General features: G+C 41.6%; 3 protein-coding genes across 17 annotated transcripts in view; 1 reads left to right on the top strand and 2 right to left on the bottom strand.

Moving 5' to 3' along the window:
- vav2 (vav 2 guanine nucleotide exchange factor) overlaps window positions 1–3087 on the bottom strand; it is a 544057-nt gene extending 540970 nt beyond the window's left edge. For 4 of the 11 annotated variants that reach the window (XM_034192803.1, XM_034192800.1, XM_034192805.1 and 1 more), the window contains exon 1: window positions 2305–3086. In XM_034192803.1, the coding sequence (XP_034048694.1) occupies window positions 2305–2508 (204 nt within the window). In that variant the 5' untranslated portion in view covers window positions 2509–3086. Of the gene's footprint in view, window positions 1–2304 lie in introns of all 11 variants that reach the window. The other 7 variants (XM_034192795.1, XM_034192799.1, XM_034192802.1 and 4 more) reach the window with 3 other exon arrangements.
- A 19939-nt stretch (window positions 3088–23026) lies between these two features.
- On the bottom strand, window positions 23027–49825 carry LOC117529526 (bromodomain-containing protein 3-like). Its single transcript, XM_034192330.1, has 11 exons — window positions 49579–49825; window positions 41202–41536; window positions 40882–41019; window positions 40682–40817; window positions 37049–37125; window positions 36619–36960; window positions 36418–36546; window positions 36120–36317; window positions 25786–25895; window positions 23416–23690; window positions 23027–23328 (listed from the first exon to the last, which is right to left on the bottom strand). The coding sequence occupies exons 2-11, from the start codon at window positions 41406–41408 to the stop codon at window positions 23231–23233; spliced, it is 1710 nt and encodes a 569-aa protein (XP_034048221.1). The 5' UTR covers window positions 41409–41536; window positions 49579–49825; the 3' UTR covers window positions 23027–23230.
- Window positions 49826–55728: 5903 nt separating this feature from the next.
- pigo (phosphatidylinositol glycan anchor biosynthesis, class O) lies at window positions 55729–69832 on the top strand. 5 transcript variants are annotated; one of them, XM_034192356.1, is made up of 11 exons: window positions 55729–55925; window positions 57095–57573; window positions 58896–59039; window positions 59816–59939; window positions 60446–60605; window positions 62866–63048; window positions 63317–64910; window positions 67265–67468; window positions 67633–67796; window positions 68902–68972; window positions 69120–69249. In XM_034192356.1, exons 2-11 carry the CDS (start codon window positions 57096–57098, stop codon window positions 69247–69249), a joined length of 3252 nt encoding a protein of 1083 aa, XP_034048247.1. In that variant the 5' UTR covers window positions 55729–55925; window position 57095. The 5 variants fall into 5 exon arrangements, with proteins under 5 accessions (XP_034048247.1, XP_034048249.1, XP_034048248.1 ...); XM_034192358.1 differs by having other exon boundaries at window positions 55729–55943; XM_034192357.1 differs by lacking the exon at window positions 55729–55925 and having other exon boundaries at window positions 57096–57573; window positions 69120–69832.
- The last annotated feature ends 2257 nt before the right edge of the window (window positions 69833–72089 follow it).

The raw sequence follows: 72089 nt of genomic DNA, 5'->3' as shown, positions 1-72089 counted from the left end.
CCTTAGCATACACTCCCAGTGAGATGATGGTGCTCACTATGAAGAAGCAAAATTTTGGGTCAGGCATCATTAAACATGTACAAGGAGATTGGTCCCGGTGGGAGTGGAGCATGTTGCCCTTGAGCCAATAGAATGCATGTACAACTTCAGGCCTGGAAATCTTTAGGAACTTCACAATTCGATTTGATTACGATTCAGAGGGCTGCGATTGAATCATAAGGAAATTCTCAATGCATCCTGATGGATTTTAATAACTTTTTGCCAAGAGGGTCAACAGACTATATCTGCAAAGTTTGGTGTTGAGCAGAGGGCCAGCCGAGGAGGAGTTTGAAAAAAAGCTAATTTTGCACATTTTGCAATTTTGTGTGAAAACTAACTAGATGTAAATGGGTGTGGCCTAAGTCACAAGATTCAGTTTAACCAACTGATCGTGTGGATGACATAAGTCATTTGAATGTGATATGCATGGTTTGGGAGTTAAACACAAATGAGCTGCTATAGGGGCCCCAGTTTTCATTTTTTGCACCAGAGTTAGATGCAGGCTTCTACCATCTCCACCGCAGTATTTCATTTATTGGGGAGATAAATAAAGAAATGAATAAATAAATAAACAGAATGAAAACAATACGTTTTCCAGGCCTGTGGAGCTTGGACCCATAATGAATCATGAACACATATGATCGACATTTTTCCTTCACTTTCGAACTCCCCCCGTGATTATATCCACTCTTCTGGTTTACAGGTCATCTTCTTCCTGAAGGAAAGAGATGCTCATAGATAAATTTTTGTTCATTTGATGGAGACTACTGCCTTTTGGAAAAAAAAAGTTTGTTCATTCCGCTTTTTATTTGTTTACATTTCCAGGTTATTTATACTGTACCACATACTGTACCACCACTTCCTGAAGGAAGAGGATTAAGTTCTGTTTATTTCCATTCATCCTGCTTCCATGCAGTTCTGACATTCCTTTCTGTTCTACTTCCACAAATCAGCATAACACAGGATGTGGAGTGGTATGTCACTAAGAATAAAACCCAAAGAATAAACAGGAATCCAAACCAGAGATTAATTCATCACCTCCAGGAACAAGTTGATGTTTTCACAAGCATCTGTTTGCTCCTTGGTTTGTAAGCAGAGTTAAAGAAAAACCAATTAGTCAATTGTAATGAAACTTGGTAGAAGAATGAGGCATGAGCCAAGGATCCAATCAAATTTTGGTGACAATGTAGCTACTGTAGGTCAAAGGCAAGATCCTTGCTTTAATCATTAATTGCCATCATTGAGCCCTTTTCAATTTGATCCTGATTACAGGAGCAAAGCAATCAGTCAAAAAGGTGTATGTTCAGGAATAGGATCAAAGGTCAGCAAAATAATGAAATACGAGTTGTAATTCAAGTTCAGATCATGGCTGAGTAAACGGATCAAGTTCAAAGGTGAGCATACACAATTAAAAGATCAGGATCAAAGACGGTGTCATGTACTGAGATTACCCCATACCAAATTTGTATATTTGTTATCTGCACATGCGTGAAAAATGGAGTTTCTTCTGTACTGAAGATACCCTTCTGTGTGCCGACCAAAATCAGGTTTGGGACCAAAATATGAGTGATCAGGAAGAATGTTTGGGATCAAAATATGAGTGATCAAGAATGTTTGGGATCAAAATATAAGCAATCGGGATCAAAACATGAGTGATTGGGAACAAAGATCAGGATCAAAATATGAGTGACAAGGTTACAAGGTTTGGGAACAAAACACGAGTGATCAGGAACAAAGCCTGGGATCAAAATATGAGTGAACAGTAACAAAGTTTGAGATCAAAATGTGCGTGATCAGGGACAATGTTCATAATCAATGATCAGATCATAAAAAAATGAAGAGAATCATCAATGAGTGATCAGGACCAAATACTAGTACCAAATGTGAGTCATGAAAATCAAATATCTGGATCATCAGACATCAGCAGCCAGAAACAAAAGTTGAGCATTTAGAATCAAGGTCATGATTAGGATCAAAATTAGCTCTTACAGATGTACTTTGATCCAGACCATGATTCTGATCTGGTTGACAAAAATGTATTTTCACATGAGAACATAACAGATCTGAATTTGGGTGGGGGCTTCTTTTGGGGTGTTGGCGGAGATATACACTCTCCTGAGTGCGCACTTAGGATTCGTTCAGGTATGAATGCATCAGTAGCATCAGACAGAAAAACAGACCTGCAGCAGGCTACTGCTGGTTCGAATCCCTGCATCCTCTGAAACAAAATCAAAGAAGAGGAAGCGTCTGCAGAGTCAGACTCACCTGTGACATCTGGGGCCTGAAGTTGATCTCCTTCAGGTCCACGGATCCGGGTGACAGATTGTGCAGCATCTGGCACAGGAGCACCCCGTCCCGTAGGGCCTGTGCCAGGTCGAAGACGACCGCCGAGGGCCAGACGACCCGGTGGTTCGGGGGTAGAACCTTACAGTCGATCAGCCACCGCCCGCATTGTCTCCACTCCTCCATGGTGTCGAACTGTATCAGGAGGCTGAAAAAGGTTCGGGTCAGTCACTGCACGTCGATTCAACAACTTTACTCGTCAGGGTCCGCGCACTAGATCCCCATTCCAAACCCGGTCCAGCTCCTTCAGCCAGCTTGGAAACGGATGGAGGTCCAGAACACAAAACGGTTTAAAAAAAAAAAAAAGCGTTCAGCAGAGCAGCTCCTGGAATTTTCTCCTCTTCATTCTCCAAAAGTTTTCCTCAGCAAATCCGACGCGAAGAGTAAAAACTTCCAGTAATTTCCAAAGCGAAAACTGGAACAAGGGGGAGGAGGGAATTAACACAGCCCAGGGGTTTCTACGGCGCCGAGGTCATCCTCTTGTAGAACCTAGTCGAAGCGAAACCGGGCCAGAAAAAATAAAAAAAACAGAACTCGTCCTAGCTGGATCCGGATAACGTTACTTTGATTTAGCCTCCGCGCGCCGCTTCGCCTTTTTTCGATCCTTCACCTTCTCTCCTCCACCGTCGGTCTCCTCGTTTCCCCGTTCGGACAGCGGAGCTCAGCGGTCCAAACTGCTGCTCCGCGTGTGAGAGGAGGAGAAGAAGGAAGGAGGAGCCCACGATTCACGCTCGCGCGCGCGTTTCCAACACCAAACTTGTCTCGTGCGTCCGCGGCGCGTGCGAGAAGCTTCAGAGTGAGTTTCATTGATTATCGTTCAATGTGGAGGTCGAGGTGCGCCCTCTGGCGGCCGACACGAGCACTGCTGCGGACAGATTAAAGGGACATTCCGGCAAAAATAATAATAAATAAATAAACCTAAGTTGGTTCCACTCCTCCAGCCAATGCAAAGGAGTCGGTATCAGGTTATTTGGTCACGTGACTTTTAGTCAGGATTCTGACATTTTGCTGATTGGCTGAGACACGCCACTCTCTGATTGGCTGCAGGCTTTGTTTACAACGTAACACTGGTACCACAGTCTCTGGAGGAGTGGAGCCAACTTACATTTTGGGCGGTTACGCCACAGCCAATCACAGAGCGTGGCGTGATAGCCAATAGCAGCCGACGTATCAGATGGACCAATCACAGCCATGTTTTCAAAAACACGTTACCAGTCTCTTTGTATAAGAGATTCCCGCCTCCTCCCTTGAGGTGTGATCAAATATGGGACTGATGCAATATCTGCAACTGTCCTCAGAAGATTTACAGTGTTGAAAATGAAAAATAAATAAATAAAATTGTGTATCAAAACAAAGACTAGATAGTCAGTCAGTATTTAACTTCCCAGACTGTCTTCAAATGCAGGAAAAAGGGTATATATTTGTAAAATTTTCTGGGAGGAGATGCCCTCAGAATCTGTGGGTAGGAGGCTGATAAATTCTCTCTCTCTCTCTCTCTCTCTCTCTCTCTCTCTCTCTCTCTCTCTCTCTCTCTCTCTCTCTCTCTCTCTCTCATATCACCATTTCTGTATTTTTTTTTTATTCATGAATAAATTCATGCACAATCCTTTCTTCTGAGTTGTACAGACTTGGCCGTAACTTCTGTAAAACAATCGAAAAGTACTGATTTCTGTTTCTCACTGACAACACCTGCTCCTAATTCATCATCATTTGTGCATTTATACCACATTCAAACCAAAGCTTGACACCTGGTTCACTCCTCACCACCCATTTTAAGAGCACAATTTTGAAGAAAAAAAAGAAATCTAGAAAATCACAAGAAAATTATCGAAATGTACAAGAAAGTTTGGAAAATCATGCTTATTTTTGTATAGGATTGATTTTCCCTGTCCCAGGAAAACATTTTAAGAATTACAAACTGAAAGATTAGAGGGTTTATGATTTGATTTGTGAAATAAGAGCATTTAGCTCAGACATGAAGTACCAATGAGCAAGGCAGATTGCCATTCTGGCATGAGACAGCTTTCAGGTGTGACTGTTGTTAAACGGGGGAAAGAAAAGCCAAAGTCTTATTATGAATTGTCAGTAAATCATGAGGCAGTGGAAGCATTTTCCTCTGTGCTGTGCAGACAATCTGGAAGGACAAAAAGAATCAGCTGCGACCAGAGAATCTTTGAGCAAAGCATGCACCTGCTAATTAACCCTGCAATGCAGCTAAATACTGAACTTATGAACCTGAGGCAAAAAAAAAACAAAAAAAAACAGGATTTAAATTCACAGAGAACAGCATTATACACTAATTGGAATGATTAATTATGTCATATTAACATTTAGCATTTGCTGAAATTCACTAAAAAAAAGAGGGTCAAAAAGAGTCATACTGCACAAAATAATTTTTATCTACTTTACATAGCTAAAATGTGGTTAAATATTCTCAAAGCTCCATCAATACATGTTTGTACATTAAACTCCTGTTGTAGAAGCAACATTTAAAGCCTGAAACAACCCGTTTTAACTTCTGTAACTTATGTCACAAAAAGCAGAAGCAGGGCTCATCAGACATGCACACAGAATCCTGAAATTTTTCAGGAGGATTAACAACATTATTTTGTTAATCCTACACATGTAGTAAAACATGTAGTTATGTTGTCAACATAAAAATAGAAAATAACCACCACCAAAACTTGATTTTTTTTTTTTTTTTTTTTTTTTTTTTTTTTTTTAATGGGATTCGATACAGTTTATAGGTGTTGGCTGTCTAACAGGTTTATAAAATTTGCTTTTGAAATTTTGTCAATCCCAATTTTTTTAACACTCAATATTTTAGACCAGGTTCAACTTTGCTGCAAAATTTCATCAAAATTGGTGCTTTTTTTTTTCTTTTTTTTTTTTAGTAATTCTGCTAACAAAGCAAAGTTTTACACTGGAGAGGCCCTCATTAAAATGCATATTTCAGCCAATGCTGAAAATGTGTCCGTGGTAATATAATAAATGCAAACAAGAGCAATCAGAGATTTCTGACATCTGCCAATCCGGATCTGGATCACCTCCAAAATTTAATGGAGTCTTCCATGCCCTAATGTCTATCTGTGGTGCAAATTTGGTGCGAATCTGTGAGGTAGTTTTGAAGAAATCCCTCAAAGCCTATATAAAGTGAAATCTTGATCCAGAATCTGGATCTGGATCCAGATCACCTCCAAAATTTAATGGAGTCTTTCACGGCGAAATATGTATCCGTGGTGAAATTGGTGAGAATCCGTGAAGTAGTTTTGACGTAATCCTTCGAAGACTGTATAAAGTGAAACTTGATCCAGAATCTGGATACAAATCACCTCCAAAATTTAATGGAGTCTTTCATGGCCTAATATGTATCTGTGGTGAAAACTTCATCAAAATCCATGAAGTAGTTTTGATGTAATTCTTCAAAACATATATAAAGAAAAATCTTGATCAAGAATCCAGAGTCAGATCCACATCACCTCCAAAATTTAATGGAGGATTCCATGGCCTAATATGTGTCCATGGTGAAAATGTGGTGAAAATCCATGAAGTAGTTTTGATGCAATCCGTCAAAGCCTATATAATGTGAATCTTAATCCAGAATCCAGATCTGGATCTGGATCCAGATCACCTCCAAAAATCAGTGAAATCTTCCATGCCCTAATATCTATCTGTGTTGAAATTTGGTGAGAATCCATGAAGTAGTTTTGACATAATGCTTTAAAGTGTATATAAAGTGAAATCTTGATCCAGAATCCGGATCCGGATCCACATTACCACCAAAATTTAATGGAGTCTTTCACGGCAAAATATATATTCGTGGTGAAATTGGTGAGAATCTGTGAAGTAGTTTTGACATAATCCTTCGAAGACTATAAAGTGAAACTTGATCCAGAATCCGGATCCGGATACAAATCACCTCCAAAATTTAATGGAGTCTTTCATGGCCTAATATGTATCTGTGGTGAAAACTTCATCAAAATCCATGAAGTAGTTTTGACGTAATTCTTCAAAACATATATAAAGTAAAATCTTGATCAAGAATCCAGAGTCGGATCTACATCACCTCCAAAATTTAATGGAGGCTTCCATGGTCTAATATGTGTCCATGGTGAAAATGTGGTGAAAATCCATGAAGTAGTTTTGATGCAATCCGTCAAAGCCTATATAATGTGAATCTTAATCCAGAATCCAGATCTGGATCTGGATCCAGATCACCTCCAAAAATCAGTGAAATCTTCCATGCCCTAATATCTATCTGTGTTGAAATTTGGTGAGAATCCATGAAGTAGTTTTGACATAATGCTTTAAAGTGTATATAAAGTGAAATCTTGATCCAGAATCCGGATCCGGATCCACATTACCACCAAAATTTAATGGAGTCTTTCACGGCAAAATATATATTCGTGGTGAAATTGGTGAGAATCTGTGAAGTAGTTTTGACATAATCCTTCGAAGACTATAAAGTGAAACTTGATCCAGAATCCGGATCCGGATACAAATCACCTCCAAAATTTAATGGAGTCTTTCATGGCCTAATATGTATCTGTGGTGAAAACTTCATCAAAATCCATGAAGTAGTTTTGACGTAATTCTTCAAAACATATATAAAGTAAAATCTTGATCAAGAATCCAGAGTCGGATCTACATCACCTCCAAAATTTAATGGAGGCTTCCATGGCCTAATATGTGTCCATGGTGAAAATGTAGTGAAAATCCATGAAGTAGTTTTGATGCAATCTGTCAAAGCCTATATAATGTGAATCTTAATCCAGAATCCAGATCTGGATCTGGATCTGGATCCAGATCACCTCCAAAAATCAGTGAAATCTTCCATGCCCTAATATCTATCTTTGTTGAAATTTGGTGGGAATCCATGAAGTAGTTTTGATGTAATCCTTTAAAGCATACATAAAAAGTGAAATCTTGATCCACAATCCGGATCACCTCCAAAATTTAATGGAGTCTTTCATGGTCTAATATGTATCTTTGTCAAAAATCAAAATGCATGAAGTAGTTTTGACGTAATCCTTCAAAGCGTATATAAAGGGAAATTTTGATCCAGAATATGGATTCGGATCCGGATCACCTCCAAAATTTAATGGAGTCTTCCATCGCCTAATGTGCGTCTGTATACAATGTGGTGAGAATCCATGAAGTAGTTTTGACCCAATCCTTCAAAGCCTATATAATGTGAAATCTTGATCCAGAATCCAGATCCGGATCCACATTACCTCCAAAATTTAATGGAGTCTTTCATGGCGAAATATGTATCCATGGTGAAATTGGTGAAAATCTGTGAAGTAGTTTTGACGTAATCCTTCAAAGACCATATAAAGTGAAACTTGATCCAGAGCCAGATCGCCTCCAAAATTTAATGGAGTCTTCCATGGCCAAATATCTATCTGTGGTGAAAATTTGGTGAGAACCCGTGAAGTAGTTTTGACGTAATCCTTCAAAGACTTTGTAGAGTCAAACTTGATCCAGAATCTGGATCCGGATTCAGATCACCTCCCAAACTGAATGGAGTCTTCTATGGCTGAATATGTATATGTGTTAAAAATTTCATCAAAATCTGTGCAGTAGTTTTGACGTAACCCTGCTAACAGTAATCCTGAAAAGCGTATATAAAGTGAAACTTGATCCAGAATCCGGATCTGGATCAACTCCAAAATTTAATGAGTTTTTCCTTGGCTTATTATCTATCTGTGGTGAAAATTTCATCAAAATCCGTGCAGTCGTTGTGACGTAATCCTGCTAACAGACAGACATACAGACAGGCAGACAAATAAACGCAGGTGATTTCATTAAATCCTTTGCGGACGTAATTACTGACCAATACAGATCTTCCAAACATCTGGCTTCTCCAACATGTTGTGCACCACCTGGGTTCTCCTCTGTCAAAATCTCCTCAGTTTGATCCGTTTCATCATCATTCAGAGAAATATCAGACAAAAGATTTACAAATCGCTGTTTGTGTCGGCCACCGTTGTGAACTCAAGCAATGGAGAATGGGCCGTCCTTGCTCTGATGTCACGCAGCAGAGCACCCTCTCACCGGCATGAGGTATTTCAGGAGCAAAGTGTGACCAAATCAGGAATGAAGAAAACACAGACCAGTTTGGGAATCTGGATTTATATAGAACAGTCTGCAAGGAAAATATGGATTCCCAGACCTCTGAATGTGTCCTTTAAGTCACACATAAGTGTAAATGCACGATGAAGACTAAAATAAAATCAGATGTTCTCCAGTTAAAATAAGTCCCATAACTTTATTTCTTCTCAGGAAAAACATCATTTAATTGTTTTGTCATTTTCATGTAAAATGAGGGCAGACAGATTATTGTGTCCTCTGTGGCCTGAGAGGCTCATCTGGAGGATCAGAGTGACTTCTGCGCTTTAGTTGCACATTTTGATGTTTGAACTGTCTGGTTCAGCTGCATTTGTGATGCATGATGGGAATTTATGAAGGTATTAGAATAGTTTTCTTCTTTTTGCATTGACCTTTAATCAGTGGATGTCTGACAAGTCTGTGACGTCTGAACTGTTGATGCTTTTCTAAAGGAGCTTCCAGTGTATGACCAGCAGGGGGCAATGCAGAGGTTTTTTTTTGTTGTTTTTTTGCTTCTTTTTTTTACTTTTTTTATTTATTTACACAAATATAAACAATACAGCTTAAACAGAACAATGGCTCGAAGTGTGCATACACAACAAAGACAGGCATTAAAATAAAGAGCTTACATAAAAGCGATTAATAAAAACAGATTAGAAGTTACATTCTCTTCATAATGTTTTGGTTTTTCAGCTTTTTTGTTTATTCAATGTTTAAGGTCTCCAAATAAGATTTAAAATAAGACAGAAAAACAACAAAACAGTTTTTTTTTATTCAACACTTTGATTAAAATAATAACAAGGTTCATCAGATTTTTTTAGCAGGGGTTTCATCATTAAAGTATCCAAATATCATGTGCGCCTTTTTTTAAGTGGTGGAAACGTAATCAATGGAAAAATGTTGGCCATCAAACACATCTTTATTGTCAATGACGAAAATTATTTTCCAATTGGATCTGATGTGTATGTTTCAGAGTAGTTGGTGATATAATGAACTCCCTTGGAAGTGGTGTCCGTGTTGGAAGCCAAATTTTTATTTATTTATTTAATGTTTATGAGTTCAATGGTACGAATATTTCATGAGTGCACGCACGTATTGTGTGTGTGTGTGTGTGTGTGCACACGCACGCGCATGTGAGTGCACGAGCACGTGTGGGCACATGTACGTGGGCGGGCACGATCACGTGTGCGTGTACATGTCCGTGCACGAGCACATGTGTGCACGTGCATGAGGATGTGCGCACGTGCGTGTGTGTGCGCGTGCAGAGTGCAATGGTACCAAATGTATGGAACCAACTTTGCACTCTAAATGGAACCAAGCCGCACTCTAAATGCAATGCAACACATATGGGATGAATTAATCCATATCATGTGACATACAAAGCACCAATCAAATGACAAGGATCCACTCAGCCGTTATATAAAATCTAATGAGTCAATCCCTATTTTGATATAGACTCCAGAACACTGTTTCGAAACACTCTGCAACACTGTATCGATTAGATTAGATTAGATTAGATTAGATTAGATAGAATTTTGTTGATTCTTTGTGAAGACTCCCTCAGTGGAATTGAGGTTCCAGCAGCATTGTACAGCAGCACACAGGGTAAGAAGCACACAGAGTATCAAGTGAAAGTAAAAAACAGTTTGCAAATATAAATATAAATACACAGTATAAATACCAGACATACTGTTCAATACTGGTTTACTGGCTACTACTGTTCCTCTCATTCCCAACCTCTGTCTTCCTGTTATTCACTGAATTCTGCTTAGCCACGCCACTTTAATCCCCTTATTTCACCTCTACGCATATGCTGCCAGAAAATAATGGCCCTGAAAAATAATCCAGCAAATACTCTGTGTCTTCACACCATGGTAGCAGAATGTAAACTTTAAATTCTATGTTGTATATTTTCTTAAAATTCAAGACAGTTAAAACAAATCAAGTGCTTCCCCAAGCACAAGTTCAGACAAAATGGCTTTGCAAAGAATTGTGGGTCAGTGTTGTCAAAGTAGGTAAAGCAATATGATGGCTGCCATTATTGTGGAATTACTTATTTCTGCTCCCTATGACCAGCTTTGCATCCTTTTGGGAAGTTTTCTTTGACTGTTACTGCAAATACCTGGTGGTTTCTCATTGGTCCGTCTGAGATTTACGAAGTGTTGGATGTCTTCCTGAATATTACAATGTTCCAGTGATTTTCTCACTTCATCATACATCTAGTCAAAACTTTATGGATATTCCAGATAGCTTTATCAAACAATGCTCATATTTTATGGTAGTTAACTGATAAAGCCGGACTGTACCTCGTCACTGGCCACACACTGCTGAGACATCTGGTTGAGATGAGTCTGGTTGAGTGTTACTCAGAAAGCCGATACGCTCCACTGCCTGTTTTTCAAATATCTGTATGGAAAATACATGATGATTGCTTATTTATCTGATATATGCATTATTTAAATTGTATGACTCTTGAGTCTTTGAGAGTTGTACTTTGCAGGCATTCATGTGTTCCTTCATCCATTCCTCTCTAACCTTTCCAGCATGGTCACATTCTGCAGATAGAGTCTGTCTGCCAATCAAATGCAAAATACAGCTTTTATCAGGGCCGGGAGTTATGTATATAAAATATCTGAGGCCATATCTTGATGATCCATAACACACAAGTACATTTGTGGTGTGTCCAAGTTCACTTAGCTTTTTTTCATGGGAGGTAATCTGAGTGCAAAGGAAGGTGCAAGGCACAAAGTAACAAGAGTAACAAAATACCACAAATTAAATCAGGAGCTGGAGATTTGCTGGAAACTGGCGTACTGCTATTTAAACCTGAATTAAAGTGACAGCTTTACTGATGACAATGGACCTGAGCACACTGCATGAAAGAGCAACCACCAAAGCTCTGTGAGGTGAAACACAAAGGTGAAGCTTTGAATTTTTTTCCATGACTAAAAGAAGACGTAGGTCCTACGTATATAGGCTGTGATGCCCATTGGTGCTCATGCTTTTCCCTGGATACCACAGTGTGAAGCAGATGGTAGTCTGACTCCCCCTGGATGGTATGGGAGCCTAGCCCATCGCAAGTTATTTCCCCAGCCAAAACTGGTACCTACATAACTGGTTGGACTGGGACAAAGCAAAAAAACGTGCCTTGTCTAACAACATAGGCAGTATTAAAAGTACTCAAACTCTTTATCTCAACCTTTCCATGTCTTTGCTGTTTTTTTCATTTAATTGATTTTAATTCTGTTTTTGTTGTGCATACAAGTAGAGTATTCGTAATACATAAATACTTAGATGAATTTGGTGCGTTCATCTCTAACTTGTCAACTAGTGTAGATAACATTCTGATCATTGGTGACTTTAACATTCATATAAATAAGCCTTCTGATCCCCTCTACAAATCATTTATGGAAATTGTGGATGCATTAGGATTTCGGCAATGCATTCGGGATTCAACGCACATTAGTGGAAATACCCTGGGTCTGGTTCTCGCACGTGGTATTGCTGTCACGAATATTGACATCATGCCTCTTACATCAGTGGTGTCTGATCACTCACTTATTAAGTTTACAGTTTCACTGCCGTGTTTAGTGGAACAACAACCTTATATATCACTATGGTGATGCATCAACTCCTCAACTAAGACTGAACTCGAAGGTAGACTGCCTGATGTCTTAGCTTCACATTTGGCAAATACCCAATCAGTATACAGTCTTGTGGATAGTTTAAACTCAGTGCTCAAAACTACACTCAACATGATTGCGCCACCTATGTTAAAACCACACTCCCCCAAATCACAGTCACCTTGGTTCAATGATTACCTGCGTGAGCTCAAGCATAAAGCAAGAGGTCTAGAATGGAAATGGCGTCATTCAAAATGAGAAGTATTCCACATTGGGTGGCATGATGCTATCTTAGAGTATAAGCATGCATTATTGGCTACAAAGAGGACCTATTACTCTGATTTGAGCAACAAAAACAAGCATAACTCAAAGTTCTTGTTTAACATGGTGGCAACACTTATTCATGGACAGCCACCTGTAGTTCGCTTTCCTTTTACAGCACAAGATTTCCTGGATTACTTTGAGAAGAAAATAGAAGACATGAGCTTAAACATATCCCAGCATGCCTTAACCCAGCCACTACACCATGCTATTGAGGTGAGCGGTATTACTGAGGTATTACCTAGATTTACAGAATCTGACAGTATCTCACTAGGCATGCTGACAAAACTCGTAATGTCAACAAAAAGCACAACCTGTTTATTTGATCCTATACCAACAAAACTGTTTAAGGACCTGTGGCCCACTCTTGCACCGACTGTGCTGGAAATTATTAATCTTTCTTTAACTTCTGGATCTATTCCTAAATGTTTAAAATCTGCAGTGATCAAACCATTACTTAAGAAACCTAATCTTGACCCTGGTGTATTGAAAAACTATCGGCCGTTATCAAATCTGTCATTTTGCTCTAAAATTCTGGAAAAAGTTGCATCATGGCAGCTCGTGGACTATCTTACTGAGAATAATCTCTTTGAGCCACTGCAGTCTGCTTTTAGAAAATATCATTCCACAGAGACGGCTCTCACTAAAGTGGTGAATGATCTTCTGCTTGCAATGGATTCGGACACCACTACGGTTCTGTTGCTGTTAGATCTCAGTGCTGCATTTGATACAGTGGATCATCATATTCTTCTTGATAGGCTGGAAAATCATTTTCGGATTACTAGGAGTGCCCTTGCATGGCTGACTTGAGCAGCTGTTCTCACTGTGTTTTGTACAGTAACACTACCTCTAACCTTAGTGACATGAAATTTGGGGTCCCACAAGGGTCCATCTTAGGCCCCCTGCTGTTCTCCCTTTATATAGCACCCCTTGGGCACATATTGCAGTGTTTTGGGATTACCTTTCACTGCTATGCTGATGATACTCAGTTATACTTGCTGATAACTGCTGGTAATCTCGTTCATATAAAATCCTTAGAAGATTGCCTTGCATCAGTGAGAAGTTGGATGTCTAGAAACTTCCTACTTTTAAACTCTGATAAGACTGAAATGATGGTTCTTGGTCCATTGAGACATTGGCATCAATTTGACCAGTTAATGCTTAGCCTAGGCTTGTGTGTCACACATCACACTGACAAAGTGAGGAACCTTGGGGTAATTTTTGATCCTACATTGTCCTTTGAACTCCACGTTAGAAATATTATGAGGACTGCTTTCTTCCACCTGTGAAATATAGCAACTGAAAAAATCCAGTGAAAATGGGAAGTTTGGCAAAAATTTTGAGTTTTTCTGAACGTTTGCGATGTAATGAAAATTGCCCAAAACATTTTTTGTTCCATTTGTTGTCAGAATGGTGTTCGTTTGGTCCAAGGGCATGAGCAATGTCCGATTTGACTGAAAAAATCCAGTTAAAACTGGAATTTGGGCAAAAATTACATGTTTTTCTGAACGTTTCGCATGTAAGCCCCGGACATGAAAATTGGCCAAAAAAGTTTTGTTCCATTTTTTTTATCAGAATGGTGTTCATTTGGTCCAAGGGCATGAGCAATGTCAGCTTTGACTGAAAAAATCCAGTGAAAACGGGAATTTGGGCAAAAACTGTGTGTTTTTCTGAACGATTCGGACGTAAACCCCGGACATAAAAATTGGCCAAAAAATTTTTTCTTCTATTTTTTGTCAGAATGGTGTTTGTTTGGTCGAAGCTTGGAGGTGGGGCTTGGAGGCGGGGCTTGGGGTGACCTTTGACCTTTAGGTCGTAAATCATGGGGCCCCAACCCTTTGATGTGACAACTTGTATCCTTCTTTTCTCTTTCACATATTGCGGTGTTTTGGGGCTACCTTTCATTGCTATCCTGATGAGACTGCTGGGAATCTCATCCACATAAAATCCTTCGAAGATTGCCTTGCAGTGAAAAGCTGCATGTGAAAAGCTGGATGTCTAGCACTTTCCTACTTTTAAACCCTGACAAGACTGAAATGATGGTTCTTGGTCCATTGAGACATCAGCATCAATTTGACCAGCTAATAGTTAGCCTAGGCTCAAGTGTCATACATCAAACTGACAAAGTGAGAAACCTTGGGGTAATTTTTGATCCTACGTTGTCCTTTGGACTCCACATTAGAGATATTACTGCTTTCTTCCACCTGCGAAATACTCATATAGCAAAAATTTATCCCATCCTGTCTATGGCTGATGCTGAGACCCTGATTCATGCATTTGTTTCTTCAAGATTGGACTACTGCAGTGTTCTATTTTATGGTTTACCGCAGTCCAGCATTCGGAGTCTCCAATTGGTTCAAAATGCTGCTGCCAGACTTTTGACAGGAAGCAGAAAGTTTGACCAAATTACACCAATTTTGGCATCTCTTCACTGGTTTCCTGTCCCTGTGAGGTAAGATTTTAAGGTTCTGTTACTAACCTATAAAATTATTCACGGACTAGCCCCTCCCTACTTAGCTGACCTACTTAAACCCTACGTACCGGCCCGGGCTCTGTGTTCTCAGGGTGCAGGACTACTTTGTGTCGCTGGAGTGAATAAAAAGTCTGTGGGTCACAGAGCTTTCTCTTATCGTGCCCCTGTTCTGTGGGATGATCTCCCTGCATCAATAAAACAGTCAGATTCTGTAGAGACTTTCAAGTCCAGACTTAAGAAAGCACTTATTTTCCCTTTCGTACAGCTAGCATACTGGCATAGCATGTTACTATGCTTTTACACTTTTAAATTAATTTTATTATTAAACAGAGCGGGCCATGACCTCAATCTAAAGTCTGGGTCTTTTAGTGAAGCATAGGGCTAGTGGCCAGCGATCACCTTATTATTTCTTCTGTTTTTCTTGTTGCTAAATGCTGATAAATTATGAGGTCTATTAGAAAAGTATCAGACCTTATTATTTTTTTAAAAAACTATATGGATTTGAATCATGTGTGATTACATCAGCCAAGCTTGAACCCTCGTGGGCATGCAAGAGTTTTTTCACGCCTGTCGGTGACGTCATTCGCCTGTGAGCACGCCTTGTGGGAGGAGTGGTCCAGCCCCCTCGTCGGAATTCCTTTGTCTGAGAAGTTGCTGAGAGACTGGCGCTGTGCTTCATCAAAATTTTTTCCAAAACTGTGAGGCACATCCGAGTGGACACCATTCGACAAATTAAGCTGGTTTTCGGTGAAAATTTTAACGGCTGATGAGAGATTTTGGATTGTTTCTATCACTGTAAGGACTTCCCACAGAGCGGGACGTCGCGCAGCGCTCCGAGGCGACGTCGTCATCCTGTTTCAAGCTGAAAATCTCCAAATTTAAGCCTCTGTTGACCCAGGACGTCGTGAGAGAACAAAGAACTTTCAGAAGAGGTCGGGATCAGCAGTTTATCCGGACATTCCACTGTTAAAGGAGATTTTTTTAATGAAAGACGTGCGGACAGATTGGCGCGTTGGCTCGCAGCCGGCGCAGCACGCCTGCCACAGGAAAAACACCTCCGTTGGAAGCCTTAAGGACAAGTTGGAACATGCCCTGCTGTTAAACAATTTCTCAGATACTCACTCAACTGAAAGCCACCAAAAGCTGCCTGGATTTTACAAATGGTTATCAACACGAAGGTATTTTTCCTGTGGCGGGCGCGCTGCGCCGGCTGCGAGCCAACACACCAATCCGTCCGCACGTCTTTCATTAAAAAAAAATCTCCTTTAACAGTGGAATGTCCGGATAAATTGCTGATCCCGACCTCTTCTGAAAGTTCTCTGTTCTCTCACGACGTCCTGGGTCAACAGGGGCTTAAATATGGAGGTTTTCAGCTTGAAACAGGATAACGACATCGCCTCGGAGCGCTGCGTGACGTCCCGCTCCATGGGAAGTCCTTACAGCGATAGAAACAATCCAAAATCTCTCATCAGCCGTTAAAATTTTCACCGAAAACCAGCTTAATTTGTCGAATGGTGTCCACTCGGATGTGCCTCACAGTTTTGGAAAAAATTTTGATGAAGCACAGCGCCAGTCTGTCAGCAACTTCTCAGACAATAAAAATCCGACGAGGGGGCTGGACCACTCCTCCCACAAGGTGTGCTCACAGGCGAATGACGTCACCGACAGGCGTGGAAAAACTCACATATGCGCACGAAGGTTCAAGCTTGGTTGACGTAAAAACATATGAATCAAATCCATATAGTTTTTAAAAAAAATAAAAAGGTAGGATACTTTGATAATAGACCTCGTATACTGTATTTGTTGTCTTTCTGCCGCCTGTTTCTGTTTTTTCTCTCTGTTTAAGGTGCGGCTCCATCCAGAGATGGGAGTGGATGTTTTTTTTCTGCAGGCCTCCTGTCTTGTGCACCAACATGGACTCCCAAAATCTCCAAAAATGTCTTGTATAATTTCCTGTATTGTCTATTGTGTCCATAGCATAGCCCAAGCAGAGGGTCACCCCTTTGAGTCTGGTCTGCTTGAGGTTTCTTCCTCAAATCATCAGAGGGAGTTTTTCCTTACCACTGTCGCCTGTGTGCTTCCTCTAGGGGTTGGTAAGATTAGACCTTCTGTGTGAAGCGCCTGATATTTGGTGCTATATAAACGAAAATAAATTGAAATTGAAAAATTAAAACACAGATTCCACATTACATTGAAGATGAATCTCCAAATTCTTGTTTGAAAACAGAGAAATATTGTTGAAAAAAGTATAAGAAAAAGTACAATCAAGAAAAGGTCGAGGGCAAATATTGGTCACTTTGGGCGACCTTGCATGGACATCGGGCCTCTGAAAACGCATACCACCCTTCAAAAGCATGTTATTGTATTAGTAGTTGAATTAACAGGGTAACAGCTATGCAAAATTTTTTCAGACCAGTGTCTGAAATGGCTCTGCACTGCCAACCAGGTCGAAGCGGGCATGGAGAGAGTCATCATCGATCAACGTAAGAACACATGAATTTTACTGACCTGATAGTTCAGTATTTCAGCAGATATTAAGTGTGTGTTCTCTATAAGCCTTCTGGAGTGCTGAAGAGAGCACGAGAAAACTTTGAGGTATGTTTCCCCAAAAAGCTTTATTCCACTTATAACAAGCAGCCAAAAATGTACAGATCTTCAGTAAAAATCACTTCTGTTTTCATTCTTTTGTCAAATGATGGCATGCAAATCAGTGCACCCTCATTGGCCTGAAAGGCTCGCCTGGAGGACCAGAAGAAGGTTAGTGCGGTTTAGGTTCAGGCCTCAACAGAGACCCGGTGCATGAATCATCTATCGGTTTGTTGCATGATGCAAAATCCAAAATGCAGAAACAGTTGAACCGTTCTGGTTGAGCTGCATTTGTGATGCATGATGGGACTTTTTGAACATGCCACATGCATTTGTGAACAGTATTAATACTTTTTAATCGACCTTTAATTGTCCTGCATATCTGAGACTTCTGAAATCTTGGTGCATTTTTTTTTCCTGCAGGAGGTTCCAGTGAATGGCCAGTAGGGGGCGGTGGAGACCTTCAGGCAGATTCTCCAGTTTGTAGACACACTGATGCTTCAGATGAGAACGTGCGGATGAAGATCGACCCAGGCAATGACTTTCACCTGCAGCTGCTGGTGCAAAACCCTTCCCTGCTTTATTTTTTTTTTATGTAGCAAATTAATGCAGCTGTTGTTCCTTCTGGAAAAATGAGACCTTACTGTTCAGACCTTAAAAAAAAAAAAACTCCCTGCCTGTAATTTTATGTTAGGTACTAAAGTTGTAAAATTATGTTCTTTGAAAATCCTTTTGTAAATAGTACCTAAACGTTTTTACATGTTGCATACAAAAGAGAGAAATTATTTCATTATTGACAGTTTTTATTTTGTTTCATTTTGTGTAAGATAATTTGGACAAGTGTGCTTTACGTTTATTACGTGCAAATGTAACTCGTCCTTCTCACTCTGCTTCCTTATTGTGTGTTTGCATACAGAATATTTTCAAGTGCAAATGTTTGCAGCTGTGTTCAAATGTGAATAAATACCAGGGGCATCGTGTAAAAAGCGTGTGTACGCACAAAACCCTGGCATACGTGCATCTCCACGTCCACGTGCAAATGTATCAAAAGTTCCATCCATCCATCCATTTTCTTCCGCTTATCCGAGGTCGGGTCGCGGGGGCAGCAGCTCAAGCAAAGCCACCCAGACCTCCCAATCCACACACACCTCCCCCAGCTCCTCCGGGGAACCCCGAGGCGTCCCCAAGCCAGCTGAGAGACGTGGTCCCTCCAGCGTGTCCTGGGTCTTCCCCGGGGCCTCCTCCCAATGGGACGTGCCTGGAACACCTCTCCAGCGAGGCGTCCAGGGGGCATTCGGAAAAGATGCCCGAGCCACCTCAACTGACTCCTTTCGACGTGGAGGAGCAGCGGCTCGACTCCAAGCTCCTCCTGAGTGACCGAGCTCCTCACCCTATCTCTAAGGAAGCGCCCAGCCACCCTGCAGAGGAAACTCCTCTTGGCCGCTTGTACTCGTGATCTTGTTCTTTCGGTCACGAGCCAAATCTCATGACCATAAGTGAGGGTCGGAACACAGATCGATTGGTAAATTGAGAGCTTTGCCCCCCTACTCAGCTCTCTCTTCACCACGACGGTCCGATACAGCGACCGCATCACTGCAGATGCTGCACCGATCTGTCGATCTCATGCTCCATCCGTCCCTCACTTGTGAACAAGACCCCGAGATACTTAAATTCCTCCACTTGAGGCAAGGACACCCCATCGACTTGAAGAGGGCAAGGCACCTTTTTCCGGTCAAAAATCATGGCCTCAGATTTGGAGGTGCTGATCCTCATCCTGGATGCTTCACACTCGGCTGCAAAACGCCCCAGTGCACGCTGAAGGTCCTGGTTTGACAAAGCCAACAGGACCACATCATCCGCAAACAGAAGAGATGAGATTCTGTGGTTCCCAAACCGGACCCCCTCTACACCCTGGCTGCGCCTAGAAATTCTGTCCATAAATGTGATGAACAGATCCGGTGACAAAGGGCAGCCCTAGCGGAGGCCAACGTGCACTGGAAACAGGTTTGACTTACTACCGGCAATGCGAACCAAGCTCCTGCTGCGGTTGTACAGGGACCGGATAGCCCTTAGCAAAGGACCACGGATCCGTACTCCCGGAGCACCCCCACAGGGCGCCTTGAGGGACACAGTCGAACGCCTTCTCCAGATCCACAAAGCACATGTGGACTGGTTGGGGGAATGCCCATGAATCCTCGAGCACCCGATGGAGGGTGTAGAGCTGGTCCAGTGAGCCGCGACCAGGACAAAAACCACACTGCTCCTCCTGAATCCGAGGTTCGACTATTGGTCGAATTCTCCTCTCCAGTACTCTGGAATAGACCTTACTGGGGAGGCTGAGGAGTGTGATCCCCCTGTAGTTGGAACGCATCCTCCGGTCCCCCTTCTTAAACAGAGGGGCCACCACCCCGGTCTGCCAAAAGTTACATGAGCGTGGAAATGTGCGGTGCATCACGCAAAAATCCTGGCTGGTGTACGTACATATGTTTCTACAGCTATTGTGCCACCTCCGACATGTACAGGTGTGATGCAAGGAACCGTTAACAGTGTGAAAACAAGATGTACACATCAGAACACACTGATGAACATTTAACACACCCATGTGTTTGCAATTAAATGGGTGGATATAAAAACATGAGCAAAGTCATGCGTAAAATGGCACTAACAATGGCATTGCATGAAGACCTTGCAAATGATGCAATCTGACGTGAGCATGTATTCAGAGAATGCGAGGATTTACTTCTAAATGAGGATAATTGTGTGTGCTTGTGTTTAAATAGTTTATTCGTGTAATTGTTCCAAACGAAAACCAGCGCGGGCACATTTGGGCATGTGCGCATTCAAATATGTTATTATTAATGTCTTTTTTTTTTTTGCTTGATGGTGAGCTGCACAGCTTCTTAACAGGCTTCCCTTGTTCAGTATTTGTTAATACACGTGTGTGTAAATTGTGATGTCACACAGTCAGCGCCTGTCTCTGTGTGTCTCCATGTAATTTCCAGTCATCTGTAGTATAATTTCTGTGTTCATGTTGATTGATGTGACCGCGTGTGGAATCCCCGCTCAAAGAGCCTATTTACATGAAATTGCATTTAAATGGGTGTGGCCAGGGAGGAGTTTGGTTCCACGCTCAATGGGATGTACAAACGTGCGTGAATTCATGGCTACGCACACTTTCATATATCTGAATATATTTGTGCTTACGCCAGATTCAGGGTTTTGGAGTATGCTAACTTTTAGTAGAAAGTCCACACAAATCTTGATACATGAGGCCCCAGGTCTGGGAGCATCCACTGGGGTCACCACGTGACAGGCCCACCTTGGGGTCTGGATGGTAACCACACAGGGACATCCCATCCCCACCTCCCAAAAGTGCCCTTCTTTCTGTTACAGCCAAGTGATACATGGGTACTCCCATCAACCTTTCCAGCTGGTGTTGATTCCAGTGGCTGCAGAAAGCCAAGGAGATGCCCACATTCCTCCTGGCTGCAGCAGATGGATCATTATATGGCCTGTAGTGTGGTGATTTGGTAACATCGCATGGTAACACTAGCTCATGTTCCAAGACCTGATCTCTCAGGATGTTCATATTTAAGGTGGAAAACTACTGAATCCAAAGTAAGCCATTGGACTGGAGGTTGACTTTCTACTGAACCCCAGGTCTACAAACACTACCTTGTTTAAGAGCAGTGAAAAGGGGGTGTGTTTTGATGGTGGGAGGAAAACAATACAGAAATGAATCAAACCTTGGACCGTCTTGCTGTGACATCCTTCAGCCAACTTCCACCAAACTTGATGTGTGATTGATGGTGAACCCTGAAATCCCTTAAAGGGGTTTGCTTTAGTAAGAAGTTAAAAACTGAGATTTACTCTTGGTCCACTGCTGCTGTGGCCCAGATAAATAAGACAAAATGAACAAATCTATTTGTACCTAGGTTCAAGAATTTTCCAGGTGTGGCCAAATGAAAGGTTAATTGCTGGGGTCGAGGCTGTGCTTAGTTTGTTGGTATACTTGTCCATAATCCGCCTTGATGTGCGGATGAAGATCGACCCAGGCAATGACTCATGCTTCTGAGGAAATTCTACCCTAAAGGAGACCACATCCTTATTGAGTCTATATGCAAGTCCTGAACGTCTTCATGGCCACGAGGACGACTAACACGTCATGTTCACACAGCTGAGTCGCAGTTAAGGCATACGCCGATGCAAAATCTTTGATGTACGTCTTCCGACATGCTGTTGCATTGATTACTGCATTCTTCAGATGGTTACAGATGAACTGTCATATCCACCGGAAGCAACATCAGACAGGGAGTCAACAAATTACAAGGAGGACGTTCTAAGTGGGACCGTAACTTTGATTTGGGGTGGCCAAATTTGTACTAAATATGCACTTTAAAGTAAATTTTAAGTTCCTTCTACATAAGGTTAGGATCCACACTTACAACTGACAACATAAACACTCGTCCAGAACGCCCGTTTCACCTGGGTGCAGCAGATGGGTGTTAACAGCGATAGGTGTGGATGGATGTTTTCTTCCTGAGTGGTTGGCATCCAGGACCCAGGGTGGTTCTGTCATGTGGCGTGGCACCAGCACATGCTACATCACCTTGCATGGCCAAAAACATAAACTTGGGAAATCTCCCAAACTACAGCTAATAATGAAGGACACAGTCAGGATAATAGCTGTTCTCCTTTAAGTGGCGCTATTCTTCTTTATATTCGGAATATTAAACTGTCATTCATCTGCTTCTGCTTCACCAAGTTCTGGTTCCTGGATTGAGTTGTGCTTCAATGAAAGACTTCTGTTTTTCATTGCTAACATGTCAGAGACAACAGAAAAAAATGAAAATATTAGTTATACAAGTGTTATATGTCAGCTGATCTTAGTGAAAACATAGTATGGCAACATCACTGCAGAAATGGAGGTGTTGGATGACGGGATCGGAGTCTGCCATGTTTTGGCCATTACCTATAATTCAACATGGTGCTGTGCTGCAGTACAAACATGCCAAAAACAAAAAACAACAAAAAATCACTGGTGTTTGCCAAACACCTCACTCAGTATTTATGCAAAACATTACCAACTGTCACCTTTTGAAGCCACGGGCACAGAAACCATATACTGGATCACTTTCAATGATTTTGCATGCATACATGCACCACAGCATAGTGCCACACTGCATTGTGGGTAATGCCAAATAATAATGTGAGAAACTGAGGCTAAAAACACAGTTTTAAATGGGAAGAGGGCTACAGCCCCCCCATCAAGTCCTACCCCTTAGAACCGACTAAGGTGGCAGATTTCCACCTGCTCCCCCTCGTAGAAAAAGGCACCCCCCAGAACAGTATGATCTGGATGAGATTCATTATATGCATCCATACACACTCAAAATGATCACAATTAAAAAAAAAATTATCATTGTTTCTGCATAAACATAAAAGTTAAAGGGCAGATGGCAAGAAATGCAATATTACAGTGTTACATACTTGTAGACTAAAACCACAACTGGAGTGCAAAAAAATAGCATGGTCTGCGTATTTAATAAGAAACAGTGACTTACGCTTCAAGAAGAAAAAGACGAAGAATAAACATCGCAATGAGGAAGAAGTCATACTGAATAAAAACAGCATGTGAGAACTTTAATTTACAAAATAGAAAAATAAACCCGTTTAGCATTTTCAAAATAAAGTCTTTGGGTGAGTAAAGAAGTGGAGCAGAGCCGCCACTGCTTCAGTCTGAGCTGCAGTCGGTGGAGCTGCTGCTGACCAAGTCTGAAGAACTGCTGCTGCCGCCGCCGGCGTGGCGAGTCGCAGCTTGGACGCTTCTCTCTGCAGCCAACAAATGAGACACTCGGGTTTATTTCCCCGACTAGTTTTAGATCTCATAAACGTGGCGGTCAGTACAGCTGTACTTACGCTGAGATTTCATGAACTTCTTCCGCAGACAGGACTTGACAAATCGCTCCAGCTCCCGCAGAGTGGAGGGCTTGAGCCGCTCAAAGTCGATTTCAAGCTCGTCCGGGCTGGAGTCGTACATTGAAGGCTCTCGTGTCTGCAGGATTTGCACCACACGGCCCAGCTTCACGCCGGGTAACCGGTTAATGTCCAGGCTCAGCCGGTGCTTCTCGTCGTACGTCATCGGCAACGACTCGTCGTCTGAATCGCACTCCAATGTCGCCTTCCACGACGGCCTTTTTAAGAAAGATGATTGATGTTGATTATAGTGGAAATCATATACAGTAGTGTTCAGAATAATAGTAGTGCTATGTGACTAAAAAGATTAATCCAGGTTTTGAGTATATTTCTTATTGTTACATGGGAAACAAGGTACCAGTAGATTCAGTAGATTCTCACAAATCCAACAAGACCAAGCATTCATGATATGCACACTCTTAAGGCTATGAAATTGGGCTATTAGTAAAAAAAGTAGAAAAGGGGGTGTTCACAATAATAGTAGTGTGGCATTCAGTCAGTGAGTTCGCCAATTTTGTGGAACAAACAGGTGTGAATCAGGTGTCCCCTATTTAAGGATGAAGCCAATCCCTGTTGAACATGCTTTTCTCTTTGAATGCCGGAGGAAAATGGGACGTTCAAGACATTGTTCAGAAGAACAGCGTAATTTGATTAAAAAGTTGATTGGAGAGGGGAAAACTTATACGCAGGTGCAAAAACTTATAGGCTGTTCATCTACAATGATCTACAATGCTTTAAAATGGACCAACAAAAACAAAAAAAAAAATAGAGACACGTGGAAGAAAACGGAAAACAACCATCAAAATGGAAAGAAGAATAACCAGAATGGCAAAGGCTCACCCATTGATCAGCTCCAGGATGATCAAAGACAGTCTGGAGTTACCTGTAAGTGCTGTGACAGTTAGAAGACGCCTGTGTGAAGCTAATTTATTTGCAAGAATCCCCCACAAAGTCCCTGTGTTAAATAAAAGACGTGCAGAAGAGGTTACAATTTGCCAAAGAACACATCAACTGGCCTAAAGAGAAATGGAGGAATATTTTGTGGACTGATGAGACTAAAATTGTTCTTTTTGGGTCCAAGAGCCGCAGACAGTTTGTGACACGACCCACAAACTCTGAATTCAAGCCACAGTTCACAGTGAAGACAGTGAAGCATGGTGGTGCAAGCATCATGATATGGGCATGTTTCTCCTACTATGGTGTTGGGCCTATATATCGCATACCAGGTGTCATGGATCAGTTTGGATATGTCAAAATACTTGAAGAGGTCATGTTGCCTTATGCTGAAGAGGACATGCCCTTGAAATGGGTGTTTCAACAAGACAATGACCCCAAGCACACTAGTAAACGAGCAAAATCTTGGTTCCAAACCAACAAAATTAATGCCTCGCAGATGTGAAGAAATCATGAAAAACTGTGGTTATACAACTAAATACTAGTTTAGTGATTCACAGGATTGCTAAAAAAGCAGTTTGAACATAATAGTTTTGTGTTTGTAGCATCAACAGCAGATGCTACTATTATTGCGAACACACCCTTTTCTACTTTTTTTTTTTTTTTTACTAATAGCCCAATTTCATAGCTTTAAGAGTGTGCATATCATGAATGCTTGGTCTTGTTGGATTTGTGAGAATCTACTGAATCTACTGGTACCTTGTTTCCCATGTAACTAAGAAAAGTACTGAAAACCTGGATTAATCTTTTTAGTCACATAGCACTACTATTATTCTGAACACTACTGTAGATGCTTAGGAAATCTTACAAATGCCATGTTTCACAATGCTTCATAAATGCTTATGCTTAATTTTCATGCCCTCATATAAAAGCAACAGCCAAACAGCGCTTTGTCTGTAACTGTGGAAACAACCCTTGCATGCCCAGCCAAGACTTATGTTCCAGTCACAGAATATTCCGTTCTGATCATTTGGAGACAGTAGTTATCTCTGAAGATGCAGCTCTGAACCAATGTTTATTACTTTGCTTTCAACTGTTTACCATCTTGTGACATTGCTAACATTATGCTTCTCAGAGTTCAGTGTCTGTAACCACAAACCCTGGGGCAAGTTATGTTCCCGGGGTTTAAATGTGCTGATGAGGAGGGCAGGCCTTGCCTTCACCCTCCCGCAGACTGTCTGTGCTACCTGTGGGGAACGTCAAGGTTGAATAAAATACCAAAAGACCACAGGGAGACTTCAGTGTTTAGTTCACAGTGTTCAACAGATTAGGGAACATTTTCTTCTACAACATTGATCACTGGGTCGCTGCAGACAGATGCACCGTGACTATAAAAGCCAACAGTTACCTAAATCCTACCTGGCAGTATCTGTGTTACTTTGACTATGCCTGCTGTTCTCGTGTTTCTTCTTCGGCTTCATCGCGGGGCCCGCAGAGAGTGTGGAGAGCTGGTCATGAACAGCTTTGAGCTGCACAGGAAAGACGGGTTAGCACTCAAGCCGTAAAGCTGATTTTTATAAATCTCTGCTCTGTAACAGTAAATGAAGCAGGCTGCCTTCAAGCTCCCCTGGAACATATTTAAATGATCAACAGGCCCATTCCACGTTACGTGTGTTAGAGTTTGGACTCACTTTTTCAACTTTGGCTCTCTTGTAATATTAATTTGCAAACTTTTCTTACTGATATGATATGAATACTGAACAATTTAGCATGTGAAAAAAATTCTGGTCTTCAGCATTTTTTTCCAGGCATGGTTTAAGTACAACCCCTGGCAAATATTATGGAATCACCGGCCTCAGAGGATGTTCATTCTGTTGTTTAATTTTGTAGAAAAAAAGCAGATCACAGACATGACACAAAACTAAAGTCATTTCAAATGGCAACTTTCTGGCTTTAAGAAACACTATAAGAAATCAAGAAAAAAAGATTGTGGCAGTCAGTAACGGTTACTTTTTTAGACCAAAGAAATATGGACTCACTCAATTCTGAGGAATAAATTATGGAATCACCCTGTAAATTTCCATCCCCAAAACTAACACCTGCATCAAATCACATCTGCTCGTTGACATTAACCCTATGTCATGAAATTGACCCTATGTGTATTTTGGCAAGGAATGTTTTCAGTTTTTGCTCTATGGCAAGATGCATTATCTTCTTGAAAAATGATTTCATCATCCTTAAACATCAGAAAAGTGTCCAAAATATCAACGTAAACTTGTGCATTTATTGATGATGTAATGACAGCCATCTTCCCAGTGCCTTTACATGACATGCAGCCCCATATCATCAATGACTGTGGAAATTTACATGTTGTCTTCAGGCAGTCATCTTTATAAATCTCATTGGAATGGCACCAAACAAAAGTTCCAGCATCATCACCTTGCCCAATGCAGATTCGAGATTCATCACTGAATATGACTTTCATCCAGTCATCCACAGTCCACGATTGCTTTTCTTTAGCCCATTGTAACCTTGTTTTTTTCTGTTTAGGTGTTATTGATGGCTTTCGTTTAGCTTTTCTGTATGTAAATCCCATTTCCTTTAGGCGGTTTCTTACAGTTCGGTCACAGACGTTGACTCCAGTTTCCTCCCATTCGTTCCTCATTTGTTTTGTTGTGCATTTTCGATTTTTGAGACATATTGCTTTAAGTTTTCTGTCTTGACGCTTTGATGTCTTCCTTGGTCTACCAGTATGTTTGCCTTTAACAACCTTCCCATGTTGTTTGTATTTGGTCCAGAGTTTAGACACAGCTGACTGTGAACAACCAACATCTTTTGCAACATTGCGTGATGATTTACTCTCTTTTAAGAGTTTGATAATCCTCTCCTTTGTGTCAATAGACATCTCTCGTGTTGGAGCCATGATTCATGTCAGTCCACTTGGTGCAACAGCTCTCCAAGGTGTGATCACTCCTTTTTAGATGCAGACTAACAAGCAGATGTGATTTGATGCAGGTGTTAGTTTTGGGGATGAAAATTTACAGGGTGATTCCATAATTTATTCCTCAGAATTGAGTGAGTCCATATTTTTTTCCTCTGCTTGGTCTAAAAAAGTAACCGTTACTGACTGCCACAATCTTTTTTTCTTGATTTCTTATAGTGTTTCTTAAAGCCAGAAAGTTGCCATTTGAAATGACTTTAGTTTTGTGTCATGTCTGTGATCTGCTTTTTTCTACAAAATTAAACAAGTGAATGAACATCCTCCGAGGCCGGTGATTCTATAATTTTTGCCAGGGGTTGTAGCATTACATGTGTTACATTCAGATTTAAAGAAATCACAAAATTTTCAAAACAGTGAAAGTTCTGTGAAGTGTGCAGTGGTATTTTCTGGAGTTCTCAATCATTTTACTGTATGATATCACTACTGTGTGGATACAGGAGTGGAATTAAGAAAATTGACTTCAGAAAATAGCAGTTGAAATACAAGGTTACGTGTGTTACAAAAAAAAAATGTGTGTTACACGTCTGAAATGAGCAAAGTTTCCTTTATTTTCTAGCAATTATTTCACATTTTTAAACATTTGTTTATGGATTTGAAATGTTCGTCAACAATTAACATGCCCTTTTGGTGACTTATGCACAATTTATTTTCAAATGGCTTTGCACCTGGTTTCCAGTCAACCTGTATATGGTGTCCAACGAAATAATGAGTATGTGCTCTGTTATCTAACAGAACTTACTTTTTTCAGCATTTTTTTCTGAATGCCTCTGGTATCAGTGAAGTTCATGCTATTAGGTGTACAGATGGTTCATTATGCAACTTGTTTCATACATAGACAATGAACCACAGATTTTCTGTATTATACCCACAGGCTGCCCCCAAAAAGAATGGTTTGAAAGTTGGTTACTGGGTTCTTGTAAGGTATGATGGGTGCACTTTCCCTGGCGAGCTGATTTAGATCATAGAAGATCATAGGTGATGACACTCTGGTATCGGTGATGAAACCTATAAGGAAGGGCAATTGGTCTTGGCCAGTACAAGTAGATGCCATTGATCACAGGCCTGAAAATATTCTGGGTAAAACTGATCCACTAGCACCGGTTGGCATGGTTGGTGTTGACAATGATGAGAAAGTTTTGTATGAAGTAAATCTAGAAATTAAGGACTGAGCATTGTTTTTTTTTTTTTCACCAGATGAAGGGGTTTTTCTGCTGGAGACATGAACTTCTTTCCTTACTTTGAAAAGATTTGAGAATATTCCACTGTATAGAAAGAAAAAAAGAATGTCCTGGTATGGCTTTTATGGGGTGTTACTCCAGAAGCAACTGTATGTAACACACGTAATGTTATGTGTGTTACAAGTTTTCTGTTATGCGATACAACCCAATTCCAATGAAGTTGGGACGTTGTGTAAAATGTAAATAATAACAGAATATAATGATTTGAAAATCCTCTTAAACCTATATTCAATTGAATACACCACAAAACAAGATTTTTAATGTTTAAACTGATAATCTTTATTATTTTTGTGCAAATATTTGCTCATTTTGAAATGGATGCCTGCAACACGTTTCAAAAAAGCTGGGACAGTGGTATGTTAACCACTGTGTTACATCACCTTTCCTTCAAACAACACTCAATAAGCGTTTGGGAACTGAGAACACTAACTGTTGAAGCTTTGTAGGTGGAATTCTTTCCCATTTTTGCTTGATGTACGACTTTAGTTGTTCAACAGTACGGGGTCTCTGTTGTCGTATTTTGCGCTTCATTTTGCGCCACACATTTTCAGTGGGTGACAGGTCTGGACTGCAGGCAGGTCAGTCTAGTACCCGCAGTCTTTTACTATGAAGACACGCTGTTATAAGGCCTAGTTCAAAAATAATGAAGCCAAAGTGTGACATAACCATCAAAATTTAAAAGTGTTTTTTTTTGTGTGAAATGTTATCATTTTAGGTATGGTTATATATCAGAGTTTCAATATTTTTATTGGTCTCGGTTCAGTCATTGCTAGAAATTATCAGTGCATATATACTCAACAAAAATATAAACGCAACACTTTTGGTTTTGCTCCCATTTTGTATGAGATGAACTCAAAGATCTAAAACTTTTTTCACATACACAATATCACCATTTCCCTCAAATATTGTTCACAAACCAGTCTAAATCTCTGATAGTGAGCACTTCTCCTTTGCTGAGATAATCCATCCCACCTCACAGGTGTGCCATATCAAGATGCTGATTAGACACCATGATTAGTGCACAGGTGTGCCTTAGACTGCCCACAATAAAAGGCCACTCTGAAAGGTGCAGTTTTATCACACAGCACAATGCTACAGATGTCACAAGATTTGAGGGAGCGTGCAATTGGCATGCTGACAGCAGGAATGTCAACCAGAGCTGTTGCTCGTGTATTGAATGTTCATTTCTCTACCATAAGCCGTCTCCAAAGGTGTTTCAGAGAATTTGGCATCCAACCAGCCTCACAACCGCAGACCACGTGTAACCACACCAGCCCAGGACCTCCACATCCAGCATGTTCACCTCCAAGATCGTCTGAGACCAGCCACTCGGACAGCTGCTGAAACAATCGGTTTGCATAACCACAGAATTTCTGCACAAACTGTCAGAAACCGTCTCAGGGAAGCTCATCAGCATGCTCGTCGTCCTCATCGGGGTCTCGACCTGACTCCAGTTCGTCGTCGTAACCGACTTGAATGGGCAAATGCTCACATTCGCTGGTGTTTGGCACGTTGGAGAGGTGTTCTCTTCACGGATGAATCCCGGTTCACACTGTGCAGGGCAGATGGCAGACAGCGTGTGTGGCGTCGTGTGGGTGAGCGATTTTCTGATGTCAATGTTGTGGATCGAGTGGCCCATGGTGGCGGTGGGGTTATGGTATGGGCGAAGAACACAGGTGTATTTTATTGATGGCATTTTGAATGCACAGAGATACCGTGACGAGATCCTCAGGCCCATTGTTGTGCCATACATCCAAGAACATAATGCACGGCCCCATGTTGCAAGGATATGTACACAATTCTTGGAAGCTGAAAATGTCCCAGTTCTTGCATGGCCGGCATACTCACCGGACATGTCACCCATTGAGCATGTTTGGGATGCTCTGGACCGGCGTATACGACAGCGTGTACCAGTTCCTGCCAATATCCAGCAACTTCGCACAGCCATTGAAGAGGAGTGGACCAACATTCCACAGGCCACAAGTGACAACCTGATCAACTCTATGAGAAGGAGATGTGTTGGACTGCATGAGGCAAATGGTGGTCACACCAGATACTGACTGGTATCCCCCCCAATAAAACAAAACTGCACCTTTCAGAGTGGCCTTTTATTGTGGGCAGTCTAAGGCACACCTGTGCACTAATCATGGTGTCTAATCAGCATCTTGGTATGGCACACCTGTGAGGTGGGATGAATTATCTCAGCAAAGGAGAAGTGCTCATTATAACAGATTTAGACTGGTTTGTGAACAATATTTGAGGGAAATGGTGATATTGTGTATGTGGAAAAAGTTTTAGATCTTTGAGTTCATCTCATACAAAATGGGAGCAAAACCAAAAGTGTTGCGTTTACATTTTTGTTGAGTGTATATACTATAATGTGGTTGAGCGTAACGCTTGCGACAACAGTTGGAGGTATCTTCTTTAGTCTGCAGAAGCCTGAAACAAAGAAATTCTGTACATTCCTGGTATAACTGAACAAGTAATATAATTATTCTATTGAAGCAGAGTCGGAGATATACCTAAGGTTTAGACACAAATAAGTCAAGGACTTATTCTCAGCGTTACGCTTGCGACAATTTTACCTTGGTTTAGAAACATGATGTTTTTTCTAGGAAATGACATTTCTACTTTTAAAATGTATTACTGTGTATTAGTATGAAGCACAAACAAACTGACAAAATACAAGGTTATTTCTTTAACTTTCAACTGCCCAAGAACTGTCCGCGGGGGGGGGGCTAAAAAGGCGAGAAGTGTGTGTTGATCCCAATATGGATATTCCGGATGATTTTCTCATAGATAGTACGACAACAGCAGCCATGAGCAGCCAGCCTGATGAGGACGCACTGGCGAATTTGGAGAGCAGCGCGCGCCAGCAGACACGACAAAAGTTAAAGTAAGCTAACTGTTTATGTACGCGTTACGTGTTGTGTATCTCAGAAAAAAGTGATAATAATGCAAATAACATGCTGTTGTTGTGCGGTGTGCATTTTCTGAGTCCCTCTGTTCACGACCAGTCACCCAAAATGACAGATATTCGCCCGAGTTAGACGAGGGCGAATATCTGTCACTTTGGGTGACTGGTCGTGAACGTCGGGCCTCTGAAAATGCATACTGCCCTCCAAAAGCATGTTATTGTATTAATATCAATGTCACACAAATCTGATGAAAAACATGCTATTTTTGGGGTAAATTTCGTGCATATCTCTGGAACTGTGCGGAATTTTTCCATGAAATTTTCAGTACCTGTTAAAGAGACAACAGGCAACTCACAGATAAATTTGGATGGTGCTAAATAAAATAATGGCTTGTTCATGACAAATGCAATGCAAATCAGCAGTTAGGCTTCATTATTTTTGAACTAGGCCATAACACGTGCAGAATGTGGCTTGGCACTGTCTTGCTGAAATAAGCAGTGACATCCCTGAAAAAGACATTGCTTGGATGGCAGCATGTGTTACTCCAAAAACTGGATGTACCTTTCAGCATTGATGGTGCCATCACAGATGTGTAAGTTGCCCCTGCCATGGGCACGAACACACCCTCATACCATCACAGATGCTGGCTTTTGAACTTTGTGCTGGTAACAATCTGGATGGTCTTTTTCCTCTTTTGTCCAGAGGACACAACGTCCATGATTTCCAAAAACAATTTGAAGTGTGGACTCATCAGACCACAGCGCTTTTCCACTTTGCGTCTGTCCATTTCAAATGAGCTCGGGCCCAGAGAAAGCGACGATGTTTCTGGATGTTGTTGATGTATGGCTTTTGCTTTACATGGTAGACTTTTAACTTGCACTTGCAGATGTAGTGACGAACTGTGTTAACTGACAATGGTTTTCTGAAGTGTTCCTGAGCCCATGCGGTAAGATCCTATAAACGATGATGTTGGTTTTTAATTCAGTGCCACCTAAGGGATCGAAGGTCACGGGCATTCAATGTTGGTTTTCGGCCTTTCTGCTTACGTGTAGAAAGTTCTCCAGATTCTCTGAATCTTCTGATTAAATTATGGACTGTAGATGAGGGAATCACTAAATTCCTTGCAATTGAACATTGAGAAACTGTGGGACTAATTTTTCATGCAGTTGTTCAGAAAGTGGTGATCCCCGTCCCATCTTTGCTTGTGAATGGCTGAGCCTTTTGGGGATGCTCCTTTTATACCCAATCATGACACTCACCTGTTTCCAAACAGGTGTTCCTTTAGCATTCATCAACTTTCCCAGTATTTTGTTGCCCCTGTCCCAACTTTTTTGAAATGTGCTGCAGACATCCATTTCAAAATGAGCAAATATTTGCACAAAAACATTAAATATCTTGTTTTTGTGGTGTATTCAATTAAATATAGGTTGAAGAGGATTTGCAAATCATTGTATTGTGTGTTTATTTACATTTTACACAATGTCCCAACTTCATTGGAATTGGGGTTGTAATTTGGCCATATCATGCAGTTCTACATTCAACTAGCTGAAATGTTTGAATTGTAATTTACATCTACAGGGGTCTATTTGTCCTGACACTTTTTTAGGCTGGAAGTGGGATTTAATAACATTGTGTAACTTTAAGTGATGCCCGGATTAATTTCAGTATTTGAAATAACATATGTTCTTGTATTTTGCGGATGTTTCTGCTTAGAATAAAATTCATAGTAAGTCCCTTTGGCTGCTCTCTTGTTCTTCAGTTGGGGTTACCATAGCAGATCCAAGGTGGCTCTGCATGTTGAATTGGGACAAATTTTACACTGGTTGCCCTTACTGACGCAATTCCACAATACATGGAGAAATGTGGGAGGGATGGGGTTTTAACCAGGAACCTAACACACTGAAACCAAGTGCACTAACCACTTGTCCACCACCCCCCGCTATAATGACACGGTGAGTTAATAAAATAAGGATAAAAATGACAGTAAATGGTCATCATAGTTGACCTGTACAGTCCATAACAGAATGTAATTGATCATATAACTTACATGGAGTCTGTAACGCCAGAAAATGCAACCATGGCCATTATATTCAAACTCTGTAAAAATTTTTATCTGATGAGGATACTTCATTAAGTGTTGAATAATATCCCAAAATGATTATATTTTAATTTGGACACAACTTGAACAACACAGGATAAAAGACAAAAATCGCCCTCTTTGCAAAATTCATTGATTGTGGCTGACCTGAATGTGAATGGAATTGGAATGGAGTTAGCACTCAGACTTTACTGTGTAGTCCTGTAAGCATCATTCCCTTATAGTCTAAATTTAACAAAACAACATATAACTTGACCAAATGTGTGTGCGTACGTGTTCTGAAGTGTTCCTGGGTCCACACTGTAACATCCTTTACACAATTATGTTGGTTTTTAATGCAGTGCTGCTTGAGGGATCGAAGGTCACGGGCATTCAGTGTTAGTTTGTGGCCTTGCCGCTTACGTGTAGAAAGTTTTCCAAATTCTCTGAATCTTCTGATTATATTATGGACTGTAGATGATGGATTCCCTAAATTCCTTGCAATTGAACGTTGAGAAACATTGTTCTTAAACTGTTGGATGACTATTTCTTCATGCAGTTGTTCACAAGATGGTGATCCTTACCCATCTTTGCTTGTGAACAGCTGAGCCTTTTGGGGATGCTCCTTTTATACCCAATCATGACACTCACGTGTTTCCAATTAACCTGTTCACCTGTGGAATGTTCCAAACAGGTGTCCTTTGAGCATTCATCAACTTTCCCAGTATTTTGCTGCCCCTGTCCCAGCTTTTCTGAAATGTGTTGCAAGCATCCATTTCAAAATGAGCAAATATTTGCACAAAAACATTAAATATCTTGTCTTTGTGGTGTATTCAATTGAATATAGGTTGAAGAGGATTTGCAAATCATTGTATTCTGTGTTTATTTACATTTTACACAACGTCCCAACTTCATTAGAATTGGGGTTGTAATTTGGCCATATCATGCAGTTCTACATTCAACTAGCTGAAATGTTTGAATTGTAATTTACATCTACAGGGTCTATTTGTCCTGACACTTTTTTAGGCTGGAAGTGGGATTTAATAACATTGTGTAACTTTAAGTGATGCTTGGATTAATAATACTGGCTTATTCTTTTCATAGGGTTAGTTGAGAATGAAAAGACAGGGGGATAGACATATGAATTCTTTGGACAGAGAAGCAAATCAGGCACAGATCAGGTAAAGACAGAACTCAGCTCTGGCATCAGCAGTCCTGACAGCTCCCATCCTGGGACTAGTCAGGAGAGTCAGGGTCAGGCACGACCCAGCCCTCAATGCGGTGCAGCAGGGTTTAATTGTGCGCACGCTTCTTCCTCCGCCGGACTGGAGGAGGTGCAGAGATGTGTGGCTGCACGTGAGTCTCCTCTCGCTCCACTGGTTCCTCTGGCTCAAACTCGTTCTCCCGCTCATCGGTTACAACAGCAGGTGCAACACCTGCAGGAGTGTCCTGAGGAGCTTCAGCAGGAACTGTGGAACGACACATGGCCAACTTCGCGTCACTGTTCCTCTTCGGCATACTGCATCAAACTGAACGCTGTGGAGCTGGGTTTAATTGTGTGCACGTGACAGAAAACTAATTCGTTGTGGCACGCAGTGAAATGTGACACCACGTTACAAGTCGTGTCAAAACTTGACAGTTTCAGTGTCACTTCGTAATAATGCGTGACAGTTTGGGCTCCAAGAACCATCACAGGAACCACTACGAACGTTGTTACGTTCTATTAAGGATCACTAGTCATCAAGAAGGATCAACATGCTCAGTTGCGACCTCCACGACGTTAGACGAAATGAGAGAGGTGTGTGACATTCGTGGAAGATTTTTTGACAGGCAAAAACATGCTGTGTTATGTTATAATACCTGTAAATAATCCGTTTTATTTCCTGTTTTTTCAGACAAGTCAGGGGATGGATACATGAACATTTCCAAGTCCTGAAAATCTTGAATATATCTTGGACTTGATTTACATAAATTATGAAGAAACACTAACAGTGTGGCACTCGATGGTAAATCTGTGTGGAGTAGACAGTTCTCAAAAACTGAGTGACTGTGCAAAAAAGAGAAGAGTGAGGAAAGACACCAAGACACCCAGACAACCCAGAAGAAGTTACAGGCTTCTGTGGCTGTGATTGGAGAAATTGTGTATAGTGCATGTTTTGCATTTTTCTATCCCCAGTTATACAGCTTCATGATGAAGTGGTATAGAGGAGGAATTTCTTAAAAAGACCCGACTGTTCAGCTACAATTTGCCTGAGATGCAAGCCTAGATGTGATGTTTTGGTTAAAGAAAATCCTCTTCTATACCATGCCTGCGGTGTGCTCACAATAGCGCAGCTACAAATGTAACTTAAACATTGTGGGTACTGGCTGTGAAAACGACAAGTGACTTGGCTGGAACCTAGCAAAGGCACTTGCACTGTGTGCGTCTTTGTGCCGGGTGTACGACGGCGGCCTTTTTGTGTTTGTGTGGAACAGATATAGGTCAGGTCCTGCAGATGACAGGAAACATGCATACTCACCTGTTCTGCACCCACCTGCTCTTGCAACTCTGCAAGTCGGGTGGCGCGGTCCTCTGCCGAGTCCAGCTTGTCCACGCTGGAGTTGCTTTTGCAGCTTACTGCACAAGAAGTGGTGTCTTTGGCAGTCACAGCTCCCCCTAGTGGAATGAACTCAACCGGCTCGTCTGGAATCTTTGCAAAATGCTTCTCAAACACACCCTGAAATCAAAGTGTGCAGAGGGAAGAGTGAACAGGAGTGAAAATCTGAAGCTGTGGAAACCACTCAAATCCTTTTCAAGGCTTAAGAAATAAAAAGCACCTGAAGTCTTCGGGCCTGAGCGACAACTTCGTGATGTGACGGATTGTATTTGTAGCAGTTAGAGAAGATTAACCTGACGTCTGCAGCGAAAGCTTGAGCATCCTGATACTCTCGTGCGTCCAACTTTTTCTGAAAATCAACACCTGAATGTAATCAAATACAGTGAATCAGGGGATGGGAGGTGGGTGTGGGGATATTTACTTTGACGGTACTGAGATCCATGGGGTATTTGATGATGTTGTGGTAGTCGTGCAGCTGCAGAGCTTCAACGTCGACGGGCTGGTAGAAAGGCCAGGCATAGGCCGCGTGTTTCTTAGAAAGCATTTCCTTTAGCACATTCTGACAGTACTTCAGCTGTGTGCTCGGCTTGTTCTGCTCAGTCTGTTGTTGCAGCGACGCTTCAGAGTCCATCTTTGTGGGATTAGCCGCTCTGCACATGCTGTCACGCCGCCGCTTGACTTCTGGCGAATCGCTCGAGCCGGTTAGGATTTCTGAGGGCGCATCTGTCATGGTGTCACTTTTCCTCTTCACCCCTTTCTTCTTCTTTATTGGCACATAAAATAAGCAAAAACAAATTATGTAAAAATTCCCCTTTCTGGCAAGAATTAAAAAAATTTAAACACTGACTCACTTTAGTGGTGGTCTGTGGTGGCCGTTTTGGGCCCGAAGACACGCTGCTGAGACCAGCCTGTGCTTCATCAGTCCCACCTGCACGCACGCACACACACACACACACCAACAAACAAAATGACAGCGTACAGAAACATGTTTGAGGCATGGAAACTTTAATACCTCAAATATATGTTCGAGGCAGGGCCCAGATCATGGCTCTGCCTCTGTCTGTTTGAATGGCAACATACCTCAAAAAGCAGGAAAAACATTTTAGTTAAATTTAAATTTTGTGGAGATAATCTGTTACTGAGACAAGAACTGGTTCACTTCTGGGGCCAGTTGTAAAAAAAAAAAAAAAAAAAAGATTAAAAAATAATCACGATAAAGTAATCCAGATTTGGGAATCCCAGTTTTTTGCTATGCAGGATTATGTAATCTGTTCATTTTTGCATTTGTTCATATCATTTTGTTTATTATATATATATATATATATATATATATATATATATATATATATATAAAAACACGCAAACTAACAGTATCGCCCGAATATGAAACCTGTTGCTGACGGTGTTGGGCTCATAGTCAGACCTGTTCGCTTTCTTCACCTCCACTATCTTAAGACATGGTGAAGGTCATCAGCTGGTAAGCTTTCAATCTGTGCTTTGTGGAGATAATCTGTTACTGAGACAAGAACTGGTTCACTTCTGGGGCCAGTTGTAAAAAAAAAAAAAAAAAGATTAAAAAATAATCACGATAAAGTAATCCAGATTTGGGAATCCCAGTTGCTGACGGTGTTGGGCTCATAGTCAGACCTGTTCGCTTTCTTCACCTCCACTATCTTAAGACATGGTGAAGGTCATCAGCTGGTAAGCTTTCAATCTGTGCTTTTTCGGATGCTGTTTAGATATTTATGAAGTACGTTCATGCCCGACTTGGTTTTTCTAATCGTGTTTTTAGCTTCCTGGTTTGTAAAAAAAAATACGCGTTCCGACCGACTGTCATGGTAACTGGTCCGATATGGGAAAATATCCAACTGGTAATCAGCAAATCACAGCGCGTGTAGCATTTCAGCCATATAATAATACTGCATTTGGACTAAATATTACAATAAAAGACTTATGACGAATAAATGGTAGAACAACATGGGGTCAACTTTAGTTTTTTATTTGAAGAGAGATAAAATAAAACAATAAAATTTTTTTTAAAGAAAAACCTTTTTTGTCATTTCCATTTCAAGTCATCTGAACCACAAAACAAACAAAGAAAAAACTATTAAATTATGCGTTATTAATACACACATAATTACACACAAATCTGTTTATAATTTCTTCATTTGTTTTCATTAATACAAACTGATAAACCTCCGATAGATAGGAAGTAAACTCACATCCAGAATTCTTCCTTCATGAAGACACCAGCGTTTAGAAGCTGTGCTTTCAGGGGGTGGATCTCAAGCCTGGCCACTGTTCAAAACATTTTTTGTTTGACACTGAAAATGCCTTGGGGGATTATTTCATGAATTATTATTTTTTTACTATGTTTTCAGTTAACAGCATTGATAGGTTTAACAGGTAGACTAACGTCTGCTTTATCGAATATATCATTGTAATAATTGAACAATTCATGTCCGCCCTTCTCCTGATAATCCATTTTTTATAGATCACATGTATCCCAATCCCACATCAAGGTTTTCAACAACACAAACTGATGGTTTGATCCATGACATGATCTAATATAATTACAGAATCCCTTTTTTATTCTGAATAACACATTGCCATACCCCCGTCACACACAGCCGGAATCACGCAGAGTGGCGTTGGAATTATGAATCGGCGCAGATCCGAAAAGTGCCGTATTTCAGTTCCAAAATGTTCTGACAGCCATCTGCGGAAGTCGACACAGTTGATCAAAAATCAGCCCCGAGTGTGACGCACATATTCAAAACCCTCCAGGCACCGTCAAGATGGGACACTTATCCGACGCTGGTCCATGTGTAATCTGGTGACTATCTGACCGCAATTTACATATTCTGACGGCATCAAAACAGCATCTGAAATGATCTGATCGCGGTTGATTAAGCTCTGAGATCGATCAGTCACAGCGAAGCCTGCCGACATGCTGTGCCACGTTTGTCCACCTCCACTGGACGCCGGCCAGGGAGGATGAAGGAAATGTTGTTATGCACATGTATGTGGCACTGTGTGCGCGTCAGAGGCTCGGTGCGGTGCCCAGAAACACAGCTGAATGGGATGTCACCGCTGTAACGCACATATTATTAAACGTTAACCTGCTAAATCTGTAGCAGGTATTATGTGGAAATGTTTGCGCAGCACATGACGACATAAATAAACATGTAAATCACCACTGGTACCTCGCATTCCACAGTGCAGCGCAGACAGCTGGTCAAGTCCCTTTCAACTGGCTGCACTGTGTGCTGGCAACGTCGATCAGATGACAAAAGCATTATCCACCTCTGTTATAAATAAATCCCATGTGAAGTGCCGTCCCACAAAGATAATCCAACTACAGTTGTGTTAAGATGTGTATCAAGTAAAATGACAACAAAAAAGGAGTTTAAAAAAAATGAGAAAAGAGAAGGTCCACTGGCTACATCTAAATGTTGCGCACGTGGGAAGCTGGCGCACTGCCAGCACAAATCACCAGCAGTTACAGAGTCCAGCCAGACAAATAAAATCTAGCAGTGCAAGTACATCCTGATCAAACACCTAGAGGGCTTTTTCACCGGTCTAACAGCAGACGATCACTGACAGCTGTCAGCCTGTTTGTGCACTCTCTAGATGGACAACTCCTGTGCTCACGTACACGTGTGCCCCACATGCGCATGCAGAGTGGCTGGTACAGCGTTTATGAACACATATACATGCAGCTGAGCGAACATTTCGACCACACACTCGCACACTGCTTTGATCACCTGTTCCACACATGCAAGCACACGTGGCTCATTCAGCCATTGTGAACATGCGCGCAGCTGAGTGGACACACTTATCACTGGGGTCACCTGTTCTACGTGAGTAGACGCACGCTCTCTGTCATGTGAGACACACACTAGAGATTTGATTGCGTGGGTGAGTGAGAGCTCCAATGCCTGTGCCATCTGACAGCAGTCTATGTCATCTGACTGTTGTCTGAAATATGTTTGGGCTGCATCCTGCAGGTGTGCACGAGGCAGTCCGGATGCGTTCGGATCACGGCTGACCACACCTCATTTCCTCCCTAACACGTCGGATTAGAGCACTATTTGCCACGTCGGAATGGTTCCTCCACATTCTTGCTACGTGACAGGGGCTTCAAGATTTGATCAAATCTGAATCACTTCAGCTGGCACCTGGAGGTGATGCGGACTCTCCCTCCACATGTTCTTTTATCATTTTCCATCACCGTGCGTTCTCCTTTCATTTTTGCCTTATAATGTCACAAAGATATGTCACCCTATTTTTGCAGTGTTTTGGCTCTCTGACCCCATTAGGGGCAGAGTTATAGCCAAATCCTGTAAATTAGATTGCCAAAATTCCACGTTTAATATCACAGCAAAGGTCAAAATCTTTAAGGCTGTATTTAGTATTAAACTGCCTCTTGTAGATAATTCTGGAGATGAGATGTGAAGCAGCATCGTGCAACTTTACATTACCTCCAGGGCTACTTTTTTTGGTCTTGCCTTTAGCTGAGTGAGGTACAAAGTCAACTTCTCCTCGAGGCATCAGGGCAACTTTTTGTAAGAAAATCTTCTCCAAGGCCAGAGCCATCAACACGATGTCATCTGTAGGCTAGAAGACAAGAGGGGTTAGTGGACTCAGCGTGCATACGCAGAGAATCTGTGGCTCACCTCACCTTGTTGTATATGTAGCAGTTGGTGAACATGGTGTTCAAGTCTTGCATACACTCAGACGAGCTCCAGTAGTAGTTATTCTCCAGGCGTTTCTTGATGGTTCCCATGTCCATCGGGGATGTTATGATCTTGTGATAATCCTCATGAAAATAAACAAACACACTCTTAAGTTTGACCTCCATATTCAGCCATTTTGCACAATAAACAAAAACAGCATGAAAGGCAAGAGAACTACTGTTTTAATTCATTTTATTTGACAAAATTTTACAGTGAACGATGGCTTTACTCTTCACCCAACAGTTGACAACTGCAAAATATTCACCGGGAGTCCGAGAGCCACAGCATCGACAGGTTGATGAAAAGGCCAAGCAAAGTTGTGCCGCCACAGTGATTTGACCACAACATTTTGCATGAAATGCAGCTGGTTGGTCCTTCGGCCTGGTTTGCTGGGATTGGTCACCTCAGGAGGCGGGGGATTCACAAACTGTGGCGGAGCTGTGTCTGGGACCACGTCTTCATCTGCTGACATGACTGCAGCAAAACTTCAGTTCTTTCAAAACAGTATTTAACTTCAGGTAATTCTGTTTGTGAGCTCAACACGTTCCCTGGAGGAAAGCCATGATGATCGATCCAACGTTTCACATCCCAGAGTGTGACCTGTCAGCAAAGATGAATGAAAAGTTACAACGTTACAGGTCACAAAGCAAAAATTCACAAATTAAACAAACCAAAAGCTATTGTTGATGATAATATTCATAAAAACTGTAAATACAACCCCAATTCAATGAAGTTGGGACGTTGTGTGAAATGTACATAAAAACAGAATACAATGATTTGCAAATCCTATATTCAATTGAATACACCACAAAGTCAAGGTATTTAATTTTCAAACTGATAAACTTTATTGTTTTTGTGCAAATATTTGCTCATTTTGAAATGGATGCCTGCAACACATTTCAAAAAAGCTGTGACAGGGGCAACAAAAGACTGGGAAAAAAGTTGCATACCCAAAAGGCTCAGCTGTTCACAAGCAAAGATGGGCGAGGATCACCACCTTGTGAACAACTGTGTGAAGAAATAGTCCTCCAACAGTTTAAGAACAATGTTTCTCAACGTTCAATTGCAAGGAATTTAGGGAATCCATCATCTACAGTCCATAATATAATCAGAAGATTTAGACAATTTGGAGAACTTTCTACACGTTAAGCGGCAAGGCCAAAAACCAACACTGAATGCCCGTGACCTTTGATCCCTCAGGCGGCACTGCACTAAAAACCAACATAATTGTGTAAAGGATCTTAATGTGTGGGCTCAGGAACACTTCAGAAAAAAATTGTCAGTTAACACAGTTTGTCGCTACATCTACAACCCCTGGCAAAAATTATGGAATCACCGGCCTCGGAGGATGTTCATTCAGTTAATTTTGTAGAAAAAAAGCAGATCACAGACATGACACAAAACTAAAGTCATTTCAAATGGCAACTTTCTGGCTTTAAGAAACACTATAAGAAATCAAGAAAAAAAAATTGTGGCAGTCAGTAACGGTTACTTTTTTAGACCAAGCAGAGGGAAAAAATATGGACTCACTCAATTCTGAGGAATAAATTATGGAATCACCCTGTAAATTTTCATCCCCAAAACTAACAGCTGCATCAAATCAGATCTGCTCGTTAGTCTGCATCTAAAAAGGAATGATCACACCTTGGAGAGCTGTTGCACCAAGTGGACTGACATGAATCATGGCTCCAACACGAGAGATGTCAATTGAAACAAAGGAGAGGATTATCAAACTTTTAAAAGAGGGTAAATCATCACGCAATGTTGCAAAAGATGTTGGTTGTTCACAGTCAGCTGTGCCTAAACTCTGGACCAAATACAAACAACATGGGAAGGTTGTTAAAGGCAAACATACTGGTAGACCAAGGAAGACATCAAAGCATCAAGACAGAAAACTTAAAGCAATATGTCTCAAAAATCGAAAATGCACAACAAAACAAATGAGGAACAAATGGGAGGAAACTGGAGTCAACGTCTGTGACCGAACTGTAAGAAACCGCCTAAAGGAAATGGGATTTACATACAGAAAAGCTAAATGAAAGCCATCATTAACACCTAAACAGAAAAAAAAGGTTACAATGGGCTAAGGAAAAGCAATCGTGGACTGTGGATGACTGGATGAAAGTCATATTCAGTGATGAATCTCGAATCTGCATTGGGCAAGGTGATGATGCTGGAACTTTTGTTTGGTGCCGTTCCAATGAGATTTATAAAGATGACTGCCTGAAGAGAACATGTAAATTTCCACAGTCATTGATGATATGGGGCTGCATGTCAGGCAAAGGCACTGGGGAGATGGCTGTCATTACATCATCAATAAATGCACAAGTTTACATTGATATTTTGGACACTTTTCTTATCCCATCAATTGAAAGGATGTTTGGGGATGATGAAATCATTTTTCAAGATGATAATGCATCTTGCCATAGAGCAAAAACTGTGAAAACATTCCTTGCAAAAAGACACATAGGGTCAATGTCATGGCCTGCAAATAGTCCGGATCTTAATCCAATTGAAAATCTTTGGTGGAAGTTGAACAAAATGGTCCATGACAAGGCTCCAACCTGCAAAGCTGATCTGGCAACAGCAATCAGAGAAAGTTGGAGCCAGATTGATGAAGAGTACGTTTGTCACTCATTACGTCCATGCCTCAGAGACTGCAAGCTGTTATAAAAGCCAGAGGTGGTGCAACAAAATACTAGTGATGTGTTGGAGCGTTCTTGTTTTTCATGATTTCATAATTTTTTCCTCAGAATTGAGTGATTCCATATTTTTTACCCTCTGCTTGGTCTAAAAACGTAACCGTTACTGACTGCCACAATTTTTTTTTCCTGATTTCTTATAGTGTTTCTTAAAGCCAGAAAGTTGCCATTTGAAATGACTTTAGTTTTGTGTCATGTCTGTGATCTGTTTTTTTTCTACAAAATTAAACAACTGCATGAACATCCTCCGAGGCCGGTGATTCCATAATTTTTGCCAGGGGTTGTACAAGCGCAAGTTAAAACTTTACCATACAAAGCGAAAGCCATACATCTACAACATCCAGAAACGCTGCCGCCTTCTCTGGGCCCGAGCTCATTTTAAATTGACAGACGCAAAGTGGAAAAGTGTGCTGTGGTCTGATGAGTCCACATTTCAAATTGTTTTTGAAAATCGTGGACGTCGTGTCCTCCGGACAAAAGAGGAAAAAGACCAGCCAGATTGTTACCAGCACAAAGTTCAAAAGTCAGCATCTGTGATGGTATGGGGGTGTGTTAGTGCCCATGGCACGGGCAACTTACACATCTATGATGGCACCATCAATGCTGAAAGGTACATCCAGGTTTTGGAGCAACACATGCTGCCATCCAAGCAACGTCTTTTTCAGGGACGCCCCTGCTTATTTCAGCAAAACAATGCCAAGCCACATTCTGTACGTGTTACAACAGTGTAGCTTCTTAGTAAAAGAGTGCGGGTACTAGACTGGCCTGAATGCAGTCCAGACCTGTCGCCCACTGAAAATGTGTGGTGCATTATGAAGCGCAAAACACGACAATGGAGACCCCGGACTGTTGAACAACTGAAGTCGTACATCAAGCAAGAATGAGAAAGAATTCACCTACAAAGCTTCAACAATTAGCGTCCTGAGTTCCCAAACGCTTACTGAGTGTTGTTAGAAGGTGATGTAACACAGTGGTAAACATACCACTGTCCCATTTTTTTTGAAACGTGTTGCAGGCATCCATTTCAAAATGAGCAAATATTTGCTCAAAAATAATAAAGATTATCAGTTTAAACATTAAAAAGCTTGTCTTTGTGGTGTATTCAATTGAATATAGGTTTAAGAGGATTTGCAAATCATTGTATTCTGTTTTATTTACATTTTACACAATGTCCCAACTTCATTGGAATTGGGGAACGTACGCACACACATTTGGTCAAGTTATATGTTGTTTTGTTAAATTTAGACTATAAGGGAATGATGCTTACAGGAATACACAGTAAAGTCTGGGTGCTATCTCCATTCCAGTTCCATTCACATTCAGGTCAGCCACAATCAATAAATTTTGCAAAGAGGGCGATTTTTGTCTTTTATCCTGTTGTTGTTCAAGTTATGTTCAAATTAAATATAATCATTTTGGGATATTATTCAACACTTCATGAAGTATCCTCATCAGATAAAATTTTTTTTTACATTGTTTGCATATAATGGCCATGGTTGCATTGTCTGGCATTACAGACTCCATGTAATTTATATGATCAGTTACATTCTGTTATGGACTCTACAGGTCAACTATGACCACCATTTCCTGTCATTTTTATCCTTATTTTATTAACTCAACTTGTCAGTTTTGCTTGGTGGACAAGTGGTTAGTGCACTTGGTTTCAGTGTTAGGTTCCTGGTTCAAACCCCATCCCTGCCACATTTCTCCATGTATTGTGGAATTGTGTCAGTAAGGGCAGCCAGTGTAAAATTTGTGCCAATTCAACATGCAGAGCCACCTTGGATCTGCTATGGTAACCCCGACTGAAGAACAAGGGAGCAGCCAAAGGGACTTACTATTAATTTTATTCTAAGCAGAAACACCCTCAAAATACAAGAACATATGTTATTTCAAATACTGAAATTAACCCATGTCCTCTTTGTGAAATCATTATGGACTCTTCATAAATCATCAGAGACAACACAACAGATGATTGACAGCTCTTTCACACCACACAAATCCTCAGACAGTTCAGATTACTACACTGTCTTAAATTTCAAATCAAATCCAAGTATTTTTATCATCAAGTCATATCATCAGTTATTTGTAAATTTGTAACGCTGAAAAAAAATTTGTTTACATTCTGTTTAACAGAAAATGAACAGAAGCCCTGAAATGCCCACATTGACCACTAGATGGTGACAAAAGCTCCAGCAAGGCTGTTAATTCATTTGAGGAATTAACTTTTGTTGAAAATAAGATGGGCTAACAGCCACAAATCAACTTACAGTTGTGTCCCTGCCCGTATGGGTAATTTACAAGTGTATATATATATATATATCTATATAGATATATATATACACTCAACAAAAATATAAACGCAACACTTTTGGTTTTGCTCCCATTTTGTATGAGATGAAGTCAAAGATCTAAAACTTTTTCCACATACACAATATCACCATTTCCCTCAAATATTGTTCACAAACCAGTCTAAATCTGTGATAGTGAGCACTTCTCCTTTGCTGAGATAATCCATCCCACCTCACAGGTGTGCCATATCAAGATGCTGATTAGACACCATGATTAGTGCACAGGTGTGCCTTAGACTGCCCACAATAAAAGGCCACTCTGAAAGGTGCAGTTTTATCACACAGCACAATGCCACAGATGTCGCAAGTTTTGGGGGAGCGTGCAGTTGGCATCCTGACAGCAGGAATGTCAACCAGAGCTGTTGCTCGTGTATTGAATGTTCATTTCTCTAGCATAAGCTGTCTCCAAAGGCGTTTCAGAGAATTTGGCAGTACATCCAACCAGCCTCACAACCGCAGACCACGTGTAACCACACCAGCCCAGGACCTCCACATCCAGCATGTTCACCTCCAAGATCGTCTGAGACCAGCCACTCGAACAGCTGCTGAAACAATCGGTTTGCATAACCAAAGAATGTCTGCACAAACTGTCAGAAACCGTCTCAGGGAAGCTCATCTGCATGCTCATCGTCCTCATCGGGGTCTCAACCTGACTCCTGTTTGTCGTCGTAACCGACTTGAGTGGGCAAATGCTCACATTCGCTGGCGTTTGGCACGTTGGAGAGGTGTTCTCTTCATGGATGAATCCCGGTTCACACTGTTCAGGGCAGATGGCAGACAGCATGTGTGGCGTCGTGTGGGTGAGCGGTTTTCTGATGTCAATGTTGTGGATCGAGTGGCCCATGGTGGCGGTGGGGTTATGGTATGGGCAGGTGTCTGTTATGGATGAAGAACACAGGTGCATTTTATTGATGGCATTTGGAATGCACAGAGATTCCGTGATGAGATCCTGAGGCCCATTGTTGTGCCATACATCCAAGAACATCACCTCATGTTGCAGCAGGATAATGCACGGCCCCATGTTGCAAGGATCTGTACACAATTCCTGGAAGCTGAAAATGTCCCATTTCTTGCATGGCCGGCATACTCACCGGACATGTCACCCATTGAGCATGTTTGGGATGCTCTGGACCAGCGTATACGACAGCGTGTACCAGTTCCTGCCAATATCCAGCAACTTCGCACAGCCATTGAAGAGGAGTGGACCAACATTCCACAGGCCACAATTGACAACCTGATCAACTCTATGCGAAGGAGATGTGTTGCACTGCATGAGGCAAATGGTGGTCACACCAGATACTGACTGGTATCCCCCCCCCAATAAAACAAAACTGCACCTTTCAGAGTGGCCTTTTATTGTGGGCAGTCTAAGGCACACCTGTGCACTAATCATGGTGTCTAATCAGCATCTTAATATGGCACACCTGTGAGGTGGGATGGATTATCTCAGCAAAGGAGAAGTGCTCACTATCACAGATTTAGACTGGGTTGTGAACAATATTTGAGGGAAATGGTGATATTGTGTATGTGTTAAAAGTTTTAGATCTTTGAGTTCATCTCATACAAAATGGGAGCAAAACCAAAAGTGTTGCGTTTATATTTTTGTTGAGTGTATATACCATTTGATTTTAGCTGACCCGATTATATGGGTTTGTTACAGGGTTTGCAAAAGTGTCAAAATATGGTAAACTTTCTCATCATCTTTCGCTTCTTTTTTTTTTTAAGTATGCAGTACTGTTGCTTTTTGCTTCCCTAAGCTGTAGCTCAGTTTGGGTATTTTGGTCCAGCAGAACAGCCTGTATGTGTGAATAAGAATTAGCCAGGGTAGCAACTTCCAGCTTTCTATGTAATTTAGAAATGAAGTTACAACTTTGCAAAAACCCTCATAAACTGTTGTGTGACTCACAGTGTGGGAAAAAGGGGTGTGGTCAGTTTGGGCATTATGTTTAGGATGAAAGACTACTGTGGTACAACTACTGCGTATTTGACCCACTATACAAATTTGGAAATGAAACTGATAGAAAACCAGGTATGTGATACAGTTATGTGCCAGAGCAATGACAAGATTTTTTTTAAGTTCCGTATCTTTCACCAAAGAATAAATTAATACTAGTTTCAGCTGCGAAAATGTGAGGATTTGGTCTTCTATTAAAATAAAGTGATTTTGTCTCATTTGAAAGATAACATAAAATTGCTTTTAAACCAAATTCCAGAGCTTATACTGGCTTGGACCAAACATTACGTTATTATATTATTTAGTTACTTTCAACAACATTCATAATTTTTCATAATTAATTTATTTGTGATTAAAAAAGTGTACATTAGTACATAATACAAAGCACACACCATGCATAAGTGGAAATATAAAAAAGTTGTCCAAAGATATAAAAATGGTACTAATTAAGTTTTAAATAAAACAACATGTGGTGAGAAACCCATCTTCTTCATCTTCATCCGCTTATCCAGAATGGGTCGTGGGGACAACAGCTCCAGCAGGGGACCCCAAAACTTCCCTTTTCCGAGCCACATTAACCACCTCTGACTGGGGGATACAGAAGCGTTCCCAGGCCAGTGTGGAGATATAATCTTTCCACCTAGTCCTGGGTCTTCCCGGGGTCTCCTCTCAGCTGGACGTGATTGGAACACCTCCATCGGGAGGTGCCCAGGAGGCCTCCTAACCAGATGTTGAACCACCTCAGCTGCCTCCTTTCAAAGCGAAGGAGCAGCAGCTCTTCTCAGAGCTCCTCAGGGATGACCGAGCTTCTCACTTTATCACTAAGGGAGACACCAGCCACCCTCCTGAGGAAACCCATTTCGCCCGCTTGTACCTGCGATCGAGTTCTTTTGGTCAAGACCCAACCCTCATGACCATAGGTGAGAGTCGGAACGAAGACTGACTGGTAGACTGCGAGCTTCGCCTTTTGGCTCAGTTCCCTTTTCGTCACCACAATACAGTACAGTGAATGCATACCGTCCCTGCTGCGCCGATTCTCCGGCCAATCTCACACTCCATTGTCCCCTCACTCATGAACAAGACCTCGAGGTACTTGAACTACTCCAAGGAGTTCAAGTGAGAAACACATGACTTGGTAAACACTTCATATGCATTAATCCATTGTGTGTTAAATTATGTTTTAAATTATACACAATTCCGGGTCAATTTAACAGCAGTAAAGCAAAAGAAAAAAATGTCTTAAACTTGGATTGAAATGAGCCAAAATCTGAGATAAACAGGTTTTTAACTGTGAAAATACCAGCAGCTGCTTCTCAAATTCTAACAATTTATGAGAAAGAAATTGTATAGCTTTTAAAAATTGTTTCAAGTTGATTCTTTAGATTCTTCGAAGCGGTAGTGGTGATTTATTACCCATTTTGTAACACTGTATGAATAAATAATTGTAAACAAATGACGTAAATATTAATGAACCGCTGATAAAAAAAAATAAACATTGAGAGCATGACAAAGCTAAAAGTAGCACGTTAGCTTCAGTTAGTCAGTCAGCTCGCTGTCAACCGTAAAGATGCTGATTAACGCCGAATAGTGAGAAATAATTTAATATTTTCGTTCATTTGACTTTAAACGGCCTACTTTTTTGCTTGTTTTTGTGACGTTAATCTGCGCTGTTTTCTTCCAGCGTGGAGCCTGCGTGGAACTTCACGAACAAAGCCCGTGGGAGAAAACGTTCCGGGGAAAGGGGAGTTCCATCTGAAACCAGCACAAAATAATCCAGATTAATCCACAAGACACTTCTGGAATTAAAAAGCTTGCAGAGATAAAAACTTTCTTTCCGTTAAACACATTCGGTTCAGTACTACGCCTTCTTCCTTCTTTTAAAAGTCGACAAACACCATTCAGCCGCACTATCGCCACCTTCTGGACTGGAGCGTCCACTTCAGCGTAATGTGTTGACAAAAGCGTAAGGAAATATTAAAGGAAATATTTACTGTATCTTACTGTACACTCACAGCTTCTGCAAAAGCTGTCTTCAGGAGTATCCTGTAACTTTTTCAAAAGAGAAAATTTAGAAACACACACACACACACACACACACACACACACACACACACACACACACACACACACACACACACACACACACACATATATATATATATATGTTAGCTTTTATCCTGACAATAAACATATATAAAGCACCCATCATACAAATATAACGATAAAAGAATAAAAACAACAGAATGAGTCAACTGGTGGTGTTATAATCAGCATCATAATTAATTTTAAAAGTATTATAATTCATTTCCTCACTCATCATCAACTGCTTACTTCAATTAAGGATCATTGGGTACTAGAGCCTATCCCAGCAGTCACTACGAGGTCTGTCCGTAAAGTATAGGTCCTTTTTATTTTTTTCAAAAACTATATGGATTTCATTCATATGTTTTTACGTCAGACATGCTTGAACCCTCGTGCGCATGCGTGAGTTTTTCCACGCCTGACGGTGACGTCATTCGCCTGTGAGCACTCCTTGTGGGAGGAGTCGTCCAGCCCCTCGTCGGAATTCCTTTGTCTGAGAAGTTGCTGAGAGACTGGCGCTTTGTTTGATCAAAATTTTTTCTAAACCTGTGAGACACATCGAAGTGGACATGGTTCGAAAAATTAAGCTGGTCTTCAGTGAAAATTTTAACAGCTGATGAGAGATTTTGAGGTGATTCTGTCGCTTTAAGGACTTTTCACGGTGCGAGATGTCGCGCAGCGCTCTCAGGCGGCGTCATCAGCCTGTTTCAAGCTTAAAACCTCCACATTTCAGGCTTTATTGATCCAGGGCGTCGTGAGAGAACAGAGAAGTTTCAGAAGAAGTCGGTTTCAGCATTTTATCCGGATATTCCACTGTTAAAGGAGATTTTTTTAATGAAAGACGGGACGCAGCCGGCGCGGTGCGGCGGCACAGGAAAAACACCTCCGTGTTGATAACCATTTGTAAAATCCAGGCGGCTTTTGATGGCTTTCAGTGGAGTGAGTATATGAGAAATTGTTTAACAGCTGGACATGTTCCAACTTGTCCTTAAGGCTTCCAACAGAGGTGTTTTTCCTGTGGCGGAGCGTCGCGGCGGCTGCGAGCCGACGCGCGGACCCGTCCGCACGTCTTTCATTAAAAAATCTCCTTTAACAGTGGACTATTCGGATAAAATGCTGAAACCGACTTCTTCTGAAACTTCTCTGTTCTCCCACGACGTCCTGGATCAATAGAGCCTGAAATGTGGAGGTTTTAAGCTTGAAACAGGCTGACGATGGCGCCTGAGAGCGCTGCGCGACGTCTCGCACCGTGGGAAGTCCTCAAAGCGACAGTATCACCTCAAAATCTCTCATCAGCCGTTAAAACTTTCACTGAAAACCAGCTTAATTTTTCGAACCATGTCCACTTCGATGCGTCTCACAGTTTTAGAAAAAATTTTGATCAAACAAAGCGCCAGTCTCTCAGCAACTTCTCAGACAAAGGAATTCCGACGAGGGGCTGGACGACTCCTCCCACAAGGAGTGCTCACAGGCGAATGACGTCACCGTCAGGCGTGGAAAAACTCACGCATGTGCACGAGGGTTCAAGCATGTCTGACGTAAAAACATATGAATGAAATCCATATAGTCTTTGAAAAAAATAAAAAGGACCGTTACTTTATTGACAGACCTCGTATATATATATATATATATATATATATATGAAGAAGTCACTATTGCTCCACTGAGAATTTGTCATACTTTCTTGAACTGCACTCTCTTCTTCATAGGAAAGCATCAGGATGGATTATGTTTGGAATGTCAACAGACAGAGACAGTGTAGCATGTTTCATGTACTGTAATAAATATTCCAGAGAAAGGCAAGAGCTTCTCTCAGAATTTAGAAGAACAGGCCTGAAAGAAGTTTCTATAGGAAGTATTTTAAACATAGGGTCAAGTGGGAGGGGGAAGTGTTGGCTTTTTAAATGTACATGAACTCCTGAAGTTTGCAGATGACACCACCACCATTGGACTCATCCAGGATAGTGATGAGGCTGCATACAGACAGGAGGTGGAACAGTTGGTCCTCTGTTTTGGTCAGGAAAACCTGGAGCTGAACCCGGGCAAGACTGTGGAGATGATAGCAGGCTTCAGGAGAAACCCACCATCACCCCCCACCCCCCCATCTTCAACAACATTGTGTCTACTGTGGACGCTTTCCGGTTCCTGGGATCCACCATCTCCCGGGATCTGAAGTGGACCTCCCACATAGACTCCATCAGGAAAAAGGCTCAGCAGAGGATGTACTTCCTCAGAAAGCTCAGGAAATTCAACCTGCCCCAGTAACTGCTTTATCATCTTCTACACATCCATCATCCAATGTGTCCTTTGCAAGGGCGCAATTTAGAACTAGAAATTGGGGGGGACCAAGTGCGAGGCCCGCAGGGCCAAAGCCCATAGGCCGGGGGTCTGGGGGCGGCTTTAGGCCCCCAGAAGCCAACGGTTTCTAGATAAGCTCAGATGCATTCTGAGCATCCAGAACAGTAATTTTAATGTTTTGAGAAGACCATAAAGTGGACACCATTTGACTTATGCAATTTGAAATTGTGGATATAAGTACTTTATTCTGAGAATAGCCAGCATTGATTTTATTAACATCCTGGTGTAAATAAGGTATCACCACATGTGTAGAACTCAAAAAGAATGATAGGTTGAGTTTTCATTAAAAAAAACAACTGCAATGTGGTAAAATGTATTCATAAATATGAAAGAACAGGCTCTTAATAATTATTAACTATCGCATACTGTATTTGTTTTTCTCAAGATTTGTTTTTGCATAAGTTTGAAAAAACAACAGATCATAAGTTTAGGATAAATTACTTATCATGAATTTAATTTTCGAAGTGGCACTAATGACAACACTCATACTGAACATAATTTCGCTTGCATAGACTGATTTTGGAGATCAAGCAATAACTGCAGATGGGCTTTCTGAGGTCCCACATAGCTTTTTTGATTTCCTTTTCTAACTTTCAGAATTTAGTAAATTAGCATATGGTCCATTGATACTTATAGAGGCAACTATTTTTGGTTTCAAATCTGGGCAAATGCAATCCCAGAAAATTCTGAATGTGACAAACAAGAAACAGGTGTTGTAAACAAGTCAATGCTGCTAAAAATACAAACTTGCAGAAACAAAGATACTATTCTGACATGGTTTGCACATAAGACTGGCATAACATGTTTCAAGTACATACATATACGAGGTCTGTTAGAAAAGTATCCGACCTTATTATTGTTTTAAAAAACCATATGGATTTGAATCACGTGTGATTGTGTCAGACAAGCTTGAACCCTCGTGCGCATGCGTTAGTTTTTTCATGCCTGTCGGTTGCGTCATTCGCCTGTGAGCAGGCTTTGAGTGAGGTGTGGTCCACCCCTCTCATCTATTTTTTATTGCGAATAAATGTCTGAACGATTTGGAGCTTTGCTGCATCAATTTTTTTCCAGAAACTGTGAGAGATCTCCAGGTGGACACCGTTCGAAAAATTAATATGGCTTTCAGGGATGATTTTATGGGGATTAAACAGATTACGGGGTGTTACTGCTGCTTTAAGGACTGCCCACAACTGCTGAGAGCGCGGCGCGCTCCCAGCCCCCATCGACAGGCTGACACCCCGCTGGAACAACCAGATCATTTCCAACGTGAAAGCTTTGTTGATCCGGGACCTTGTCTGACTTTCACAAAAAGGCAGAAGATGTGGACATCAGCACTTTTTCCGGCACATTCCACCATTACAGGAGTTTTTTTCATGGAAAGAAAAGCGGAGGGACGCGCCACGGCTCCGTTCATTACGCGGGACAAAACCACCTCGGTGTTGGTCTCTCAGGACAGCTTTCAGGTGGATTTCAGACGGATTCCGGTTGCTTTCCAGTCGTGTGAATATCCGATTGTGATTGTGCATGAGCTGGACATGCCAGAACATGTCCTGTGAGGCTTCATCACTGCGTTGCTTTGCGCCGAGCGGCTGCACCGCGACGCGCGGTGGAGCAGCTTCTCTTTCCATGACAAAAACTCCAGTAACAGTGAAATATGCCGTTCATTTTTAAACTGGACGCTGTCTTGATCCGGTATGTCATCTGACTAGCACAGGAATTGTGAAAAGACGTGGACATCAGCACTTTTCCGGCACATTAAGACAGACGTGCGGAGGAGTTCCGCGCATCGCGGTGCAGCCGCTTGGCGCAAAGCAACGCCGTGATGAAGCCTCACGGGACATGTTCTGGCATGTCCAGCTCATGCACAATCACAATCGGATATTCACACGACTGGAAAGCAACCGGAATCCGTCTGAAATCCACCTAAAAGCTGTCCTGAGAGACCAACACCGAGGTGGTTTTGTCCCGCATAATGAACGGCTCCGTGGAGCGTCCCTCCGCTTTTCTTTCCATGAAAAAAACTCCTGTAACGGTGGAATGTGCCGGAAAAAGTGCTGATGTCCACATCTTCTGCCTTTTTGTGAAAGTCAGATGAGGTCCCGGATCAACAAAGCTTTCACGTTGGAAATAATCTGGTTGTTCCAGCGGGGTGTCAGCCTGTTGATGGGGGCTGGGAGCGCGCCGTGCTCTCAGCAGTTGTGGACAGTCCTTAAAGCAGCAGTAACACCCCGTAATCTGTTTAATCCCCATAAAATCGTCCCTGAAAGCCATATTAATTTTTCGAACGGTGTCCACCTGGAGATCTCTCACAGTTTCTGGAAAAACATTGATGCAGCAAAGCTCCAAATCGTTCAGACATTTATTCGCAATAAAAAATAGAGGAGAGGGGTGGACCACACCTCACTCAAAGCCTGCTCACAGGCGAATGACGCAACCGACAGGCATGAAAAAACTCACGCATGCGCACAAGGGTTCAAGCTTGTCTGACGCAATCACACGTGATTCAAATCCATATGGTTTTTAAAAAAAATAATAAGGTCGGATACTTTTCTAACAGACCTCGTATGTCAGAAGGTGGTGGTGGTGGGGGGGGACATACCATATTCTGTCCCCCCTGGTTGAAAAGGTGGGTGTACATGTCCCCCCTATCTCCCACCAAATTGGGCCCATGGTCCTTTGCATCTCCATCTCTGTCTGGTTTCCCTCTGCCTCCAAACATGACAGGCACAGACTTCAAGGAACTGTCAGGTCTCCAGGAAAAAAAGAAATCATTGGAGCAAGCCTGCCCTCCATCCAGGACTTATACCTGTCCAGGGCCAGGAAGAGAGCTGGTAACATCTCTGCAGACCCCTCTCACTGTTTAAACTCCTCCCTTCTGGTCACTGTTACAGAGGTCTGTATGTCAAAAACAACCAAACACAGGAACAGTTTCTTTCCATGGCCCATCACACCGATGAACAACTTAACCTGCCAAAAAACTCACTAATTCACATACCTCATGTAACTTCAACTTGTTTGTCTGTCTCACACATCCTTTTCTTTTACTTTTTCTGTTATTGCACATTTTATTTTCTTGCACATTTCATTTGCACATTGCTGTGAATTGTTCAGTGTTTAGTGTATATTTGTACATGCTGTACAGAGACAGTGCAGCTCAAACCAAAGTCAAATTCCTTCTGTGGATACTTGACGAATAAAAGCTATTCTGATTCTGATTGAAAGACACTCATCGAGAGGATTTAGTACTGCTATATAACGAACTGATGCAGAAGGTGGCAGCAAAGGATACCGGATACCGGATGAGAACCAGATGCTTTGTGTGTTGTTCTGTCGAAAAGCGTCCGTGTGATTATTTTTCCCAGCATGCTGAGGTTCCGTACTGTCTGTGGTTTCTCGTTGTTTTAAAGGTGTAATTTCGTTTTATTTGAGTCCCAATGAAGGCGACCTGTTGTCCGTTTAGCTGACACACTTGTCCCCGGGTGCTGTGAACATTTTAACCTCCGAACTCCAACCCAGAAAGGACTAAGCCCGCCTGGAACAAGGTCAGTCACAGGAGCGAGGTGAGCTAGCAGCAGCGGCTAAAAACACTAATGTACTGACCCGAACCGCCGGTGGGCTCCGAACGATGCATAAACAGCTGTGATTACTCGGATCTGCGGTTTAAAAAAAAGAAAAAAAAGAAAAGAAACTCAGACTGTATCAACATTAGCTTTCAGTAAATCGGTGGGCTTGATTCATCGATCAATCGATTAAATTAATTTTCGGCTGTCATTAAAATAATGTATGTCGAATATGTTTTTCAGTTCATCAGAACATCATAGTGTTCCTGTTTATTCAGAATTATAATTTACCTATTTACATAATTTTCATTAAATGTTGCTTTTTTCTTGTTTTAATGTTTAAAACTTTCTTATATTGTATTGATGTTATAAAAGCACTTTACCATAATTGCTTTGAATGTGCTCTACAAATAAAACCATTATTAACTGTTATTGGAAATACTTTACATTGCAATTTCTTCAAACCCAGGTGCGTATCTTAGATTATTTATTGGAAGTGGCTATTCATATGTAGCTATATTAATAATTCCAATTCTATTCCTGTGTAGCACAGCCTTGTTATTTTTGGGGTTGGTGATTGTCTACTGTCAATGGCAAATACATGTACAAGTACATAGCCTCATCATTATCATGTGACCGATACTGACCAGTGAAAGAAACGCTACGTACAAATAGTGTATCAAGCCCAAATCCAGTCAGTGCACAGGTGGCAAGAAAACCTCATTTATGTGACCAATTTGAGTATAAAATGACCTGGGTCATTTGTAAAGGAAAGCTCTCTGGGAGAGTTGTCAGGATCCAGCGGTCTTCTGTTGATTTGCACTTAACTAAGTTGTCTTGTTGGTAGGGGCGTTGTTTTTGCCAAATTACATATAACGTGGAAATCTTATCCTGATTGCTCAACTTTGTTCCTGATGGCACATGATTGATCATGACCTTTGAACCCCACCATGTAGGGCATGCTTTCATCACTATCTGTCGATCTGTTTGAGCCTATTTATAAGCCTAACAGAAGGAATCGGGATCAAGGGCTGGATCTTGTTTGTAAGCTTTGATCCTGATTTCAGAATGTACATATGGATTGCTTTGAAATCTGTAAAAATGTTATACATTGCTCAGTTACAGGAACTTATATGTATATGTGATTGCAGGATGAAGGCGCTCCCAGTGCTGTCGGTTCTCCTCTGGATGTGCGCGGTGTACTTTGCAGGTATATACCTGTTTGTGGGTGGGTTCTTACTGGTGCGGCTGGAGGTGAATCGGACCAGCACCTGCACAGATGTACTGCACCCTGGAGAGGAGCACCGGGATTTCTGCCACACCCGGCCACGTTTTCACAGGGTTGTCCTCCTCATTATCGATGCCCTAAAGACAGACTTTGTTCGCTTTGATCCCAGCAACACTTCGCCTCGTCCCTTTGAAAATAAATTGCCTGTGTTCCAGGAAATAACTGTGTCCAAGCCTCTTCACAGCCGCCTGTACACATTTCGTGCTGACCCACCTACGACCACCATGCAGCGGATCAAGGGCTTCACCACTGGGTCCTTGCCCACCTTTGTGGATGTAGGCAATAATTTTGCATCCACTGCTATTTTGGAAGACAACCTCATCCATCAATTTCGGCAAGTTGGTGAGTTGTGATACGTTAGTGAAGCAGTGACAACAACAGCAAAAATCTATTTTGCTCATTGATGAATAATTTGAAGCTGTCATATTGTGTGAAATCAGTCTCTGTCCACCTTTTACTGTTAAATATTAGGGGTGGAACACATGAAATACAGTTACAGTGATCTGTCTTAATCCTTTTTTCCTTCTGCATCAATGATTAATCTATACAATGATCACTAGATTCACTCATTAATAACGTAGTTGTAGCCCTTGAATAAAACAACACACGGCGAAACTCAGCAGAGATTTTTGTTAATGTTTGTACATTTGTACAATATGAAGATTTACAATACTGACTTCTTCAAGTAATTTGTGGTGTTCCTCAGGGATGTGTTATGGCTCCTATATTGTTCGGTGTTTGCCTGGCCAGAGTGTTGGGTAATGGCGTGGAATTCATTTAGCAAACTTTAGTTGGTTAGGATAGTAACAAAGTTGCTCTGAGTCATTTCATGTCTCAGCGCTCAGACGATGAGGTAGAAAGACACCTGGGAAGATTTAATGGAGTGACAAGGTCGCTGTGCAGAGGTGTTTAGTGTTGCTGATATCTTTGTGGATGAACAAAGGTCAAAGTTGTTGGGGTCCTGGTGCTTCCCGTCTTACTTGAATAAAACTGAATATTTAGACCATTTTGTATAAAATACTGATATACATTATATATTGCTATTTAACTTAAAAATACCCGGGATATAATTTTTGGACTGTATTGACAAGTCCTACTTTAGATTTGAAATTATATTAAAATTCAGACAGGAAGCAAGATGTGGGTATCGAGGACCAAGAGGACATGTGGCATCAACATCCTAAAATGTCCGCAAGCAAAAAGAACTATATATAAATTGCAAAACATATTGAAAATGTTTTTGCAATTGCATTTGAGTTGTGTGTTTTTTGTTATTAGGCCTCTTTGGATGATACTTTGGTACTGATGGATTAACACACATTTATTTGGGGATACTCAAGACTAGTGCTACTTGCACGGTGAGGACCCCAGTAACTGGATAAGGCAAAGGACACGTCCACATATCACCTGCAGCAAACAGACAGTTACTTTCACAGAGGTGGAGATAGACTGGTAGTTGCCAGTCAGGATCTAAGGTAGTTCTGTAGTGAGATGGATTTGGTGACATGTGGCACCAGCTCATGCTCTCAAACCTGACCGTTCCTGTTCAGCAGACTTCATAAAAAAACATCAGCCTGTATCATTGATAACTGAAGACATAATTGAGAAACTGTATAAAATTCTCAAGAAAGTGTTTCTCACTTTGTTCATGCATCCTCTCACAGGCAGGCGTGTGGTGTTCATGGGTGACGACACATGGGAGAGTCTTTTTCCAAAGAAGTTCTATCGCTCCCTGCCCTTCCCCTCTTTCAATGTGAAAGATCTGCACACTGTGGACAATGGAATCCTTCAGCACCTACACCCAACCAGTAGGGTGTTAATATGCCTGTTAAAGGGGGTGGGGCTTGTAAATCTGAATCTGGAACAAACATTAAGTTATAGTGTGTAGGATTTAGGGGTGTTTTATTAGCAGAAATGGAATATAGCAATGATAACCAACTGTACATTAGTGTATCATTACCTGCAGCGATAGAAGTGTTGAGTTTTGGTAAATACAGGATCATACATGTTGTTTGTCACAAGACAAAGCAAGAGACATGAATCCCAGTTGTCAAAGAAGTGAAAACATGAAGGGAAACAACATAATGCAATCTGCAGCCTCACCACTAGATGGCAGTATAACCTACACACTGTAGCTTTGAGGTCACTTCTTTTTGCTACAAATCACCCCATTGTCTGTGTTGGGGGTCAAGGGAAATAATTTTTAAAAAGCTATTTTTATCTAACCATTATTTTACCAGGTTAGTCCCCACCAGATTGTCTACTTTGTATTTGTATATTAGTACTAATACATCTGAGTATGTTTATAGTCAATCATAGATGAATAAAAGCATCCATATAAAGTAAGTATTTAGCATTTGAGACTTCAGAGAGGTAACCAGATCTTATGCTGTTTGTTACAAAAGTGAAAAAAGTCTCATAGATGCTTTAATTCAACAGATTAAATGTAAATCTTGAATTTTTGGAGCCCCAACAGACATAATATGAGATTATTTTCAGTCTACCGCACACATTCCTGTTGGGAGAGGTTTCTGTTGTCATTGCTCCTCATGCCTGTCCATCTGTCACTTATTGATTTTGACAGTGGTATCGGATGACTGGGACATTCTGGTCACTCATTTTCTCGGAGTGGATCACTGCGGCCACAGGTTTGGGCCGGACCACCCCGCCATGGCTGACAAGCTCTCCCAGATGAATGGAGTCATCAGGTTAGACGAAAGTTTTCTTCCTAGTGTCCTCCAGCTGTTGTGATGGCCTCTCTGTGGTGTGACAGCTGTAATATCACAGAGCATAAGCTCAGATTTTGGTGAAATTTGTGTGACAGCTGTAACATCACAGTGCATAAATTCAGATTTTGGTGAAATTTTCTGGAGATTTTTCTTGAATCCAGTGGAGAGTTGATTAAAGATTAGAGAGTGTCATGAAATATGAGTATGCAGAAAGTGCATAAATCCCCTCATCCAGCAGTGCAACAAGAGTTCGTATTAACTCTGCAGTTCTGCAAATTTATGATAGATAATAGAGTAGGTTTTAAAATCCCACCTCTTCTGGTTGGGCGATAGACTTGCTCTGTGGACGGGCTTGTATTTCTAAAAGGACAAGAACTTTCACTTCCAAGTCGTTGCTCTTGCTGATCACAGAAACTCTGCTGTTATCACAGTCGTGTTTTGAACACAAGAAACTTTTTTAAGTCACTGTGACTCTTTTTCTCCAGGTCTGTGATTGAGCGCCTGCAGAATGACACCCTGCTAGTGGTTATGGGGGATCACGGAATGACGGATACTGGAGATCACGGTGGAGAAAGTCAGAAGGAGACTGATGCTGCTCTCTTTCTCTACAGCCCCTCTCCTCTCTTTGCTGGACCCCCATCCCAGGTCAGCACAGCAGGGTGTCTCTTATTTATTTTTCTCCAAGCTCTACAGACACAACAGTGAGCTTGTCAGCAACTTCATGTATGATCATGAGATGCAGAGTGAGAACTATTGATGCAACTGCATTTTATGGCATCATAATGGTAATAAGAATATTTTCCTTTATATGGGGATGAAGGTCAATCTTAGAATTGTCCTTAAAGGGTTTGGTCATGATCACTGGGGTCAGAGCTCATTTTTTTTTTTTTCTTTGCACAGATTTGCATCAAACCTGGCAGACATGTAGGTCATTTCCTGCATTAAACAAGCAAGGTCTAATTAAAAAAAAACATTTTTGAACTCCAGTTTGCACCAAACAAGGCACACATTTTGGAGCTGGGTTCTGGATTTGCCCAGGCAAGGTTGTATTTGGCAGAAGTCAAGGTCATGTCTATCTGTTTGTTTGTTTTTTACTCCTTGATGGTCTTTTGGCTGGTTTCTACCAAACTTGGTATGTGGATGAAGATTCACCCTGGAATTGGACTTGGCACGCCCATTTTGGCAAAAGTCAAGGTCACTGGGGTCGAGATCAATTTTTTTAAACTTTTATCCCGATGTGGACCCAAGTTAATGCACATTTGGCATCCAGAATTGCCCTGGCAAGATCAATCAAAGGTCAAGTAAATGAACTCATTGAGATCAAAGGTCAGATTTTCACCAGACAATGGATTGTGTTCTCTGTATTCTGTCCTAAACAAGATGAACCCGCCCTTGTTGACGCTGTATTTACCTCTTTGCTGCCATCCCCAGCATCATCTTGCCCACATGTTGCCTTGTCTTCACTGTTGCCTCGTCTCTGTAATTTTACAAAACATTGTCCCCTCAGATTAGCAGAAACTGTGCTGTGTTATGAATATGAAAACATCATGTGCACATACAAATACATTCATGGTTGCCTCTTCTCCAAATCTGGTGAATTAATGCTGGCAGGCGGTCCCTGTTTATGTAAAGGTGGTGATGGGGTGTGGGGGCAGGCAGCTGTCTCTCTCTTACACACACACACACACACACACACACACACACACACACACACACACACACACACACACACACACACACACACACACACACACACACACACACACACACACACACAAATGAACTCCACTGCTGATATTTTCCACTAATTGCAGTGTAATTAGTGTCGCATTATACAAAAAGCGTGATATTTTAATAGTTTATGGGAAAATGGTTCTGCTTTGAGAGCGCTTTTACGACAAACTCTCTCATTCAGAATGACCACATCCACCCAGCTCACTAATCACTAATGAGAATGCACGAGATTATATACTTAAGTATTTTTTGGAATATAAGTCTCACCCTTTTTCTGTATCATATGTTCTTTAATTTGGGATTTTTGTGCATTTGTTACAGTGTACTTTTTATTACTGGTATTTATTCTTTTATTATTGGAATGTATCTTCTTTAGTGCTTTGATTCCTGGGAAAGCCCTGTATAAGTAGTTATTATAATTATTATTTGTAATGAACGCATGATTTTTCAGGGCATAATTTGCCCCCCCAAACTAGTAAAAAACAAACAAATAAAAAACCCATGACTTTTTGTCCTGAAAATGTAGTACATCTTGATATGTAGGTGTCACAACACAGTAATTTTACAAGACAGTAGTCACATAACAAAATGCATCAAACTTGTTTTTGTCACTGTGCATTCAGGACATTTAGCAAGAGCAATATCCTGATGCAGTGATGACAATTCACTCTCAACCTGTAAAATCTGCTATTTTAAATCATTACTACTACTATATTCGAGTCGCCCTGCTTGCTTAAGGTCACCATAGTGGATCTGATATAGACCTGCATCGGGATCTGGCACAAGTTTTACACCAGATACCCTTCCTGAAGCAGCTCCAGTTCTCAAGAAATATGTGTGCAGTTCCTGGTGTTGATGCAGTCTCCAAGCCATGTACTAATCAGGATCTACTCTACCCAATGTCTGCAATCTGACAGGATCAGGAGTTCTGGATTTGGACCTGCAAAACCTTCACATACCCCTCATCCTTAACTCTACCATTAGAACTCAGACATCACTCCTTGAACTTTCCTCTGTTGAGTGTCATTTTTTATTTTGCAACCATGACTGTGTCATCTGCAGGAGTCTTTGTTGAGTGTCTGCTGGGTGTCCTTGGTGTGCAGCCCACATGGTGTGTGGGAGTGCGCCAGAGAGAATAATCTAAAGCCTTTTTGTCTCCTTACACTTGCAGACTGAACCACAAGTGGTGCAGCAGACAGACCTGGTGCCGACCCTGGCTCTCTTGCTGGGAGTTCCCATCCCCTACAGCAGTGTGGGCCAGGTTCTTTCACCTTTATTCCCTCCTCGTGTGCAGACAGAAGGTGCAGTTGGAGGTCTCACCCAGCTGGAGGCACTGTGGATCAATGCAAAACAGGTATGTGCTGCTGTGCCCTCCTCAGACAGTCCATGGACAAAGCAGGTTTTTGGTAACACTTAAGGGCCATCCCACAGCTGGCCGCTGTCATGGTACACTGAGGCTGGATTATAAGTGTTCTTTAGTCCCCTTAAGTGGAAATGATTAGGTCAAAATTGTGTTCAAGCTCAGTAAGTAATAAAGGTTTGTGAGGATTGTGACGCATTTCCTGAAGTGTTCTCAGTGTGGCATCTTACCCTGTTGTGTGTTTTGGATTCTCTTTCTGAAGGTCAACCGTTTCCTGGAGACTTACTCTGCCATGGCCAAAGACATCCCGGCAGAAAGTCTCTCACAGCTGAAGACTGAATTCTCTCGTCTGTCCTCTGAATACCTCACCACAGTCCGTGACAGTCCATCGCCCCCTCCAGGACTAGAGGCCTCCCTGCAGGCCTACCTCACCTCAGTCAGAGACACCTGCCGGGCTACATGGGCTCGATTTAACCCCCTTAAGATGACTGCAGGTTTAGTTGTCCTGGCGCTCGCCTGCCTGTTGTCTTTAACTTTGTCTGAACTGTCGTGGCTTTTCGTAAGTGAGAAAGGTCTGCTTGTGGCCCCAGTCATGGGGGCGCTTTTTCTTGGAGTTTGCGCGGCTGCTGGTCAGCTGCACCTACAAGGTGATGTCGAGGTGTCGTGGTGCGTGGCAGCTGCTGCTTTTTGCTCCGAACTGCTGCTCCTCTGGAGGATTCAGCGAGCCAGAACATCTGCGGTCATGAGAAATGGATTCAAAGGCTCAAAGTGTGTTAGCTGGTTCACCCCACATCACCTCTTTGACCCAGCTCTCCTGGCATTGCTCCTCCGCTGCGCCTCCCTGCTCTCAGATAGTTATGTGATATACGAGGGCCAGGTGGCCACTTTTCTAGTTTTTTCTTTAAGTCTGTGTATTCCCATCGGTTTAAACTGGGATGGTTTGCTGTTGCCCCAGAGTCATGACCCTCAAAAGCCTGCAGGGGTCCTGCCTTCACCGGCCCTCACCCCTTCAGCTGTGAAGAAAGAAAGCAGGACCCTCATGTCCTGTTTGGGACTTGTTATCGGCTGTCTCTACCTCTCCCTGTTTTTCCATGGATGTCGGGAAGAGCAGGGTTCCTGCCAGCCTTCCCCGTTCCTCTCCCCCCTTTCCCGGCTGCAGGACAGCCACCTGAAGAACCTGCACTATGTCCTCTCTGTGTCTTCGCTTTGCTTATGGACCTATCTACTGAGATGCTGCCTCCGCCACTACGGTAACCTCAACTCCTCAGGTGGGACCGTCTTCACAGCTCGATGGATTCTGCCTCTGCTGTCCGTCTGTCTGGGACTCCACTGGGCTGTTAGCGCCACTCCAGAGAACAGCTTTAGGAATCTGGCAGAACTGATCAGACTGTCCCAGCTGGCGCTCCCCAGGGCTGCCTTCTGCCTCCTGGGACTGGGACTGCTCCTCATCTGGCTTGACCCTCTTACTGTGTTTGTAAAAAGTAAGGCTGCAGCTGCAGGCAGGGGGTCGTCTCTACCCCCACCCCGCTACCGCGCGAGCACCGGCATCAGCCCCCAGGCAGAGCTGCATCACCTCATCCCTCAGATCTATCAGCGCATGCGCCGCTCACTGGAAGACACAGACTTGAGCAGAGCTGCAGAGGAGGACAGCAGGCCTGCTGTGGAGGCCTACGGACTGGGAACAGTGTACTCCGCCCCCTTGGTTCTGTTTTGCGGCCTGCTGGGGGTCGGTCTGCTGTTGCTGCACCCGGAGGGCATGGCTCTGTCTTTCCTCCTGCTGCTCCTTGAAATGGGTGCTCTGTTGCACATTCACGCCTCCTCTGTCACTCTCAGTGGTCTGCACGGAACACATTCTGGTAAGACGTGTTTCTCTGTTCCTTCTTTTCTCTCATGGGTTGTTTTCGGTCATCATGACACGAGCCTCCCCTTCAGTCAAGAGGACACTCGTTAATGTGGTTCAAAATTGCAGCCAGCAACATTTTCAGATGGCAGAAAAACAGTCCAATTTCCCTTATTTTAACAAGTAAAAGGAGGAGAGAGTGCCGTGACATCTTCTACTCTGCAGACACGGACAGGCTTGTGTGCATTACGGAATATTTTTATTTATTTCAGGCCTGTTTTGGAATTACTTTATACAACTTTTTTTTCTGCAAATACACATAAGACAGCAACAGTAACCCCTACACAGGATTGGCTTTTTGTCTTTGTAACAACATTGACCGCTGCTAAAAACCACATGAGGGTGCAGACTGGTGTGTCATCCCTATCAGACTATTTTAAAACATTTGCTGAAAATGACTGCATTAACAGGTTGAGTCCTGCAACTTCTACTCTGGGGCTACTTGGAATAATATTAATAACTATTTATATTGTGCTTTCTCAAGACTCGACGAACTAAACAAAAGAGACCAATAATAAAGGTCCACTACAACCGTGCACAAAAATCCCAAATTAAAGAGCTGATTTATATTATAAAAAATTAACTGGACTCAAGTTTTTATTGTAGAGTTTGGGTCAGCAGTCCGTATTCATCTGCATCCAATAACGACCACTATGTTGCCTGTCACATGTTTTGTTTTTCCATCTTGCTTATTTTTGGAATTTATAAGTCCTCCTGGCACACACCACAAGCTGAGGGCTTCCTGCAAAAATCCACTGTTAACTTCTCCATTTGTGTCCATCTGACATTTTCTGTTGTCCAAACTGCATCTAATAACATCCAATATGGTGTCCTTCACACGCTTATTTGTCCAGTGTGCTTAGTTTCAGAATTTGAAAGTCGTTATATGACGTAATAGCACAAAATGTGGTGTGCACATATGCTACACTGAGGTCTCTTCCATTGTTAACCCTCGTATACAACGGCTAAGACCAAGCTTTACTAAATTATAAATAACTTTTGAATGATATGAGATAGAAACTTACTTTTTTTTTTTTTTTTTTGCTGAAAAGTTAACTCAGCGGACTTTCGAGCCAGCCATTGGCCATCTTTGTACTCCTCATAGACACTGTGTGATGATGTGCGCAATGTGAGTGTCCAATTGGAATTGGTTCACCGTCACATGGTTTTCCAAAATCCAATCGTAGGGCAGATTTACCTCACGTGAAAAGCCAAAGGTTGTTTTCAGGAGTGATGTTACTAGTTGGCCCATTTGAATAGTCCCCTAGGTGCTCCAATGAGTGCATACTAGTACATACTCAGTGTGCCCTGTGCCATTACGCACAGCGATCAGTGACAGCAGGAGCACACGGAGAGCCTCTGATGACAATCTCACGTGCTCAGTCAAAGAGTGTGTAACTATCAGGATTGCTCCACTAGTTTGCATGTGAATGTTACTGGATAACTCTGTTGCTTTCTCTGCGTAAAGCACTGTTTACCATATCAGTGGACAACAAAACGCATAGACCATTTTGTATATATTGTTCAAAATGTGCATTTGTGTTTATTGTTTGAACCTTTCTATTGTACAGTCTTTCACACAAGACCTCAAACTACCTTTATAAAGTGTCAAAACAGTTGTTTATTATAGTTTGCTGTGTTTTGAATAAATGTGTGTGGAAAATTATTTTTCGCTTTATTTTTTTCCTTGCCTATTTTTGATTGTAAACCTTTATTACACTAATAAAACACAACAAAAAAAAAGTATATTCTGAAAGCACAGGTTGTCCTGAAAAAAAGAGACATAGAACTTGATTGTGGGATGCAGGGAGAGCTGTTAACAGCAATAATAAAACATTTATGCCAGGCGAGTGAACTGTCCAAAAAATGCCCTGGACCCCAGAGGGTTAAACTCACCCACAGGGAAATGCTATGTTCCAAAGTGAGTTTCAGGCTTATACTTGTGTGATTTATACTGTGAAAAATACAGAATAGTTTCTTTTGCAGGTTACATCCAACAGTCCCATGTCATTAGGCTTTTATCAGTCCTGCTAATAAGTCAGACAAGCAAGAGTGAAAATATAGCCATGTGGCAGAAACAGATGTTCTCCAGCTCAGTGGTTTCCAAAACCCTGGACCTCAGGGACCCTGAACCTGCACCTTCTTCATTCAGGTGTGCTTGACTACTCAACAGCTAACAAACACCTGAATGAGTCAGTCAGGCCTTGGTAGAGCAGAGAGAGATGAAAACTGCAGGTCGGGGAGTCCGTGATGGCCTCCTTTGGGAACCACCATTCTATCTCACAGCTTCTTTCTTTTTTCTCCTTGCAGGTGGTTTTAATGTCCCCTGGACTCCCGTCGTGTTGTGGTCACTGGCTGCCACACAGTTCTTTCATGCCACAGGTCACATGCCCGTCTTCCCCTCGATCCAGTGGGGCTCTGCCTTTGTAGGATTCCCCGACGGACATTCAGGCACAGTCCTACCCGCCTCGCTGGTTTCCCTCAACACCTTCGCCTCCCACATCCTCGTTGCAGGTAACTGTGCTTTAAAATAGAATTATGTTGTTAAATGTGCATTTTGTCAGCTTTCTGGACCTGTTTGATTCTGGTCTGACAGAAACATCACCACCATGTGAGTCAACCACATAACATCTAATCCTTCAAAATTCTGCTGCGCTTTCATGTCTCTGTGTTTTCAGTCAGTTGTCCTTTGCTGCTGTTCTGGCCTGTGGTGTGTGAGGTACGAGGGAGCAGAGGAAGCGAGGACGCCGTGATGGAGATGAGACTGAGAGAGAACCCGCTGCACTTCAGCTCAGCACTGCTACAACTCTCAGCCCGCTATCTCTTCATTCACGGAGCACAGGTACGTGCGGAAAACCTAACAGCAGTTTTCAAATAAAACGCTGGATAAACGCTCTTTAATTCCAATTATTTGCATTGTTTTGACGTTTACACGCATCTGCACTCATTTTTTTTATGACTGTATTCTGATGTTTACACGCGATTGCTGTTTTGTGCACGCTTTTGCACGACACCGTTGCGTGCACGAAACCGTCACGCCGTTCACGCCTGCCGGTTGGCTCGATGTTTTTGTGGTTTGCTCATACGAGCTGTTCTATCGTGATTCGCCCTGATTTGTACTTATTCGTACTATGTGTGAAGGGGCCCTTATACACCTCTGTACTCTCCATTTGCAATGAAGCCTGTCTAATGTGACCACTTTTTCAGTAACAAGTAATCTAATGCGTTAATCTTTCCAAATCAGTAATCAGATTAATTTTACTTCGCTGAGTCACTGTGCGTTACTATTATTTTTGTGTTGTGGGCCCATATTTAAAACAGGTGTCCTGACGACATGCAGCGGGAGGTCGGCATTCGGTTGAACTGTCCACTTCCCTACTTTCAGTGAGCTGCTACACAGAGCCGCATCTGCGGATAGTTGTCTCTCAAAGTGCGCTGACGGTTCGTCACAACAGCCCTAGATTAGAGGTCCACTTTTGAAGACATTTTTTCATACTATTATTACTACTAATACTGCTTATAATGATAATGATGATAATAATAATAATAAAATAATAATAATAATTTCAATAACTAAAATGTTTAGAAATAATTTAAATGTTAGAAATAATTTAATAGTTACATTTATAAACAATGTAGGTTAGAAATTGTAAGTTTTGCCGTTACAGTGCTGTCAGCAGTTAAATATGAGGTCATGAAAGATGTCTTTATTTTATTTTTTATTAAACAAGTATTTATGTTCATATAAAGTGAGTATTAGCAAAACTGGTTATCATTTTCACGTTGAGGTGGCAGGGGAGTTGTCAGCAGCTGCTGAAAGTAACTAATAAAGTAACTAGTAATCTTACTTGGTTATCAGTAAAGTAACTAAGTTATTCTTTTCAAGGAGTAATCAGTAAATGGATTACTTTTTTCAAAGTAACTGTGGCAATACTGTCTCCTTACAGGTCTTTGCGTCGGTGTGTGCAGCCGCTATCCTCAGGCGACACCTAATGGTGTGGAAGGTTTTTGCACCCAAGTAAGTGGACTTACTTCCACAAACTCAGCAACACTGGATGTTGGCTTTACCTGTTAGTTAGGGAAAACCTTGTTACAAAAGCAACACTGATAAATCTGAGTTTATATCAGCGTTGAATAGCTTGATGAAGAGCTGATCCATTTTCAGGTTAATGTTCGAGACCTCTGGGTTCCTGGTGAGCAGCGTGTTCCTGTTGATCGGAGTCACGTTAGTGTTGAGAGTCGACGTGGCCGTCGGCTTCTGGTTTAAGAGACTCCTACCTGGTGAGTCCAGGTAACGACGGTGCTAATGCACCGGACGTAGCATGAGGTTTCCTCTGGTCTGTCGAAGGCTGAGCCTGATGTTACTGACGCTGGACCAGGTGGTGGGACTGAGCGAACTCTGAATGTGGTGCACGGTGACTCAAAAGAACAGTTCAGTCATGAATCGCCTCACACAACTCGTGATTAAAAATAATGACTCTATTAGTGAGCAGCAGAAAAACAAATGAACTATTTTGTGATAACTGAATGATTGTTTCTGAAGGTAATGTGCCAAAAAAATTCTGGGTATAGATTCTGTAATGTGAGGATTTGTTCCCATCCTCTGTTCTATTCTAAAATGAAAATGTTTGATCTTTTGACTGTTTTAAAAGTGAAGACACTGGTTTGGGGAATGTTATTTTATTATTATTATTATTATTTTTTACCATTTTGTCCAATTAAAAACATGAATTGATTAATCATAAGAATTACCAAATGATTGCCCTCCTTTGTGATGTCAGTATTTGAGAACATTCAAGAAATCAACCAAAGAAATGTGAAAGCAGATCAGGATGTTCACCAACATTTAGTCAACGCCTCGACCATCACACCACAAAATGTTTTAAAATCCTCCATTTACTTCTTAAGATAACCTGTACAGAGTCACCAAGGGGACATCACATAAACCCCGCCCTTCCCTGTCAGTTGACAAAGTTAATAATTTGCTATATTGGATAAAAATTTCCAGGGTCTGTCGCGATAACAGAGGTGAAGCATGTTCATAATTATACAACCATTGACAAAATGTTTGTCATTGCAAAAGAGATTGTGTCAGTACAATTTCAGTTTGAGTTCTACATCTAAGATTACCATTGAGATATTGGAGACATTTTTGATTGCTTCGCCTCTGACAGGTTTGTAGAATGCAGGTCCCTGCATTCGACAGTGCAACGATCACACAATTGCCACCGGGGGGATTCATGTCATTCAAAAGTAGAGACCATCACCTACACATTTGCACTTTGAAGCCTGCAGCTCTGCATACAGATAAAAAACAGTGACAAGTTCAAAATCATTGGGAAGGGACATGTTTGTTTGTGCTTGTATGAAGTGTCTACCTGCTCTGCTTTGGCACACTGAACACACACATCTGTACAAAGCGCAGCCCCCCAAAAAGTGATGCCTACAGATAACCTAAAGGTAGACAGTTAGAGATGAATCCATCCCATTCAGCCTGGTAAGCTTCTCTTTTTTTGAAGAATGACTCCTATTTTAAAAGTCCTTATGTTTAGTAACAGCACAGGATGTGGTGTGCACATATGCTACACTGAGTTCCTGTCCATCGTTAAACTCACTTCCAGGGAAATGCTGTGTTAAAAAGTGAATCCCACATACAGAAAAAGATGCAAGTTGTAGTCCGGTGCTGCTTACACTTTGGAAAATACATTATTTATGTATTTTTATTTCTTTTACAAATGTTGTTTTCGGTCGGTTATTAAAGTTTTTACAAATGATGATGGATGCCAATAAACATTTGGGTGATTCACATTATTTTTTTAATGATTTTGCTGAGCAGTCCTCCTTGTTTGAAGGTCTAGAAGTCAGGGTCGAAGACTCGTCTGTGGATTTAATGCTCCTCTGTTAGTGTCAGACGTGGAGTTTATGGCCTTGAAGAAGGCTTGTACTCTTAGTATTCCTGTGGTTTTTGTACTGTTGCTGGTGTATGCATATAGACTGAACTGCAGAAAAGGTTGTTTGTCTTCAGTTTAACGGGAACAGATTTTTTTGCTGGGTCTGTGAAGTAGACAGGACAGTTGCCCCCAACTGCAACTTACCCTCAGCCATTAGTGAACAGGTTCAATGTCAGATCAAACAGTGGCTGGTTCAGATACCGCTGAGACCAAGTTTGTGTTTTTAGGTTTAACTGGAGTTATGATTTTGTTAAATGTTTAGTTCTAAAACCAGGAGCATTGATCTGTTATCCAAAGATATAGTTCAATTTTTTTTTTTTTTTTTTACTCCCTGTTTGACATGTGGGGGACTTACTGGAACCAACTGAACTCTAAGAAGTCAGATTACTGTCTGGATCAGCATTCATTCATCGCAAACAGTACTCTGGTACTTATTTCCTGAACTCGGACCAGCAGGTGTTCTGTACGTGTTTGTTTTTAATGTCTTCTCCTCCAGCAGGTTCTCTGTCAAACTTATCAACCACTTTTTGTTACATTTTGTGGCAGATAACCATAAATCTAAGAAAATGTCTTGTGTTTAACAAGACAGGGTAATTTATCAATAAATCAGTATTCACTAGTTAAGGCTAAAACGGTTGTCAGACCTGAAATGGAAACAGAATTTTGGTGTAAATCTGCATGAATGAGTAGAGACATAATTTTAAGATGAATTAAAAAAAAATTATAAGATGGAGTATTTTGTGCCTTCATAGGTTTTTCTAAAACGCTTTTCTAAAATATATTAATAAAAATGAAAATTGTAAAGTTTATTTAAAATTTTTATTTATTGAAAATAGATGGATTTGGTTGATTAATGTTATCTTTTTACTCAGAAAGGTGCCTGTTGTTTTTTCAAGCAAATATCCTTGTGCTTTATTGCCAGAGATTAAGTGGGGAGGGTCATTAAATCTTGTTGGTTAATTTATTTCTGTTGTGTCTGCAGCTAGATATCATTAGCTAATGCACAACACTAAAACCACATTCAGCTCTGGTTCAAGTTGCTGCAATGCAACAATATTTGAGCGATGAAAATACTGCAGTGCTGTCATTTATGTGCATTTTCTTCTGTTTTAAAATGTTTATTATTGGACTAAAATAACTTCACATTCAGTTTTAAAAAATATTTCATGCACCATATTTTGACT

Source organism: Thalassophryne amazonica, chromosome 17 (genome assembly GCF_902500255.1).
Source record: "Thalassophryne amazonica chromosome 17, fThaAma1.1, whole genome shotgun sequence".
Taxonomy (NCBI): domain Eukaryota; kingdom Metazoa; phylum Chordata; class Actinopteri; order Batrachoidiformes; family Batrachoididae; genus Thalassophryne; species Thalassophryne amazonica.
Note: the sequence above shows the minus strand (reverse complement) of the source record. Positions and strands in the feature narration are given on the sequence as shown.

Excerpts from the sequence above, each read along its gene's own strand:
- LOC117529526 (XM_034192330.1), bottom strand. The coding sequence starts at position 41,408 with ATGTCAGCAGATGAAGACGTGGTCCCAGACACAGCTCCGCCACAGTTT. Across the intron at positions 37,126-40,681 it reads CAAAAAAAGTAGCCCTGGAG|GTGGGACTGATGAAGCACAG; the intron begins GTAATGTAAAGT and ends GCGTGCGTGCAG. Across the intron at positions 25,896-36,119 it reads AGCAGGTGGGTGCAGAACAG|CTCAAAGCTGTTCATGACCA; the intron begins GTGAGTATGCAT and ends TTTCCTGTGCAG.
- pigo (XM_034192357.1), top strand. The coding sequence starts at position 57,096 with ATGAAGGCGCTCCCAGTGCTGTCGGTTCTCCTCTGGATGTGCGCGGTG. Across the intron at positions 59,040-59,815 it reads TCAGCACCTACACCCAACCA|TGGTATCGGATGACTGGGAC; the intron begins GTAGGGTGTTAA and ends TGATTTTGACAG. Across the intron at positions 64,911-67,264 it reads TCTGCACGGAACACATTCTG|GTGGTTTTAATGTCCCCTGG; the intron begins GTAAGACGTGTT and ends TTCTCCTTGCAG.